Raw genomic sequence first — 72,089 nt, 5'->3', positions numbered from 1 at the left:
TTCACTTTTTAAAATTATAGCTCAAATTTTGTGAGTTAAAATTACTTTAAGATCCACATATCAGAGGGGTGCATGTGAAAATTATGCCTGTCTAGAAGTAAACCTGTTTACATTTGTCCTTATTGCTTCAGAAGACAGGCCTCTCTGCTTAAATCATTTCACAAAGCACACCCTATAGTGAAGAAGGAGCATTTTTTTTTAATTGGAATTTCTTTTCTAATGAATGTTGCAAGTTTTTCCTGTTTTTAAATAAAGCCCTTTGGGTGAAAGATTTCAGGCCAGATTAATTAGATAATGAACCTTCCTTTGTTTTCTAGATTATTATTCAATTTTTAAGATCCAACTTGCTGTTCCTCTTAATCTCAGTCATCCTTAGAACTTGTGAGGGAGCTTTCATTTTTTGAAATATAACTCAGGAACAGAGCTGCTTTATAAGTCAAATGTGGGTCCTTTGTCCCTAGAGGGCAGTAAACACAAACAGATGTAGTGCATTTATTTGAGGTTTCTTCATGTTTTAGCAATAATCAAAGTTATATACAGTTTTTCTAATGTGCAAATAGATTGAAAATCCCGTGATTTAAAATATTGGTGTTAGCTGAATGTGGTGTCAGACACTAGCAACTCAAAAGGCTGAGAGCAGAGAGTCCAAAGTTCAAGGCCAGCCTCAGCAATGTAGGTGAGACCCTCAACAACTTAGACTGTCTCAAAATTAATTCTTTTAAAAAGGACTAGGGATACAGCACCATGGTAAAGCATGTATTTATGCATTTATGTATGTATGTGTATATATGCCTATATTGTGTGTTTATCGACCTCTAAAAATAGTTCTAAGACATTTGAAGGTAGACTGTTTTTAGAGATACTGACTGCTAAAGCTATTGTGTTTAATATCTCAAGTTAAACTTTGCCTCAGAATTTTTCCAGGGGCATTTAAGTAATTGTATTTGCATTTGTGAAACTGAACAGTACCAGATATATGAGACCCTACTTTATATGAATTTGGTTCTTGGTTAATAATAATTACCAGAACTTGATTCTAAATTAAAAGGTGTAAAATAAAAGTAGGTAAATTATAGAAGTAGATAGAATAAAATATTTTCCAATAGTGTAAGTTCTACAAAAAATGCTATTGCCAAGACAATCCCTTTGGTTGGAGAAATCTAAGAGAATATATGTTTATCTTAATATTTCTTAAATATTTCAAGTACAATAATATAATATTTAGCTTAGAATTGATTATATTAATAGACCTTTAGTGTAGACTCTGGGATAAACATAAAAAAAAGTCTGAAATGCTGTTTTTTATTAACATATATTAATTGTACATGTCAATGGAGTTTGGTATGATATTTCCATACATACATACATATATCCTGCACTGACCAAATCATCCATTTCTCACCACCCCCCATCCTCCCCTCACTAGTCCCTGGTGATCACTATTCTACTTTCAGGTCTTTTTTTAGTTTCCACACAGAAGGGAGAACATACAGTACTTGACTTTCTGTGTTTGTCTTATGAAATACTGTTTTGGGCAGAAGCCAGACAGCCTGATTTTAAACTTTGGCATTACTACTTTCTGGCTTTGTGACCTTGAGCAAGACACTTAACTTCTCTGAACCCCAATTACCTAATGTTTTGATTTTTCTTTTTCCCTGTTAAAAACTGTGGTTTTTCTGTCTCGACCAGTGTTCTAAAGTCAATGATGCCAGCCATATGTTAATGTGTCAAGGATTCAACTTCATCCATAGAATTTTAAGTATCCTGAAATACTCCAGAGAGCTTGCTGATTGCTCGGAGTATCTATTAAGGACTGAGAAAATGAAGAAGAAGAGTGGGATGTAGTGATTCTCAAGAGAATTATTAGGAACAGGTAACTGAATGCTAATGGAAATTTTTTTTTTCTGTTTCAACATCTATGTTTATAAGCCATTTGCATGTTCAAGAGCGGCAGATTACAACTAGGAATCTGAATTCTAGCTGTGGTGCTGCCCCTCATACTGCGTTGTCAGGACTTTCTGGACCTCGGTTCCTTTTCTGAATGTGTTGCCCCCACTCTGCATGAGAGCACATCCTTGTCTGGTTCATAGTGCATTCCCAAACACAGGCATGTCTCACTCGGGTGGGGCTGCGTATCTGGGCACCGCTTCCTAACTAAATTAGCTGGTAGGATCCACCCTGTCTGGAGATGGGATCACAGAGATAGTAACCATGGTTCTTTTATTCAAGATGCTGTAGATTCAGCAGAAGAATTAAGGGTAAAAGAATTTGCTCCTGGATTCCTATAAATGATCATAGAGCTTGCATCAGCCTTTTAGATGATGAACCATCACAGACCATGGTGAGAAAAGGCAGAAAGAGGACTGGGTTTGCCTCAGCTGTCACCCATGGGACAAGTTATCAAGTGTTTAAGAACGTCCATCTTTTGACTTTAAAATGGGCAGAGTATCTATCTTACTGAGATGTTGCAAAGATAAGAAACAAGGTATATAAAACTCTCATTGCATAATAGATGCCTAATAACTTGAGACAGTTTAAAATCCACAGAAGTCAAGTCTGACAGTAAGAGTTGCACCATTCTGGATCTATCTGAATTTCTCTTCTGGATTGTCTAGAATCCTCCCCAAGTTCTTCCTACCATGGCAGTAGGAACAAGCTTCTAGTCTGTTTTGTGTAATGGGAAAAAAATAAAATGAGTTTTAATTTAGCTTGGAGCTTAAAAAAGACTTCTTATTCCCTTGAAATATGGAAATCTTCCTTGGTACTTTTTACTTAACACTTGCAGTAATCTTCTGGCAGCATATTAGGGATTTACAGTTGAATCAATTCAAATTCGACACCTCTCTGAGCATTAGTGCACATTGTTGCTGATGGAAATCTGTGGAATGGGGACTCCATTGTGTCCAGCAAGAGAATGGGCAGTGGACAGTCAGAAGCAGGGGAAACCATATGTGGTTTTGGATCATTTTTTAAGACAGGTTCTGTTGTTTTACCATATATAATTTGTTTTATATGTTTTTGGTGACATTGCTGAGGGTAACACCTCTGATCCTTTCCTATCTCCTATAGGTGGTTAAAAATGTTGCTAATTTTTGCTTTTGCATCAGTGAACAACCTTTTCGTGATTATGATCATTAACTACCTCAAGAAATATAGAAAAAGAGTAAGATATATATTTTCTCTCAATGATTCTACCTTCTGATTGTAGAGGCTAAACTCATTGCATAGAAACAACTAGAACAGAGATTCTTAACACTGGAATATTCAGAAAATTGGGGGAACACAGTGTGGGGTGCTTCTCTGGTGAGCCAGAGGCTAGGGAGACTGGACACCCTGAAGTCCATAGGAAAATCCTTTGCCATGAAGGATTGCTGTGTCCCACCCACAGGACTTCCAGCTGTTCATGTAGATGAAAGTCCCAGCAGCTGTTCATGTAGATGAAAAACGCCCTTATAATAATCTGAGCCTAGAACCCAGCTCCTTTTTACATATACACACGAAATATTTTTACATGGTTTTATCCACACTAGCTTTTCAGTAATGCAGCAACAGCATCATGTTATGGGAAGTTTGTACTTGGTTATATTTGAAGGCTTCCGAGAGTAATCCTAACCATTTCAGGAGAAAAACACAGTCTTTCTAATATAATTTCTGTGTGTTCATTTTCATGCTGCTGTAACTTTCATGGCCATCTTCCATATCAGAGAAATCACAGTGAACACTTACGTAGCTTTTACTGTTCCAAGTGCTTCGATTATATGCACTGATTTAATTCCTACAGCAACCATATGAGGTGGACACTATTCTCATTTCCCAGATGACTAAATTGAAGCATGAAACATTTAAACAAGTCCCTCAAGGTCATAGCTAGACAGGAATAGTAAGATCTAACCTTCTAATGATTTTTTAATATGGTTGTATACAATATTTATGTTTTGTATTATTCAATATAAATTCTTTTACTTCTCCTTATGTTACTGATATAAACCATTCTACTTATTTTTGAAAAATTATCTACTTAGAGAGTATTTAGTCTGTGTGCCTATATTTAGCAAAGTATATTTACAGGAATTGTCATTAAGAATTTCAATTCAGGATACAAGAAATATTTGTTGTAAAAAGAAAATGTTAACTTGCCAAAGAATAAAATCGACTGGTGGATAGATAACAAGGAGTCAGGACAGTGAGCCTGAGCTTGCTGAGAACCACTTTGAAGTATGACTTGGATTTAAATGATAGGGGGTGACACGCATTGGGAGCTCACCACTGGGTGTGTTGCTGCCTGGAGGCCTTTGCTCTGGGTGTGCCCCTAGCCTGGATCCCCCTCCCAGGGCTCTGGGTGATTGCCTCGCTCCAGATCTCTGGATGACCATCATCTCAGAGAGGCTTCCCAGATCCTCTGTGTCCTAACACTTCATTGCCCACCTCTCCTTTCTCTTCCTCCATTGCCCTTATCATCCTGTGGTGTGTTTTGTCTTGCTAACTAAGTTGTTGCATGTAAGTTCCAGGTAGGAAAATGTGTTTTGTTTATACTGTGTCCCCCAGCATGTGGGACAGTGGTTGGCATATAGTAGGAACTTAGTAGAAAATATTTTTTGTATGAAGGGGTGAATAAAGGATAATTAAAATTTGGAGAAGGACAGGAATAGTTATGTTTGAGACATACTTGAATAACTTAAATCTGACTTTGAAGGGCTGGTTTGAGGCAGGCAGAGTGGAAGGAGGAGGGAGCTAGTAAAGATAGGGAAATGGGGGCTGCTGGTCCAAGAGACAGTTGGAATTCTAGCCTTCCAGGGACAGAATGGAGATGTCAAAGAGCAGCTGAAAACAGTTTTGCATTTAGGGATTAGGAGCAGCAATCTGGATCCCACAGAGGAATATAGATGGAAGAAAGTAGGTGGTAGGTTACTAGCTTTGAAGTTACAGGCTGAGGCTGGATTTGAGGAAATGAGGTCTGGCAATGGAAATCAGTATGGCCCTGGAGGGGGAAAGGTCAGAAGCGAGAAAATAGTGGAGATTCAATGACAGAATTTCAGATCTGAGACACAGAGTGACATGATGCAGATGAAAGGAAACAAGGTATATTAAGAAAATAAGTAGTAATCCGAGAGTTAAAAAATGATGGTATGGGGTTGGGGTGGTAGCTCAGTTGGTAGAGCATTTGCCTTACATGTGTGAGGCACTGGGTTCAAATAAAAACAGATAATATAAAGATACTGTGTCTCTGTTCAACTAAGACAATATTTAAAAAAATGTTGATTTGATAATGGAATTATTGTTATCAATATCATCTGATATCTATTTGTTTTATTATATATCATTATTTCAAGTGCTTTGCATATATTATTTTATTATTTTATTCTAATTAGTTATGTGTGAGGGTAGAATGCATTTTGATGCATCATACATAAATGGAGTATAACTTCTCATTTGTCTAGTTGTACATGATGTAGAGTTACACATTTCCTTTACTCCTCCTAACTGTTCTGGCTATTGATTGCTGTATAATAAATCACTTCAAACTTGAAATACAATTTATTTTTTACTAGTTTCCATGATTTTGTGGGCATGGCTACACATTCTCATTTGGGGTCCCTTATGGTTGCAGTCAGATAGTGGATGGGGCTGGAGTAATCTGAAAGCTAAACTGAGCTGCATGACCAGGATGGCTTCTTCATCTTGGTCTGGTTGGTGACTGGGCAGATGTGTGTGCTTGTTTTTAGGCAGGCACAATCTCTCCATATCTCCCACTCCATACTTTCCTACATATCAGCACAGGGATTCCAATAGCAAATTCAAAGAAGCAAGGTGAAAGCTCAAGGCCTCTGTGACTTAGCCTCAGCAGTTATGCATCATCATGTGGGTACACAAGCCAGCTCAGATTCAGCGTACTGGAGTGGTGTGACTCATTAGGAGTCTTTTGTAGATTAGCTGCTGCACTAACCAATTTAGAAGTTAAGATTAGAGTCCAGGTGCTGGGTGAATTGGGGAAATTCATATTTTCTCTCAAAGTGTTTTGTTTATGTGGAAATGAGAGATTGGAGGGAATGAAATTGAAGGTACTTTCTATTTTACTCTTTTAAGTATTTGGATTGATATGACGGAAGTGGGAATAGAAAGGAACAAAAGGAAAGTAATGGCATTTTATGAAAGATAGGATTTGGTCAGGATGATGGGTGAAGGAGAGAAGGTAATGTGGTAGAGGGGAACATGTCAGGGTTACTCGAGGATTCAGTTAGATGATTTATATTAAACACCTGACAGTGTGTGACTCACATGAGACACCTATTGGATGATAGGAGTCACGGATTTCATCTGAGACACTGGAAACAACCTGGGCCCCCTGACTGCAATGGGAGTTAGTTATGATAAGAACTACTTTAAATAGAAAAAATGTTTCATAGTTTTGAAAAAGTTTGACATGACTGGCAGGACATTTGAAAGGGAAGAGTATTATATTTTTGGAAATACAGTACTAATGTTCAACTTAGAAGTAGTAATTGAAGAGTGTAGGCCTGGGCACGAGTCTGTGGAGATCCTGAGTTAGGGGATTAATAGAAGAAAGCAAAGAAGGGATGGTCAGAGCAGTGGAAAGAAAAGAAGTTCAGGACGCTGGGAGTTCAGGGAAAGTGTTAAGAGTGATCAAACAAGGCTGAACACTTCAAAGAAGGTAAGGAGGATGAAAGACCATATTTTTTTAAAAAAAGGTTTTGCCTTTTTTCTTATCTTTTGTAAAGGATTTAGAGAAATTTAGGGAATAAAACACAAGGGTGTAAATAGCAACTAAGAACTTCAGCATCAGGGAATCAACAGAATTTCAAAGATGAAGAAAATGCAGTGGTCTCCCTCTTACCTACAGAGGATATGTTCTAGGACCCCCACTGGCTGCCTAAAACAGTGAAGAATACCAAAACCTACATATACTGTATTTTTTCTTGTATAAACATAATGATGAAATTTATAAATCAACAAGATAAAATAGAATAATTTTAACAATATGCCAAAATTAAAGTTATTAAAACTTCTGACTGTTTATTTCTAGAATTTTCCACTTAATATTTTTTGATTAACAAACTGTAGAAAGTGAAACTGCAGACAAGGAAGAACTGCTGTATTTATGATGAGGGCATACTATCTAAGACAAACCTGAACAACAGAAGTACTTCAATGACAAGAAGAATGTGCAGTAATCATATCATTAAGTCACAAAAGAGTTGAGAATAAAATTTTGAGATGGAGATGAGGGAGAATGGGCAGGATTTTATGTTAAAATAGGGCAAAAGCAAGATTTCCCCCTTTTCTCATACAAAAGACTTCTTTAATATAAAAAAATTACAGAGTAATACTACTCTAAACCATAAATAAAAATGTTTTTTCCTGAAAGAATCACATTCTATATAGTAGTGATTACTCTTCAACTTAGTTCTGTATTCCTAAAAGCCACTTTAAGTTTACAGCCATAAAAATGTTCCCTTCTGATCAAAATATAGATCCTGAAATCTATATACAAAACATTGCATTCTTTATCCATACACAGCTTGTTAGCTTTTGGATTCATTTTCTCCCAAGTCAGATTTATAATAAATCATCTCTACATTAAGATTTTGGAAATTAAAGAGCTCAGGCACACATAGCCCCACCAAAAAAAAGGGGGACCTAAGACCAGCCATACCATACAGGTCAGAGGCTGCATCATTGAATTTGTGAATTCTGGGCATAGGTCACATTTTCTAATCCCTTGGCTTTTATTATGAACAGGGGAAGAACCATGGTTAATCTAGGTCACCAAGGAAGCCACTTGTTTTGGATTTGAGAAATCCAAGAGAAAGGAAAGTAATTAAAATGCATGATTATCATTTTCAGAGCAGCATTTATGTGGATGTAAGTAAAGTCTAAGAATATTAAAGTTCATAGAAATGGTTGCAGAAGGGCTGTCAGTCTTTTTCTAAGAATGAGCTGAATATTTTGAATAGTGTCATGGTCGTTATGCATCTCTGTAAGAGGGAAGCCCCATTCATCTTTCTCACAGCAGCCTCCGAGCTGTAGGGAGACCGTTATTAAATGGCATTCACCGGGTCAGGTGGAAAACCTCTTCCCCAGAGGCTCGCCCTCGCCAGCCAATCACAAAGCAGCCTGCGCCAGGTCCACACCCCCTGCCCTCACACCCTGGAGGATGGAGTACGATTGGTGCATAGTTGGGGTTCTGTGGGAGGGGTTTCTTGTCACTCTTCCCAGCTTCCCTGCAGTTCCTTATTTGGTAGCTTTTGACAGAACTAGTCTTTCTTGCAGCTAAGCATCTTGATATACATTATTCATTAAGCCCTGGAGCTGGGAGAGAGAAAGATGCAAACCCTTATATCCTTAGCTATTCTTTTATCACATGGATTTTCTTTATTCAGAATAATTGTTGAATTTTGTTCCATTCTGGAGTTTTACAAATGGCATGTATTTAATGGGAAGATGACTGGATGGAACCTAATAGGAGGCATTCTTTTGTATACTTAATTACCAAAATCTTTAAAATCCCACACTGGCTTACAGGGATTGTGAAAGTATAAAGGATTTGAAGATACACATATTTTTGAACATATTTATCATATATATAAACATTTTTGATAAGCAATCAAAAATTCCTGAAGCAAACTATTTGCTATCAGTGTCACGGGGCTACATAAAGGTAAGATTGATTTTTCCTTTGAAAACTCCTGGTTACTCCAATTACATAATTGATAGTGTTAACAAATTATGATGGTATTTAAGCCTTCTAAGCAATTCTATATTTTTCCCTTTTACACAAACTATGAAAGAAATATGTGTTTTCGGTGTTCAAGATAAGATTGGATAACTTTTTATCATGTGTAGTTTGTTAAAATAGCTTTTTGATGTGCAGTGATTCTTCTGTTTGTCATATGGTATAAGTTTGTGCAAATAATTTTTAGCCAAATTTCCTATTCTGATTTATGGATTCCAATTAACATGTAACACTTTAAAGGTTATACAGTTAATTTATGGCTCTGTAAATGCCTGTACTACTTTAATATGACAAAGATTTTTTTTTTCCATTTTTGGATATACAACTCTAGATTACATTAAAAATTGACATTGAATATTTAACTGATATTTGTCTCAAAATGAAAATTGATTATCTTAGTGTAAAATTATAAAAAAGTTTGTATGATGATGATGCTTTTGTTAATCTCAAGAAGTGAATTAATACACTGAATTTAATAAGAATGTGTTCATATTTAGCAAGCTTTTTACCTGTTCTGTGGTAATGATAGCATGGTGTTCTATCTCCATGATGGTAATGAAAGGTAGAAAAACTTAGTTCAGTTCTGGGTGAAGTATCACTTCAGAAAGTGAGGCTCATCCTTGATTATTGAGGCAATTGCACAAATTTTTAAAGATTCATTTTTCCATTACTTTAAGGACTTGAAGTTTGAAATATTTTATCTGTTTCTTTGCTTATTTTAAAGGACATTTCCCCTTTACTTTTGAGATTTTCTTGAATTTTTAGAAAACATTTCAATGTTTAAATTTATGGATGATCCAGATTTTTAAAATGTTTTTAAATATATAGATTTTCATTATGTGAATTCTGCTAAGCATTTCTTTTCTACTTTTTTAAATACAGAAAAGTATAGAAAGTAACCCAAAAAACCCATAATCCCTCTGACTCCTCAATTTATCTCTTAGCTTTTAGCCAGTTCATATTTGATACATTTTTTAAAGGCTTCATGTTTATATTTTGGGTATGAACAATACCTCCAAGAATCTAAATATACAAATGTGGTCTTATGCATTTTGAAGATTTTATTTTTATGCAGCCAATTTAAATTTAAGTAGCTTTTTAATACTGATGTATTCCAAACTTGTCACAGAACAGCAAATTAAATGACTTTTTAGCAGAAACTTATAGCTAAATATAAGAGTTTTCTTTCTGTTTGAGCTGTACCACCTTCTTGAATGTATACTAGGAGGATATGTAATATATATATATCCAGTAGCACAGTGGCATGATTCAGGATTTCAGAGGAATATATTTTAAAATATTTTAATTATATTTTTGTTTCTTTAATTTATTTATTTATTCTAATTTTTATACATGGCAGCACAATGAATTTCAATTCATAGCACACATATAGAGTACAATTTTTCATTTCTCTGGTTGTACACAAAGTGGAGTCACACTATTCATATCTTCATACATGTACTTAGGGTAAGGATGGTGGAATGAGATGGACATAATTTGTTTTATTTTGTTTCCTTAATCTTTTTTTAAAGTTTTTTTTTTGTAGTTGTGTATGGACATATTGCCTTTATTTGTTTATTTTTATTTGGTGCTGAGGATTGAACCCAGTGCCTCACACATGCTAGGCAAGCGCACTGCCACTAGTCTAAATCCCCAGCCCTAACAATCTTAAATATAGAACTTATATACAATCTTGAATGTAAACCGGAGAACTGTAGTTCTGAAATATAAAGCACACCATTCAGATATGCATTTTCACTTTCCTTTAAGCCTTTTAAATGGTACTCACAGATATTCTGATGCTTAATGAAAACAAAGGATTTAGAAATCTTCCTCATGTTTTTCTTCATTGCAACCATGATTCTGTTTTATTTTCTAATTACTTAAACCAAAACTAACAAGAAATTCCCAAGCAGAAAATATTTAGTTAAAATAACTAAATGCTCAATTAAATCGCAACCAATTTTTAATTGAAAATCAATTCAGAGTTTTGTGTCTTTTAAATCTATTAATCAAGAAATATAATGATATTTCAAGAAGAATACATTTTATTAACTTTTAAAATCATCATTTTTCCCCAGTCATGGTAATTTTTATGTAGTTATTTTAGTAAATGTTACAGAGTTATCTCAAAATAAGAGAAATTCTACTTAGATTTTAAAATTTTTGTTGAATACTTTAGTATATGGTTCTTTAGTACATCAGGCTATACACTCCAAAACCAATTTGTAAGATCAGCTAATAGTTGAGAAAGCAATTGTGGTGATTTTTGTTGTTATTAGTTTAGTTTCCCTGGATTTAAAGTTTTGTGTAATAGCCAAATAGTAAAATGATTTTTATTCCTTTTAGAAAATATCCTTATGTTTCAACTTAATGGATGCTTTGACAGTACTCCATAGGAAATCCCTCATAATTCTTTCCTTTGGGAAGAGAGAGATTGCTTAAAATACTGTCAGTTATAATTATGATAAAATTAAATATTGACTTTCTTGGAGCACCTTGCAAACCTTGGTAGAGAGATAGATGTGTGATAATGGATTTCTCCAACCCAGGATTTTTCTGTTTTGAACAAAAGCAAAAGAATAGTCTGGGCATAATGTGTATGATGTGAAATATTCAATGGAATATGCAATCTTGTTTATTCAGTCTACACAATAGATTCTCTGGCATTTTTTGCTTTAGTTATCTGTACTAACTGGCTATTTTGATGAATTATATATTTTAATCACCAGAAAAATTATGCATCAGTAATTTGTGTCCCAGATTTGCAGGTAACAAATATTTTTCTGTTTGTACATATGACAATATATTCCTTCTAAGTTAGAGCTTGTGCAGAAGTTAGAAGATGGGTCTGTGAATACCTGGATCCTCATCTAATTTTTCCACTTGCCCCAGAAGATTTAGTGTTTAGTTACATTGACAGGGTGCAGGTGGACACCTTCCCTGTACTGACTGCTGAGGAGCTGGCAGAGGCTGAAAGGACTGCCTATTTCACACCTTTTACATAAAATGACTTTGTGATTATAGCAACTTACAGCTTATGACAGGGACAATGTCTAGTCAAAGAGATACTTACTTGAATACATGCTTCTAATGTTAATAGCAGACTGTCTTTTTAAGTGTGTGTGTGTTTGTGTGTGTGTATGTGTGTATTTCTATTTAATGGATGTTTTCAAAGGTGGATTTCATCTGTAAATCAAGATGTGTTGTCCACTCTCCAACCTGTGTGAGATTATATATGATATAGTATGTTTTTGAACATAGTTTCCTCTATGTCTTAAATTCTTTTATGGGATTAGATGAAGAGGGGGCTAGCTAGTCATAACTATAATCAAGTCCTTCAAGTTCATGTTTTTCAATCATAAAAATTAATATCAATTTTTTAAAAAAACACACAAAAATAGGAACTGAGTATCAAAAAGAGGGCTAGGAAAAAGAACTCAAATCTTCTGCAGTGCTTAGGAGGGAGAGTTCAATCCTTATGCCTAATTTATATGATCAATAAGATTGACTTTTGGAGAGATTTAACTACATTGAGTTAGATCATATTTGTAACAATTATATAGAGAAGCAGTACTTTTTGAACATTCTAAATAAGCTAATTTAACACTGAGAAATAATTGCATTTCAAACATTTCTAAAAGATAAATTCACTGCTCTTCTCCAGACTTAAATGAGAATTTCTAGTGAAGCTCAACCACTTAAAGGCTGCTAAAGATAAGGAATGATGTATCTGGCTTTGGTCAAGTATCTTATATATTAAGATACTCTATATATTAATATTCTCTATATTAAGAGAAATACTAAAAGCATATTTAAAAGCCTATTTGGGCTGTTTCCAGTCAAAGGAAGATATGTTTAGAAGCAACTACTATGTCAGTACTGTCAATTCTTTAATAAGAGATGACCTAAGGGGAATGAAAATGCCAAGAGTAGTGTCTAAAGATGCTTAAGGGTATAGTACTCCAACAGTTGAGTTGCTATATGTATGGGTATATAAATATCTGAGGTGTTAACTGCTAGCTGAATATCTTCACTGTTGACACAAGACATTAAGGCAAAGATACACAAAATATCCTAAAACTCCAGAGAGGATGTATTCAAGGAAGAATAAATACATCTGCGATCCTAATAGAATACCTTTTTATATATGGTGGCAAAAGAAAATCTTAACATTCAGATACAGGTGAGATTGGACATGTTCAAGGTTGTATGGCCATAGACTGAATGTCCAGATTCAACAGCAAGCAATACCCTTAAAGGAAAAGCAATCAAAATAGTTACAGTGGAAGTTAAAGGCAGAATAACAACTCAAAAAGGCTGAAGTTAAATAGATGTCAACTTAGAATTTTTTAGCTAGCAATATTAGCCTTCAAAATTTCTAATATGAATAAAGATACTTTTAAGGAAGAGGAGAAAACATAAGAGAATTTGCCATAAATTCACCTGCTTTAAAGAAATATAAAAATAGTTCTTTAAGCACCAAATATTTGACAGAAGAAAAAAAAACTGAGGCAGGAAGAAATGATGAGCTAAAATTAAATGGCAAATATGTGGCCAAATATAATTGAAAAACAGTGGGCATAATAGTTATGGTATTTATAAATTGCAATAAAAACATAAAAAACAGGAAGGGTATAAATTTTTAAGGTTCTATCATTTTTTTGGAAATAGTAAATGCATTATATATATTAGATTGTGATAAACCAAGGATGCATTTTGAAATCTCTAAGTTGTACATTAGCCACTAGCCACGTATGACTGTTGAGCATACATGATTAGACAAAATTTAAATATGTTTAAGTGTAAAAGAATAAAATCATTTTATTAAAGATTTTTTTAAAAGCAGTGGATGTGCAGGGAAGTATCAAATCTTTGAAAATGTTGGCAATGCCGTGTGGTATCTTTGGATAAAACAAGCACTGTAGCTTTAGTAAAATAAGTTGCACAGTAATAAAATTCAATAATGAAAGTTGATGGGGTTTTTGTTTGTTTGTTTGTTTCATGACTTGGGAATTGGGCTGGCAATTCTGTGAATGCTGAGAACCAATAAGCCTTCTACTTTTTACTTGAAAAAAAATTGTAAAGAATATATTATGTAGTGTTTATTTAAGTTTTATTTTTCCACAGTTCCCCAAAAGTACTCAAATCTATTAAAGTTTACTTTGGGGTAAAATAATACCAATATTATTTATATATTCATTTCTGGTAATGATAAACCAAATGATAAAAATATACCATGCTTAGTCATGTGAAAACACTTTTGTGTGCTTATAAATTATATTTTTATCTAAATACCAATAATACATTTAAAGTGAAATAATTGTTTTTACTATTAATTGTCATTGATTGTCAAAATCTGTGCTATTCAATGTCATAGCCACCAGCCACACACTATTTAAATTGAGAATAATTATACGAAATTCAAAATTCTGTGTCTTGTTCACATTGACCACATTTCAAGTGCGTGGCAGTCACCTGTGCATGGCAGCCACTGTCACAAGTGACACAGATTATGGTTCTTTCCTATGATTGCAGAAGGTTTTGTTGAAGAGTTCTCCTCTAAATTGTCAAGGCAATTTAAAATTTTGGGGATGTATCTTTCTGTGTCCCAGGATACGCTTAAGTTATTTCACTTAAAATTTCCTCTTCTGTTATTTCATTTTACCTTTTGGTTTTTCAGTTTAAAAGGATGCTTAATTGGGAGCTCACCCATCTCTCTGAAATGAGCCTGTCTGGAAACCAAGTGTCGGAGTACATATCAAACACATTCTTAGGTGAGAATAACTCCATGCAGCTTAAAATTTTTCTTTTGAATTGTTTGCTTGCTTGTTTTTGGAGAGGGATTGAAGCACCAACTCATTTTGGAAATCAAATAAGTGTCAAAAATTCCATTTGTATTTATTATCTTAATAATTTGATACTGTAAACTTCTAAGCCTTAGAATATAAGGTAACAAAGTAATTTTTTTTATTTACTCAGGGGTGCCAGGGATTAAATTCAGGTCTTCACACATACAAACATTTTACCACTGAGCTACATCCCTAGACAGTTTTTTTTCATAATACAGAACAGTACAATGTATTTTATAAGATATTTATGCATGCATTTGACAAATTTTTCTTAAATGCTTCCCTGGCTGGGCACTAGGTACTTAATGATAAATTAGAAATAGTCCTGCCCTTGATGATTTGATTGTCTAATGCATACCATGCCTGGCAATCTGGTGAGCAAGTACAGGGCAACTGCTAAAGAACAGTGTGCTAATAATAGCTGAAAGTATGATGTTCTGGGGCAGCCCCTCTACCTCATCAGGAGAAAGTGCAATAAGTGAAAATCAGTAATTTGAACAAATCCTTGATTTAAATTTACTTTCAAAACAAAACTGTTCTGATGGCTGATTGGCACATTACTGAACAGACATGAATGGGTAGGTTTGCTGACTGCTTGAAATAGTGGAAGAATGAATGTACCAAGATATCTTGATTTTACTGTAGAAAAAGATAAAGAGCATTGGTGTAAAATCACTTAATAACTTATAATTGGAATTCTCTGTGGTTCCCATAAAACTTGGTTACATCATAATTTATCTAATGTGGTATAGAAAAAGAAAGGACCTGAGGTATTCAAGTCATTTTTTTTTAATTTACCTCGTCAAATGTCAAAAGGGACTACTTCCCTTTGAATTTTTTTCCTTAGAAAGCTTATTTCTATAATAACAGGAAATAAAGGGGAAACCTATATTTTCTTTCAACAAATGGTGCTTCAATTCCCATAGTCTGATCAGTTTTAATTAGCTGTTAGATTTGTACACTGCTATTTTTATTATATTTGTGTTTGAAGTTTTTATTATTTTAAAGTATGTGTTGAACATGGAAATCCTTAGTTGGCAAGAGCAGTTTCAAGCCTCTAGGTTATTGTCATACAGTAATGGAGTTGGTGAACAGAGTAAATAATCAAGAATTGCACTTTCTGTGAGTCTGCTGTCATGATTAAGTCTTGCATGATTTTTTTCATTGGGTGATCTATCAGGAAGTAACCACTGGGCATTTGATATTAATTAGTTTATTATGGAATTTATTTGCTTAATTTTGTATGTGAGGATATCAAGTTTTCATCAAATTATGAATATTCAACTCTATTAGAAAAGTATAACTTGTAAATATTTCCCAGTGATTAATTATATCCTGCCTAATTATGCATGTTGTGTTTTTTAAAGTAGAATTCATAATAATTGTAGAACAATTTCTAAATTTCTTAAGATAAGCAACATGAAGTGGAAATTCCTTCTCCAACTCAGAAGGAAAAGGAGAAAAAGAAAAGGCCAATGTCTCAGATCAGTGGAGTCAAGAAATTGATGCATAGTTCTAGTCTGACTAATTCAAGTATCCCAAGGTTTGGAGTTAAAACAGAACAAGAAGATGTTATGGCCAAGGTAAGATAATATCAGAGAGCGTAATCATAAGTATGCAGTGATGTTTTGCATGAATTTTGATTTCTTCTCTTTTAAATAGATGGAAAAGTTCATTAATTTATAAGTTTGTTTTGAAAATGGAAAAGCACTTTATAAAGCTCTTTCAGTTATTTGAATTTATTAATATGTGGATTTAGACAGGTGGTTTAGTACACATTTATTACTTTTTTGTATCTTCATTTGATTTTTGGTCTGAAGAAGTTAGAAGTCTGTCATCTCTTCTGGGTTGTACAAGAATAGTTAAGTTTCTGTGAGTAAATATTATCCATTGAAGAAATGCTTTGGGATTGATATTCAAATATTCAAAATCTGTGAACGTGATGTGTTGTCAGAATTAGAATCTAAGCAACGCTTCACCGTTTTCAGTACATTTAAGTAAATTTTCCTAAAGTTTGCTTTTATTTTTATGGTATATTGCTTATATTTAAAATGAGTCATTGTTTAAAAATATCTAACAATTTTTTAGATTTTTAAATATTTGTGTTTCATTGCCTCATGTTCTTCCACTTTCTAATTATTTGGTGTCATTTTTCAATGCCAGGAACTAGAAGATGTGAACAAATGGGGTCTTCATGTTTTCAGAATAGCTGAGTTGTCTGGTAACCGGCCTCTGACTGTTATCATGCACACCATATTTCAGGTATAGCAGTTCTATCACATCTCTTTTGTGCAGGGACTGACTGTTGAGTCTATGAAAAGTGTATGCATTTTGTCTTCCTTATCACTCACCCTTTTTGTTAAAAGTATTTATATTTTAGTTGTAGTTGGACACAATACCTTTATTTTGTTTATTAATTTTTATGTGGTCCTGAGGATCAACCCAGGGACTGACTCTCACATGCTAGGCAAATGCTGTGACTCTGAGCCACAACCCCAGCCCCACCCACCCTTTTTTGTTGTTGTTCATTTTGATAGTATCTTTTCCCTTATCTGTTCCTTTTCCAAGGGACAAATAAAGGTAGAGAAATGTGGAGTGTGGATAAAACACAAATAAATTTTATTTTTGTTTTTTTTTTCCATCTAAGAAAAAGATGTGATATGGGAGAATGAAGGAATTCATTAAAACAACAGTTTAAGATTCATCTTCATGACCCTGACTTGCATAGGGAATGGAATGCTAACTTTAAAAAATGAGTAACTTCCCTGCAGACTAACCTCAGAACATAATTTCTTTAATCTGCTACTACCTTTTCCATATCCACTACATTTTCTTGTGGAGCCCTTGCCTCAGCTCAGAGTGAGATTTAAATGAGAATTTGAGTCTGTTACTGATACACTGGGACTATAATGGGAAACTCCAGTTCTAGAATGAGGTTGGAGCTGGTGGGGCTGAGGCTGGTGCCTCCATGGTCATGGGATACTGAAGCTCTTATAGTAGGCAATACATTCCTGAGACCTTAGGTTTGGATAAAGCAGTATTGTCCTCCAGAAGGACAACTCAACTCTGATATTGTCCCATAAGTTCCTAGATCTTCCCAAATATTTCCATGTCTCTCACTGCACATAGGAAAGTGCTATTCTGTTTCTGAGTCATCTGGAGGAAGCCCTGGTGGTTGTGTGTGTGTGTGTGTGTGTGTGTGTGTGCGCAAGGGGGGGTTGTTTGTTTGTTTTAACATTCTGTGTGAAACATTTTTTAAAAAAAATATAAAGACAAAAATGTTACAAGGATATCTTCTCCTACAGGAACGGGATTTGTTAAAAAACATTTAAAATTCCAGTGACACTCTAATTACATACCTTATGACCCTTGAAGACCATTACCATGCTGATGTGGCCTATCATAACAACATCCATGCTGCAGATGTTGTCCAGTCCACTCATGTGCTACTGTCTACACCTGCTTTGGAGGTAAATCTGTTTTCAAAAACCTTAAGAACACTAACTTGCCAATCATGAGTGTCTTAAACTTTCAAACTGAGGAATTTGTGATGCATATAGTAATTGGCTTTATTGGAAATATGTTGACTTACAGGGGAGAAATGTTGTGGTTAATAAAGCAGTTGCAGCTTTGATGAATTTGTCTGTAAAAGTGGATCAGAGATTTAGGGATTCATCTGTTTATATTTCTTCTTTTGAAATGATCCAGTGGATATGTCATAATGAACATATGGACATTTGTTTGTTTTCTGGAAATTCATTTTGATGACTTTTTAAGTTAGAGTTCAAAGGATGATTAATTTATAAAATGTAAACAGTGAATGCATTGATATTTTCCATAGAATTTATTAGGAAAAATACTTTAATTTTTTTTAAATCCTAAGATGTTGTTCTGCTAAGTGTTTACTAAAGCAATTTGATTTCCTTAATCATTTTTGGGAAAGATTCTCTTTTTGGATATAGTTTGCATTGTTCTCAGTATGAAATTGTGTTAATACCTCATCATTCAGATGAGTGGTTTTCAACTGTAGATGATTTCTTGCCCCTTTCCCCCCTCCCCTCAGCTTCTAGTGACACTTGAAATGCCTGGAGAAATTTTTGGTTGTATCATATTTTTGTTTATATATGTTACTGGCATGTCATGGTCAAGCCAAGAATTCTTCTAAGTATCTATAATGTACCAGTACAGGACATCATCACACATAGTGTGACCTGACACAAAATGTGAACAGTGCTGAGGTTGAGAAATCCTGGTTTGGATACAAGAAAAGAATTTCCCATGTCTTATTAAGACACTCTTTTTTTTCTATTTTTTTAAAAAAGTATGATGATCCTCAGATATAATGAAGTTGAAATATTTTCTTCCAGAATTATGCTTAAAAAGTTTATAGGTACCTCATTAGCTAAAAGTCTGTTCAAAATACATGGTGATTTGAAGGTTTGTTTTCCATCTAAATTCTAGGAAGTCATTTGTCATTTTATTAATACTTTTTATTCATATCCTTATAGAATAGTAATATTGATATTATCTGATTTTCCAGGCTGTGTTTACAGATTTGGAGATTCTTGCAGCAATTTTTGCTAGTGCAATACAGGATGTAGATCATCCTGGTGTGTCAAATCAATTTCTGATCAATACAAGTAAGTAAAGTTCACTGATTTTTTTTCAGAGCAAATTTTTCTGAGGATCTGTGTAAATTTTTTTTCAGGTCTATAAAGTTCTTTGGAGATGTGTAAATATGTGTTTTAATGATAGTGTATGTTAATGTAATTTATCTCTGAAAATTATCATTACATCCCAAGAGGCATTATGATGTTTGAAAATATGTGTTTAGGACTTCTCTGAAAATAATATGTTGCTATTTCACTAGATAAGGATAATAAGGAGAATCAAAAGTAAAAATGGGAAGAGACATTTAGGTAGCTATGCTGCCTTTAAAGGTTAAAAAAAAGCAAAGGTAGGTGAAAGTGAGTGCTAGTAGACCTTTACTTTATGTAGATCATCATTTCATCCCTTCAGAGGTTGTAGCTCACCTTTCCCCACCCTCAGCAGGCCCAACACTCTTCTTTCCTTTTTAAATCTTGTAATGAGGATGACAGGAACTTCTCTCTTAATTTGATTCTTTAATCATTAAGTCTTTTTCTCCTCAGTGGTAACCTCTCAAATCTGTATAAAAAGTCATTGGTGAATTTGGAAATATAAGGATGGTAGGACTGTTCAATGTGGACATCTCTGAGAGCTGCACAGCAAGCCTCTGTAGGAAATGTTGAGGTGATGTTCCACCTCTTCCTTTGGAAAGAGCTTAGGTTTACAGAAGTTATTTGGTTAGTGAAGTCAGTAGGTAAATTACTTAAACATTTACTGCGATTTAATTCCTTGCCACTAAAATATATTGATATTATAAATTTAATTTTATATATGAAAAAAAATGCAAAGTTGTTGAAAATGTTTTTTTTTCATGTTAATAATCTGCCTTCTTAAAAGGGAAATCAAAATTTTTATTTTAAGATAAGAGAAATGAGGATATAGGACTATCTAGGATCAATGGCTATCCCTAGTAAGAAAACACACTAAGTAGATTTAAGTTGTGAGGTGAAGATAACCAAGAGGGATATCTGCCCAAGCGATAATTAATTGGCCAGTTGAATATGGATACCCCCTTGTTTCTTTTCCAATCTTAGAATAAAAAAGAAATAGACAAAAAAAATTTTTTTGGAAAAAAAAATCTGCCCTTTTTTACCTTCTGCTTGAATTTGTGGATAATAGTCTTCCTATATGTGATAACCATTTAGCCATGTACAATTCTGGATGCTTACTGTTTATTTCTTATACTTGGCTGTACTCAGATCTAAAGAGAAAAATTAAATGCAATCTTGCTTTGAGACACTTAACTCACACTTTAGGATTATTTAAATCTATTTATCTTTCATTTAACAACCTCTGTCCTACCTTACAGTAAAGTACACTTTAGTGATCCACATATTTAAAGGATTATAACAAGTGTCCAGAGATGTGTGGTTAGAAGCTTGGTTTAGGAACTTATTTATACAGGTTAGGTCATTTAAGCTAGCATAGCCCATCTACAGATAAATTTAACACCCATTGAAGTTTAAGAGGCACTGAAACAGATGATGGAGAAATTTGGAGGATGATTATAAATACTGAGAGAGTAGCCAGAGATGTCCACTTAAGCTCATTTTTTCTGGTCACTTACTTGGGGTGGAAAGATGACAATCCTGAACCTGAAAGTTCCTTGCTACCTGTGATGCTGTGATGATCTTCTTTCTATCGGGAACACAGGAAAGCTCACAATCCACAGAGGAGCTTAGGTTGGATTGCTAATATTTTTGATGTTAGAGTGTAATGGGACTGTGTTATTCCCGAGCAAACCAATCAGCATTGTCATTTGGTGTATGAAAGTATCCCATGGTTGATGATAGTAACAGGGCATGATCAGAATTACTGCCCTAGTAAGCTTTCGACAAGGGATCATGTGAGGTAGGTTCTTTTATTTTCCTTTGAAGAACACAGAAAGGGCTTATTAGCTGGTAAAATAAAAAAGTTTTATCTTCATAACATACAATAAAGAAATCTCTCATAACTAGTAATAAATAGCTTTGTGAAATTAACAATATTATACATTTATTTACTTTTAGTACCAGTGATTAAAATTAGGATTGCTTAACCCCTGAGCCACATCTCCAGCCTCTTCATTTATTTATTTATTTTTTATTTTGAGATAGGGTCTTGCTAAGTTGTGGAGGCTGGTCTCAAATTTGCAGTCTTCCAGGCATGTGCCACTTCTCCTGACAATTTGTTTTTGATCTGCTATAAATGTCTTTTTTTTTCCTTAACAGACTTAAGTTGGTATTTTCTCCTACATTTATAGATGAGTTGAGTATCAGTGAGTCAGACTAGCACTAGCTCTGCTCTTGGCTCAGAGCTGGAACTCCAGTCTGCCCAAAACCAAAGATTGAATCCATTCTTTATAATAAGGAACCTAAAAAGTCCTGATTATAAGATGTATAAATCCAGAGTTGGAAAGTTATCTGCTATACTATAAAGGAGACTGTTGAGTGCAGCGAGGTAAAGGGATACCTTGGGTTATGTGGCTAATCTCAGAGGAGCACTAGGGCTCACTGGGCTGGTTCACAGTGCAGTTATGGTCCTGCTTTTCAGTTGTGATCCTGGTTCTCATGAATCATTTGATGTGTGTTACCTTGGGGTGCCAAATGATTTGACACTAATTGTGCTTGTACTCACTCTAAGCAGCTTGGGGGTTCTAAAACCAGAAAGATCTTTTCTGCCTGGCAGAATTGGTTGAGCTTTAATGAAAACTTGGGGATATAGAGGAAAGTGACATAGAGAAATTGAACTTCCACATGGGAAGCTCCTTAAGTCTTTTATTTTTAAGGATAATATAGGTAATTAAACCTGTAAAATGTGTACTATATCATCAAGTCTTGAATAGAACATTCTAGAATGTCATTAAAAATCTATTTAACTTCACAGCTTTATTTTCTGGGAAAAAAATAAAGCACTATCAAAAGTACAAAATATACATAGCATTGCATTTTCCTTGGAAAAGTATCCTTTTTTGTTTCTATCAAAGATGGCCAAGTTGTGGGGATAAAGACTTATTTACATTAGGTACATAATCAAAGCATATATATTTTGGCTTCTAAGAGCAGAGAAGCATCGTATCATATTAAGGTGAAGTTATATCTAAGAACCAGTGCATATACTTTTTAATTTCTCTGATGTAATTTAAAAATACAGTTCCCATAGTCATATTAGTGAATTATATAGAGAGTTTTGTTTTTCTACATAAACCTAACTAACATTTAAAAGAAGGTAAATTCATTTTTAACAAATGTGGTATAGTTGTAATTATTGAGATTATTTTATCCAATAACAATGTATTTAAATTTGGTTCTGGGCACTATGAATTCAGGGTGGCCAAAATTGAGCGTTGGCTATTAGGAACCTGCATTCTGCTGGAAAAGACGTGAACATGTGGCATGTGATGGTGTTCAGGGCAGTGGAAACAGTGCAGGCTTGTGGCACAGAAAGAAGAGTTGAGGGAGTGAGCAAGCAGCTTAAACCCTTGGACTCCAGCACCAATATTAAGTTAAAACCACCACTTCCTCTCCCCATTTCAAGGACAAATGTTATGTTCAGAAGTCCTTTTGAAGACTTTTGCTCTTGTCTTTCGTAACTTAGAGTCACAGTGTAGCCTGCTGTCATTTTCAAGCTCTGGGTTCAACATAGTGAAGCTGTAGTAACAGTGAGAGGCAGTTCTTACTTGTGGTATCCATACCCAGTCTTCACCCCAGTCCTAAGCATGCCAGCCCAATCTCCTGTTGTAGGCTTGGATCCACCACACGGATGTTCTTACCTTCACATTAAGGCCCAATCTTCTCTTGCTCCTGTGCCTTTTAAACAGGCTCTTACTGTTGAAAAAATTGTTTCCAGTTTCCCTTCTTAGACTGAGCTGATGAAATGAGGTTTCCGCAGTTTGCGGAGGAAACTCCTGGGGGATTACCAGAAGCCCCCACATTTCTGTTAGTTACTGGCATATAATCCTCCCAGGAGTTTGGTAGGGGTTGTTCTTACTTTACAAATGAGAACAAAGGAAGAGAGGTGGGGTGCTGATTTCATAGCCAGGTCTGTTGGATTTCTAAGCTCAGTATCATTTAACCTCAAACCCTGATACAATGAATATGCACTTAATTTACTCTTAAAAGTGTTTTTCATCAAGAAGATATAAGCAGAGGTATATATGGAATGGATCTGCAGTTGTACTAAAGCACAAGAATGCCATTCAGGGGCCTATGGTCTGAGGATGGGAGAGTAAATTTTATTTACAACTTAACCAGGCTTAGGCGTGCCCAGCAGCTGGCCAAAAATGATTTGGGGTGAATCTGTGAGAATGTTTTCAGAAGACATAAGCATTTGAATCAGCAAATTAAGTAAAGGTTATCGTCATCATTGTGAGTGGACATCATCCAAGCCACTGGGGACTGAACAGAGTAGAAGATATGGAAAAAGGCAAATTCCTGTTTTCAGTTTGAGCTGGGATATCATTCTCTCCTGCTCTCAGATATCCATGCCACTGCTTTTGGGGCCTTCAAACGTGAACTGGGACTTACATCAATTACTTTCTCCACTCCTTCCATTCCCTCCCCATTCATTCCCTAACTCAGATCTTCAGACTGAATCGCAACCCTAGCTAGCTCTCTTGCTTCTCCAGATCCTGGGACTTATTCGCATCCATAATCACCTGAGCCAGTTCCTAATAAGCACATTGAAATATCTATATCTCTTTATCCTACTGGATAACCCATAATAGATATTTTTTAATTAAGAATGTAGAGGAAGAAAGTTTTAAGGATGACTTTTCTGAATTAATTATGGGGTTTCTGGAATTGGCTTTTTAATCTGATTAAGTTTGAAGACAGCAGTGCTGTTTCCAGTAGGAGAGAAAGCACTGATAGTCTGTGGGGAGAACTGTTTATACATAAAATATCTGCCTTGAATACTCCCAATCAACCACTTACATTTGAAGCAAGGAGCGAAGTGATTCTGCATATGATACTCTCACACATTTTTAGGAAACCCAGGAATGTAATAACATTGATTGGTTACTCCTGATGTCAGTGAATCAAGTGGTGGAGTAAAGGGATGAGCTTGAGGATTGAAATTCCCAGATCAAGCACCACCATCAGTGGACTAAGTGCTTCTAGGTGTGCCAGCCCTCTCCTCTGTAGCTGCAGGGCTGAAATTGCTGGAAATCAAAGGCAGAACCTTCTCCTGTTATTGGCTAAATACAATGCAAAACGAGCTCCCAGCTTCCCAGGATGTCTACTGGAAAATTGAGGACATTGATTAGGAAATAAATCCAAATAAAATTCAAGGGCCTTCTGCCTTAGTGAAATTTCTAAGGATCCAGTGGTATGGGGCATGGTAAGATATATCTTCTAAGAAGAGGGATAAATTGTTACATCTGGCTCCTCCTACAACTATGAAGAAGGCACAATGCCTAGTACCAGTTAGGATTTCAGAGGAAACTTACTTGTTTGGGTGTGTTATTCCGGCCAAGTGATCTAAAGAGCTGCTGGTTTTGTGTGGGGGCACAGAATAAGAGAAGGTTCTGCAGAAGTGCAGGCTGCTGTGCAGGTTACTCTGCCACTTGAGCCATATGATTCAGCAGATTCAGTAGTTGTGCCATGATTCACTTAGAGCTGCCAAAGGCTGCCCACCCTCTAGAAGCAACTGGCTTGATTAGAATGGCGGAATGGCCTTTTGAAGCCTCAGTTGCAGCACCAGCTAGGTGGCAATACCTTTCAGGCCTAGGACAAAGTATTCTAGAAGGCCATATGTAATCAAAACCAGTGTTCAGTATCTAATGCTACTTCTCCCATAACCAAGAGTCACAAGTCCAGAAATCAAAGATCGACATGGAAGTAGCACTATTCACTATTACCTCTAGTTACCCCACAGGCAAAATTTTGTTTTCTCTTCTGGCAACATTATGCTCTGTGTCCCATAGGTCTTAATTCCTTAGGGAGTAATGACTAGGAAGCATGACAATAATTCACTGACCTAGAAGTAATTCCCCTTTGGATTCCTTATGTCTCCAAATGAAGAAGAGACCAAGAAAGGAGTTACAGTGTTAACTGTGAGGACTGATGTGGATTGTCAAGGGGAAACTGGGTTATTACTCCACAGTGTAGGTAGGGAAGAATGTGTGTGTGGAATACAGGAGATTTCTTATGGTATCTCTTACATTACTATGCCATTGTGAGTTAGGTCAACCCAAACCAGGTGGAAATACTAATGGCCCTTCACAGGAGTGAAGATTTGGGTCAACCCAGTAGAAAAAGAACCATGACTAGGTACTTTCTAAAGGAAAAAGAGATAAAGAATGAGTAAGAGGAGAATGTGGTTATAATTACCAGCTATGAGCACAAGACCAGTTATAGAAATGAGGACTCTAATCATCATGAGTACACCTTTGTGTATGTAAATATACTTATATTGGGAAATTTTCTTTGTTTTTCCTCCTTTTCCCTCATCATGCAATATAAGATGTTTTGACTTTACATTAGTTTTAAGGTATTGTTAATTTTGCATCATAGTATTTAAGTTGTGGAATATCACAAGAAGAGTAAACATCATTCTAGAGCTTTACCTCTTATGGAGAAGGGGTACTGTGTTCATAATTGTACCATGTTAGGTGGAATTGTGACCTTATTATTGTCTTTATTTGGAGACTAAATACAGCTTAAGGAAATGCATATAGGTACCAGTTTGGCAAGGGGTGAACCTTGTGATGGGTAATTTTATGTGTGGCTCGACTAGGCTAAGGGTTGCCAACATGGCTGGTAAATATTCTTTCCCATGTGTCTTTGAGGGTGTGTCCAGAAGGGATTAGCATTTACATCAGTAAGTCGAGTAAAGAAGATTCCCCTCACCTGTGCAGTAGGCATCACTAAGTCCATTGAGGGCCTGAATGAAACCAAAAGGTGGAGGAAAGGCAAACTCACTTTCTGTTTGAGTGAGGATATCCATATTCTCCTGCCTTTGGACATTAGTGCTTCTGGTTACCAGAGAGAATTTACACCAGTCTCCCCATGCTCCAGTTCTCAATGGTCACACTAGAACTGAATTATACCACTGGCCTTTTCTGCTTCTCCAGCTTGCAGATGATGTCCTCACTGGCTTGCATAATTGCCTGAGCCAACTCCTATCATTCAGTATTTTGTTATATTATTGAGAACATGCACTTAGTCTGTGTCTGCCAAATGAAGTACATGACCTCAGTTAAGTGGTAGTACCTTCCCACCCTCTACCCCCATGCCAGTGAAGACTGAGAAATAGATTAAATGGTCTTTATGCCTTCATTAGTAGCATTATATTGAGAATGTTGTAATTTACTCTTGATGATCCAGGGTAGTTCTTACAAATGAGCATAATCAGTCTCTCTGTAATAAAATTGTGGCTTTGGATTTGTAAAGAAATGCATGGTCCCTCAATAAAATAGAGAATGCTTTATATAGTTATTAGTGTGTGCCAGGTACTGAATGGATCATGTTTATCATTTCCTGATTCACTACTAGTGTTCAAGGCTCAAGACTTCTTGCTACACTTCTTGGCATTGCATGATCCTCACATAAAAGTTGTAGGGCAGAGAATCCACAATTATCAGGAATATAAGACCTTATGCTGTAGACATGTTGCTATGTTAAGAATAATTCCATATTCCGCTGAGTTTATCAGGTCTGGAGGCAGCTGAGGCCCACAGAGTGAAATGCCCCTCCAGGTGTCAGTAACATTGGAGTCCACTCTTAAAGGTTCCAGTGTTATTTCTGCTCCTTCATTATTCAATGTATTTTCTTCTTGTTATTATCATGTAATGGTAAGGGTGGCAGAGAAGTTTAGGGGAAATTGCATCCTAAACCCAAAGTACCATAAATCTTTAAAAATAAGCTCTAATTAAACAGCTCTGGTGATCATCTGACTTTTTTCCTTTCAGACTCTGAACTTGCCTTGATGTATAATGACTCCTCTGTCTTAGAGAATCATCATTTGGCTGTGGGCTTTAAGTTGCTACAGGAAGAAAACTGTGACATTTTTCAGAATTTGACCAAAAAGCAAAGACAATCTTTAAGGAAAATGATCATTGACATTGTAAGTAGTTAACAAAAGCAAAAAAAGCAAAAAAAAAGATGTAATGAAAGTAGTCTAAAAAAATTCAAATGTGAGAATGAGAGTATTAGGTAAAAGCATGTGTATTTCCAAACTTCTATGGCCCTTTATGTTCTAGAAGCTGCATCTGTTGCTGGCAGTGCTATTCTGTAATAGGTTGTCTACTTTTAACAGTTTGGATTTAAGAATAATAATAGTTGAACCTCATTATTCAGCTTTTATTTTCTGAGCTCCACATGGCAGACAGAAAAAGATGAATAAGCAAAAATAGAGGGCTTGGGCTATCACTTGAATATCCCCTGCCTTTTTCAATCCAATTAGAGATATACAAGATTTTACTATTTTCTCTATGTGTATTATTCAGAGTGATTATGAGACATAGAAAAATATCTTGTTTCTAAAAATTACTTGCTTTGTACATATAGAGAAAGGAATTATTTTTCTTGGATAAGCAGAAAATTAACCAGAATACTATTTCTGAAGTGGTCTGTGAGCAACCTTAAATCACTCATTGTAGTCCAATAACCACTTTCTAATCCAGGGAATGAAAAAACTTTAAAATGTATGATGATATCTTATCCTCAGAGATACCATCATGTTTTCACCAGGAAAGTGGTGGTCAGTGCCTGATGTTTCTGCATAGTGTACATAACTAGCTAGGTTTCCAAGAGTCGTTAGCAAAGGGAAAAGATTGTGCCCCTAGAAGGATTCATTTCCATATACTGCCATTAGAAGTCATAGTAGTTTTCCTTCCTTTTCACATTCTGGAAAAAAAAGTTTTCATATGCAAATTCTGACTTTTCCCTTTGGACTTAATAAAATATTCTTTATCTTCTAAGGTACTTGCAACAGACATGTCAAAACACATGAATCTGCTGGCTTATTTGAAAACTATGGTTGAAACTAAGAAAGTGACAAGTTCTGGGGTTCTTCTTCTTGATAACTATTCTGACAGGATTCAGGTAAATCATTATTTGATTTTGTGTTGTGTGTTTGTGTGTGTTTGTGTACACATGCACATGTGTCTGTGTATTCTGCTTTGATAAAATTCATTTCTCCCATCTTATACTTTCAGTAACTATAGGCAGGATTTTTACCCACACTCTCATCCTGAGAATTAACCAGGTAGAAACTTACTGTTCTTTTTAGTTGCCCATATATTTAAAAAACAAAAACATCTAAAACCTCCCAAAAACCATCCACATAAGGAGGCCTGAATTTCATTAACCACACTCATAAACAGCTTCTCCTATGACACTTAGATGCAGTAGAAGTGGCATAATTTGGAACTATTTATACAAGTGTGAACCACACACAGACACATCTTGGTTAAGCTGTTTGAAATAAATCTTACACTATGTGTATTTTTAAGTGTCACAGTCATCCGACTTGAATTTCTAGTTTGAAAAAAAATTGGAGCAAGTGCTGAGTAGAGAATTCCTCTGTCTACTATAGGTCCTTCAGAACATGGTGCACTGTGCAGACCTGAGCAACCCCACAAAGCCTCTCCAACTGTACCGCCAGTGGACAGACCGGATAATGGAGGAGTTCTTCCACCAAGGAGACCGAGAGAGGGAGCGTGGCATGGAGATAAGTCCCATGTGTGACAAGCACAATGCATCTGTGGAAAAATCACAGGTAATGCATGACACAGAAAGCCTTCCAAGAGAAGAAAGATGCAGCTAGCATTTGTTTACTCATAGTGTTTTCTTGGGCTTTTAAAATCATTTGTTTTTGACAGAATCAGTTTCACCTTACCACTTATGATATAGAAAACCTGCAATTGCAGAACTTAGATTTACATAGCCATGCTTCTACTGGTGTGGCATTCTGTTCATTCATTATAACCATGTTCATGTACATAGTGTATTTGTTTATTTCAGTTATCTAGATTCACATTTTATTCTAAAATAAGTTCCAGACCCCATATCCTGCCATGTAAATAACTGAAAATGTTTTTGCATTGTGAACATATTCTTGAACTACTAATCATTCTAGAGGCTAGAAACTTTCACCAGCTAGAAACAACACTTTTATATGGTCTCTTATCTCAAATAATGACTATTTTACCAAACTAAGGTTAGTACTATTCTGATTGCTGTTATACTTGTGGGCCATGATCTACTTAATCTTTTTAATGGTCTCTTAGTCCAATTGGACTGCTCATATTGGATTTCTTTTTTTTTAACTAGATGGGCTTCATAGACTATATTGTTCATCCTCTCTGGGAGACATGGGCAGACCTTGTACATCCTGATTCCCAGGATATTTTGGACACTTTGGAGGACAATCGTGAATGGTACCAGAGCACAATCCCTCAGAGCCCCTCTCCTGCACCTGATGACCAAGAAGAGGGCCGGCAGGGTCAAACGGAGAAATTCCAGTTTGAACTAACTTTAGAGGAAGATGGTGAGTCAGACACCGAATAGGACAGTGGAAGTCAAGTCGAAGAAGACACTAGCTGCAGTGACTCCAAGACTCTGTGTACTCAAGACTCGGAGTCTACTGAAATTCCCCTTGATGAACAGGTGGAAGAGGAGGCAGTAGGAGAAGAGGAAAGCCAGCCGGAAACTCCTGTAATAGATGATTGTTCTCCTGATACGAAACAGTACAGAGACTGTCACACCTTTTTTTTTTTTTTAAAGTAGAAAATTGTTTCCAAAGTGCATGTCACATGCCACAACCATGGTCACACCTCACTCTCATCTGCCAGGATGTTTGTTGAACAAAACTGACCTTGACTACTCAGTCTGGCGCTCAGGAATATCGTAACCAGTTTCTTCACCTCCATGTCATCAGAGCAAGGGGGATATCTTCGAGAACAATGTTTTAACAGAATTTCAGCTTGGGAGAGCTGACAAAGCAGATAAAATCAACTCCAAAATGTTTTCAAGGGAGAGTGGCTCATCAGGCAGCCCAGTAGTAGATTGGATTTGGGGTTTCTTTTATTTGTTTGCAATATTTTTTGGAAGAAAGAAGGCATTACATGGATGGAGTGAACTTAGTGGATGGAGCAACAAAAATGTCACAAATAGGACACAGCATGAGTCTGTTTCCAGGAGGAGGATGAGCCACAGAAATTGCATAATTTTCTAATTTCAAGTCTTCCTGATACATGACTGAATAGTGTGGTTCAGTGAGCTGCACTCACCTCTACATTTTGTATGATATGTAAAACAGATTTTTTGTAGAGCTTACTTTTATTATTAAATGTATTGAGGTATTATATTTAAAAAAACTATGTTCATAACTTCATCTGCCACTGGTTATTATTTTTTTCTAAGGAGTAACTTGCAAGTTTTCAGTACAAATCTGTGCTACACTGGATAAATCTAATTTACAAATTTTACTTGCATCTTATAGTTCATAGAAATTAACTGATTTGTAGTGATTCATTGTTTTATATACCAACAACTTCCATATTTTAAAACAAGAAAACAACTTCATGTTGCTGGAAACCCTTTTTGTAAGTCTTCGTTTGCTTTTTATCTCACTCTTTCTAGATAAGCAGAGTTGCTCTCCACCAATGTTTTTCTTCACAGTGTGCAAAGTGAATATTTGTTCTGTAATACTTTGATGTGTGTTATATCAAATATGTCTTAAGTCTCATAGAAACCCAATCATCAGTTGGTGTTGTCTGAAGCAAATGGGAGATATATAAACACCCAGTAGCTAAAATGGTCTGTCTTTTTTAGATATTTTCCTACTTAGTGTCTTCTGATGACTTTTTGCTCTGTAAAGAGACATGCATTTCATAACTGCATGTCCTTCTAATAACCCACACATTGTGTGCTCATTTTTATTGTTATTGCCAGTTATAATAAGAAAAAATTTTCCCCCTTGTGCTGCTTTATTATTTAATTTCTGTTTGAACTTCTGTCCATGTTCAGTAGATGGGGTCTTATCAAATCTATTATCTCCATTCTGATGGATGAAAAGAAACAGGTAGTCAAGTTAGGGTTAGCACTCATTTTCTACCATGAGAGTTGTATGTTATGACTAGCTTTCACTCTGAGGTTATAGACAAAAGTGAACAGCTAACTATACAGATTTTAAGAATAGTAACTGAATATATTATCAAACACGAGTACAACTAAGTTCTCTTTGGCTTTTATGATTTTGCCATGCAATTAAGAACTATGTGAGGAGTATCCTTGAGCAGTTGTCTTAAGATGTAGCAGCTACTCATTCTTAATGGATAGCCATGTAACATGTAGGCACTGCTTTACCAGTTTTCAATGATCCATAATTATGTCTTGAAGGAGGGAACTACTTTCCTTAAACATGCTGAAGAAGAAGCAGTTGATGATGGTACTAGCACCAGAGGGTATGATATAGTTTAAAGTATTGGATTGTCAAAAAGATTCTACCTAAATAAAAAAATAGAGGTCACTCTTGGCTGATTTTAGCTCCTGGAACTGTATTTTAATATTAAAGATGAATTCCCAGTATCTTCTGCTGATAGCAGCTAGACTCGTGAAGCATCTGTTTAGTCTGACTTTTCTTCCAACGTCAGTTCTTTAAAAAAGGGTTTACCTTTTCTGTGAAGAGTTTAGAGCTCACATAATCCACTTCACATTGATATCCAAAAATTAAGATAGAGACTAAAAGAGAGATCTGACTAAACAGAAAATACATGAAACATTAAGAAAAATTACAACCCTAAAAACATTCACATTTGGAACTTCTCATGGAGCCGTCTGGGGACTGTAGAACAAAGTTATCAGCCAGGAAAATAATCCAGGCTGAAGATAGTCCCTGTTTTAATTTCCTGAGATCCAAGTGATGCTTACAGCCTTTGATAGAAAAAGTATGTCTCTGATCTTTTAGATAGTACAGAAGAGGAATCAACTAATTATTGCATTTCCATCCTTTTGCCCTTGTAAAGATAGACAGGTATCTTGCACATAGAGGTCTATGTTTGACCAATTAGTTTCACAAGAATATTTGAGAACTTAATCCTGTTTTAATTTTATTTTCCCTATGAGAGGCCTAAAAGGAAAAGCAAAATATCTAGTTTATTCCTCTTTCCAAATCACTCTCATTCCTTCCTTTTTCTCCCTTCACTTGGCATTTCCCTCTCAGAGTGCCTAGAATATTAATAATCGAAAAATAAACAGCAATATGTAAAAAAAAAATCCAGACCTGAAAGGGTTTTTAACTGCACTAATAGAGGCTTTCCCCCACAGTTTTCTGCTTTTTAATGGTCCCATGTTATAAAGATACCCACCAATGGACAATCAAATTGTAGCAAAGACATAATATTCAAGAGTTAGAGACTAATGCACTGGTTTTCATTGACTTTCCAGTCTGTTGATTTTAAGGGATATTTCATCCATAAACTGCAAGAATTTGAATTCCAAAATCTAAACTGAACTTCGAAGGCTTGGTGAAGGCAGTCTGCAAGTTCTTTCAAGATGGGATTTTTGGCTTTTTGTGCCATAGATTCTTGACCTGGGAAACTCAGCTGGAGCCCAAATGGGAGCCTGATGCCTGGCTGCTGGCACCCCTCCTCACCTCCAGGCACACTGCCCGCCCTCCTCTTCTGGAGCTGTGACTCATCATGCAGTTCTGGGTGGATGAGTGGAAACTTGGCTCCTTGCCCTAAGCAGATGCTTTGGAGAATACTTCAAAGTGCTCCTATCTAGTATCAAGAGACAAGGAGGTTTACATCGACATCCTCCGGTGTTATCTAATAGCTTTCCTGAATGACAGAGAAACAAGAAATCCTGAAGTGCAAAAATAAAACTTGTTAGTATCAGCAAACTTCACAGAAGAATAGCCTCTTTTTCCCTCTTCATTACTAATGAAGTCAAAAGAGAGTCTGAAGTTTCGATCCAGGAAGCACCAAGGATAACGGTGGTAAACCATCTTGGCCTCTCAGCATCAGAGTGGAAACCTTCGGTGGCAGACAGGTCAGAGGCTGGCCTGTGATGATCTGGGCTTGCTGTGGGTGTGGGCAGGGGCCCAGGGTACCAGCCAGACATGGAAAGAAGGCAGGTCATGATGCATTTTCCTAGGCAGAACCCAGGATAAGTACCACGGACAAGTGTTCAAAGTCAGAGAATGTTCTGGAACGTAATTGTTAATGTCTTCTTCTTCACAGACCGGTGAGCACTTTCGTTTTCCTGGAACACTGAATTAAGCATTTTTATCTTTATGTTGTAAACTCATGCCATTTGAACAACAATCTCAGTCACCGATATTACTCAGTTCAATGAACAATTGAGATCTGTTGGCAATTGAGATGTTTGAACATCCAGAGACATGAAAAATTGTGCTCTATAGTGTACAATGAATTGAAATATATTCTTCTGCAATGTATAACAAATTAGAATAAATAAATACATTTAAAATAAAAAATTTAAAAAGCGAGAACATTTGTGCCAGGGATCACTGTACAGTGGTGCACACTCACAATCCCAGCATCTGAGGCAGGAAGATCCAAGTGCAAAATCAGCCTGGGCAACTTAGCAAGCTTCAAAGTCAGAAGAGTGGGGATGTAGCTCAGTGGTAGAGCACCCCTGGGTTCAATCTGTGACAATTGAGAATAATTGGGTATTCACATTTATTTCAGCTGAAGTTGTGTCTTTAGTTTTTCCATTCTTTTTTTCTGAGTCAGACATCAAGCAAGATTTTTCCAAAGTTATTCTAGTTTAAAATGTTTAATATCAAACAAATGGCGTATGGAGTGTCAGGCCTATAAAAGGAGATGTGTGGTCCACACAACTGGCTCATTAGGTAATAGTTAGAGGTAGAGTTGAAACCACAATGCCTGTATAAGGCATAAACACACAATTATGTGCCCAAGTCCCTTGTCCCAAACATGTTATTCCTATTAGAGATGACCCCCCGACACACACACAGAGGCACTCACACATGCACACACACACACACACACACACACACACACACACACACAAGTCCCTTCCTTATGCTGAGGTCCTGTTGGTTGAACCTCCCACACTTGGCTCTTCACATCTCCTCCTGACCATGAGGTGACTTGAAGTTCAGCCATAATCTAGCCATATAAAAGAGATATTTTTCTTTGTAAAGTGGGACCATCCAAATTGAATTTTTATTCATAATAATGGCAAAATCAACACTGGGAATATAATTTATGAAGAGTTTGAAATTGCTACTTCTGTGGATATCGCACCCTTACTTTTTGAGTCAATCATGGGAAGGTCATGTTTCTGTTTCTTTTATTCGAATCTATCTAAAATAAACCAATTAAATTGGGCTAAGGTAGTATGATTTAGTGAGTTAAAATCTAAGTAATGTTGTCTGTGTTTTCATAAATCTTCTTTAAAAATAGTATTTATGTGTTTATAACAAGGTACCATTTCAGTAGTAGCACTGTTGATAAATAAATTCAGTACAAGAAAAGGGCTCCAAATGTTTTCAATCATACCCTTTTACTGTGTCCCTTCTAAGGCACTGGTCTTGTCATTGTGGGTCTGATGGCATAAGCAGTGAGTGTTAGCTCTACACTAGCCAGCCTTGGTGATGGTGATCCAGCCATTGTACTCTGAGCAAAGTGATAATGTGAGTGGACATTGAATATCCACCTGGAAGTCCAGCAGCCAAGTAAGAGTAGCTCTGGGTGTGTGCCTGAAGGAAAACACAGGACAGCTTGACTATGGTCTCAGAACCTGGAAAGATCAGTGGCCATAGCTGCTCTGCACTCTAGATACTTCTTGTCCAGCAGCCTTTTCTTGCTACCAGAGCATTTGGATGTAAAGGTCTTAGCCAGTCTCTGGCTAGCTCACCTCAGTATTAGCACCTTCTAGGAAGCCTTTCTTAAATACTGAACAGGTTAGAGGTTGTGGGTAGTAGTGTCAATCCACAAGTTAGGATAAAACTTTCCTTAGATATCTTGAAACTAAGGCACAAAGAGTAAGTATCACCAACTACAACGAATTAAGTTGACAGAAAAATTGCACAAAATGAAAATAATTGCTACCAACAAAAGAACCAGCAGCAGAACCACATGCTTTGAGTTAGCATGTGACTGTTTTCCCCAACCATACACTCTCCTCAGAGGGCTAAGGGCTTGATCTTGATAGTGTAGGAGCAGGAAAGGGGTGATCCCCTTCCTACTCTTCATAAGGGCTCATGGCCAGCACCTCTGTAACAAAAGACTGGTTATCAAGAGAAAAGAATAACAAATTTATTAATGCACACAACATGTACCCAGGAGTTACGCAGAATGTGAATCTCAAAGAACAGTCTAGCTGGTTGAAGGCTAAATACCTTCTTTGTAGCAGGGGAAGAAGTGGAGGGAACTGGAAAATTTTAGAGGAGTAGTAAATGATTTCAAGAGAACGCGAATGAGCCTGGAGAATGCACAATGGCCTGGGATCAAGTTCCTCTGGGTTCCAGTTTTACTCTCTTCTTCTGTGGTGTGAGTTTAATCTTTCTTGATTAATGAAATTTTAGAAAGAAGATCTGAAGGCAATTGTATTCCTCTAGCAGAAGTGATTTGTGGGTAAAGAAGGGAACTGCAGAGAAGCTTCTCCCTGCACTTCAGGAAAGAAGATCAGAGAGGATGGACAGACAGGGGCAGAGGAAGGTCAGACAGACCTGGGTTCTGAGATCAGTTCTCCAGCTGAGCATGTCAAAGTGCCACATTTCAGGGAAAGGTTTTCTTAGTGCTAATACCAGCCAAGCATGAACTCATCAGAGTGTTTCAGAGAAAACCTCTGTAGGGTGTAAGCTCTTTCAGTTTAGAACCTTCCACATGTTGAGGTGAGCTCTGGGGTTGGTGGCACTTTGTGCTCATGAAAACAGTGTTCTCTTTTATCACCCTACCCACTCACTCCCCCATCTCCCTCACGTCCCCACTGTCTCAAAGAAGTAGCTTAAAACCATAGATCCACAGTCTCTTAAATAGTTTGAGAATTTACACACTTAGTACAGGAGGTATAGGAATGAAGCACTTGAACTCTGAGGTAAATTTGGCTTATGGAAGAACAAATTCACTTCAGGGAATTTGCCTTCTTGGGATTTGAATAAGGTGCTAAAAGCATGACTTCTCTGTGATTCAGTTCTGTTGCCTGCAGATGAAATTAAATACAATTAAAATGAGATATTCTGGGGATGTGATGATCTGTGTTTACAGCTTATCCTACAAGCATCCTGCCTAGAGTTACAGCTAAGATTAGATTGGATCTCCAAAGCTATAAAAACCAGCCTAAAGGTGGGATCTTTGAGTCACTCTGTGTCCTGGTGTGGGAGGGATTGGAGGTGGAGCCCTCAATGAGGACTCCAGTTGAGGGTTGGCAGGAGTGAGGAGCCATCAATAGGCACCGTGGCTGCCTTGGAAGGAGATGGGAAATCTCTTCTCTGCCACAATCTCCTCTTATTCGCTCTTCCTCATCCTGCCAACCCCCTCTCTGGCTACAGCCTCCTCCTCCATGAATTATAGTACTAAAGGTTCAATTTCTAGTGTATTGAGGGATAAATAAATTTCAGGGTTTTTTTTTGGTGGGGGGATTGAACAGAAACCATAATCATCACCAATTTGGTGGTTAGTTATTCTCCCATTAGCCCACTGCAAGGACTCCATTTCACATGGCTCTGCTGCCTTTTTTCTCATGAAAAAAAATATGAAGGATCCAGAAACAGCATCCTGAATGAGTCTAGAAGCTCTCTTTAGATATGAAAGAGTAAACCTAAAACACACAATATTACAAAGCTAGAGTTTGGGGTGATAGGAGAGATTCTAAGGATTCAACCAGGAGACAATTCTTTAAGATCACTGGGTAGGCCATAACTTCCTCCATAGGACCCCCAGCTCAAGAATCAATAAACCAATGACATTAAACTCAAAAGCTTCTGCACAGTAAAGGAAACAAAAATGCAAAGAGAGAGCCTACAAATGGGAGAAAATCTTTGCATGCTATTTATATAAAGAACTCAACTCAATGTTAAAAGAAAACCCAATCAATAAGTGTACAAATGAACTAAACAGATATTTCTCAAAAGAAGTATAAATGACCAATTACATGCAAAAAAAGTTCAATGTCTCTATTCATCTAGGAAATGCATATCAAAACTGCACTGAGATTTTATCTAGCTCCATTAGAATGACAAAGCATCAAAAATACAAATAACAAGAAATGCTGGAGAGGATGTAAAGGGAACAAGGAACTCTGATACAATGTTGGGGGGGATGTAAATTATTACAGTCACTATGGAAATCAGTACAAAGAGTTTTCTCAAAATACTAGGAATGGAACCACCATATGATCTAGCTATAGACTCTCAGTATTTATTCAGGAAAATTAAGGTTAGCACGTGCTGTGTAGATATATGCGTATTCAAGTTTATAGCAGCTCAATTCACAATAGCCAAACTATGGATTCAGCCTAGGTGTCTACCAACAGATGAATAAAGAATATATGGTATATACACACAATGGAGTTTTACTCAGCCATAAATAAGAATTAAACAATGTCATTTGCAGAAAAATGAATGGAACAGGACACCATTGTATGAAGAGAAATAAGTCAGACTCAGAAAATTCAAGGTCATATATTTTCTCTTATGTGGAAGCTATAGAGAATAAAGAAAAAAGGGGATTTTGTGAAAATAGAAGGGACAACTGTGGGCTGGAGGAGGGGGTCATGGAGGGAGGAGTGGACAAGGGGAGGTACTAGGAATTGAAGTGGTACCAACTGTGTCATGTGCATGTATGAATATACCACAATAAAACCCATTGCTCTGCAATAATTATTAGGCACCTCTAAAATTTTCACAAAGAATAATAACAAGAAAAGAGACATTTCCAGATTTTAAAAAATCTAAGAAATTTAGTCATAAGCAGATCTGCACTACCAAAATAAACAAACAAAACTGAACAGAAGATTTGGGATTAAAGTAAAATAATATCAGATAGAAACTTGAATCTTCAGAAAAGAAAGAAGACTCTCAAATGTTAAATAACTTGGGAAATGCAAAATACTGTATTTCCTTTTCCTCTTAGTTTCTTTATTAACCATACTACTTCAAAATTAAAGCCATAGCACTAATATATTATATGTAATATATTACAAAGAACAAGTATAAAATAAAGATAGATATGATCTCTCCCCCCTAAAAAGTGCAGCTTTTAGATCTTTTGCAGTTTTTTGACAAAAACTTTTCTGTCACCCATTGTACCACCTTATTTAAGATTGTAGGGAAGGGCTGTGGCTGTGGCTCAGTGGTAGAGCGCTTGCCTAGCATGTGTGAAGCACTGAGTTCCATTCTCAGCACTGCATATAAATAAATGAATAAAATAAAGGTTCATCAATTATATATATATATATATATATATATATATATATATATATATATATATATATAACATTGTAGGGGAGACTATTTTTCAAGGCTTTTCTCTTCTGTATTGACATAGATGCTAAAGATTTATTAAATAAAATTTATAACCAGTCAAAAGGGGTTCAATCTTCCTAAGCAGTATAAGGAGGTACTCCATTTTAACACTATAAGCAAAGTAATTTAGAAACAACCAGTCTGTGTTTTGTTCTCTCTCTCTCTCTACTTTCCAGAATCCTTTTCTGTCTGTGAAGTCAACCTGCTCTGCTCAACTCAGCAGAACACCCATTCCTTTTCATAAAATGAGACATTGCCTGATTCATAAATCACAAATAAAAGCCAATTGGATCCATAACTAAATTTGTTATAATGTTGTCTTTTGTCAAGATGCATTTACTTTGATGGTGTCTACATCTTAGTCTAAACTGAGGGCCAGCCAAGTAATAGCAAGGTTTGCTAAGATGGGCTGCAGCAGTAAATGGGCTGAATGTTCTAGAAGGCAGTGCTCAGTGAGGCACCTCTGACACGCTTTGCCTTCCATGGTTGTACCCCAGGCTACCCCAAATCTCCCTTTTGGCTTTTTCTGAGTGCCCTTGCTGTGTCAAAGGAGTACCCAGGCAGCTGCCACCAGGGAGTGGAGTAGCAGCAGCTGGGAACTGGGCGGAAGTCCAACTGTTCTCAGCTGCCAACACTCTGGCCCTGCCCAACCTCCAGGCCTACTAGGAAGCCAAGAGCCGCCCCTCACCCCTGCCAATGTCCTAATGATGCCCTTGTGGTCTGGTCCCCAGACGGAAGTACATTGCCAACTTCTTCGCTGAAGCCAATCTTGGGCCATAGGCTCTATGCTCCGCTTCTGTACTAAAAGGTACGAACAGAGGAAATTTGGGTAGAGAAATTTGGCACTTCATTGCAAATCTGGCTCTCTAAAGAGATTTCTAGCTAGGGAATTCACTGCCTCTGTATTGCTTTTAGAAAATAGTTCCTAGCTTGTCAGAGGAAGAGAAACTTTTGTGGAAAATGCCTGTCATTCATGTTCCTGGCAGATCTGCAAGTATTTTTTGGAGCACAAATGTAGCTCTGATTGCTCACTCTACAAACGCAGATGAAACCTTTGTCAGGACAGTGGCTGTTGTGTGTGCCAGACAAACATGACAAGGGGTTCAGACAAACAGCCTTCTGAACAGCAGCGGGGATGGACATGCACTCTCCACAAACTCCCCTGATCCTACCGCAGCAACGTACTCCCACCTTCAGGACTAAAGGCTCTCAGGATCTGAAGGGACCTGTGAGACATTAAGCTAACTTGATCCCAAACGTTATAGGTTAAATCACGTTGCCTCAAAGAGACATGTTGATGCCCTAACCCCTAGCATCTTACACTGTGGTATTATATTTGGAAATAAGTTTGTGGACATGTAATCAGGTAAGATGAGATCAATGCTAGAGTAAAATGGGCCATTGATTTGATGTTCCTGGTATCCTTAGAAGAGAAGAAAGTGCTGTAGGAAGAGACAGACACCCAAAGGGAGAAGATGGCCATGTATCAGGTGTAACCAGAGATTGGAGTGATGCATCTACAAACCAAAGAAGGCTCTGGAGTGACCCAATAGAAAGCTAGAAAGAGGCAAAGAAGGGTTATGATCTAGAACCTCAGGGAGAGCACACCTCAATCTCAATTTTCTGGATTAGAAAACTCTGAGAGAATAAATGCTTGCGTATGAAGCCACCAGAGTGTGTGGTACTTTGTTATGGAAGCTCTAGAAAACAAATATACTTACTAATGATGGCTTGATAATTGTCACTGTGAGCTGCTGAAGAGTTCAGAGATAAACTAGAAGCAATCCCATCCAAACTCACTATTAGGAGTACTAAGTAGAGCATGAGCCACACAAAAAATGTTTTTATTGCTTTTTAGCTGAGGCTGCTTCTCCTCCACTGGTTCTCAGGGGAGTTGTAACCTTCTTTCATATTCAACAAACCTGAAGTGCCATTGTTGGTCACCTTGTTCAAAAATAAATGTGCCAACTCTTTCAGTCTTTGCCCTATGACCTAGACTAGGGGGACAAGAAAATAATCCTTGGGAGGAAAGACTCTTAATCTCTATTTGGCTTAAATAGAAAAAGTCTTAATCATTCCAGAGGAAAAACCTAGTAAGACCTGGGAAATTTGTCACACGACTCTCAGGTTTGATTCACCCACTTCTCATTAGCAGTTGATGAGGTAGATAACTTTAGTTTTTAGCCACAGCAGTGAATGACTGGAAAGTTCTTGAGTTACCTTTAAAGATAGTTAATTTCACATCATTTTGGGGATGAAATGGAGGAGAAAATTGGCTGGAGAGGGTGGCAGGATGGAGACTGTGAATCCAGGTTTGATGACATCTCTGCTGGAGTCAGGGTGGGATGGCAAAGGTTAAAGAGAGAAAATAGAACTAACTTAACATAAGGAGGAGAAGAGAAGTTCTAAGGACTGTGGCAGAATTCTGGAAAGGGACTGGTAATAGCACTTGCCATGTTTCATCCACAGAAGAGAGTGTTTGTTCAGTTGATTTTAAAACATAGATATCCAGAAACATTCCAGGTACATCACAAAACTACATGCTATTAAAGAGGACAATTAAAAGTTAAAGAACACAAAAGAGATTATATAAAGGAGACAGAGAGGCAGATGCTTCCAAACTTCTGCATAAAGGAAACATGAATGATTAGAAGACAACACACTCACACAAACATACACACACACACACACACAATAATCTACTTCAGTTTTCATTGTAGGCAAATACAAATTCATCTAAGGACAAACGTTTTCCTGGAAGTGAGCTAGACAACTTTTTATTTCATTAATCTATGAAATTTCTTCTTGTGATGAGAAAATGACTTGATATACATATATATCATCTTCTAGGTAACTGTGTATATTTTTATCTGAGCGTATACACATACACATATACTTAGAATATAAAATTTCTCCAAATCTTGAGCTGGAATAAGACACAGTTCAAATCTGTGAATGGATTCCCTTATTTCTGTGACTACGCTCTTATCCTCAAGAAATTCAAGGTATGTGATAAAGAGTCAGATTAAAACATCTGCATGGTTTTCATGCAATATATTTGCCCTTCCCCACTGTTAAGTCTTTGAGCCAGGGAAGCAGCTATGGGTGATAATTGAAAGACAATCAGTTGCTTGGTCTTACACAGCAAGAAACAGAGATGATACTTTTAATCCTCAGGGGATGTAATTATCCCATAAAGTTCCCAGCTAGTAGAGAAGTCTCCTTGCTATTATTAGATTTCTTTCAGTTTAGGATGTAAGTATATGCTGAAAGTTATTCATTGAAAATTGCTGGCTTCTCTATTAGTGTGTTGGAAATCCGAGCACCATGGTGATTAATTTGGTCCTTGATGTAGGTGAAGCCTCACTGTGGCTCTCCCTAACTCAAAGCTCAATGCTGAATGAACTGCCATGTAGCCCCTAATTCTACTTTTGTGTGTGTTCCCAGGAAACAGCAGAACTGTTCTGTTGAGTTGCTGAGATTTGTAAGTTTAAGACTTTGTTCCATTGACTTTTTTCCTTCAAGAGATTTGAAGGTTCTTTGTGGCATTTAATTTTTTTTATAGTCTCAACCATTGATATGAGTATGGCCCAATTATTGGGTCAAAAGAAAGCCCCCTCATCAAGGTGCCTGATTTCACGTGTCCCCACTCCTCACCCCGACACTCTTCATAGAACATGTCATGTTTCCCAGAATCAACTATGGTTGAGCAATGGGCAACATGACTGACCTGTAGATCCAAAACAAAATCATGAATTAAGTAAAAGATAAGAATTTTATATGTAAATGAACTGTGCTCAGAACTGTTAGGTCTCTTAATAGCTTTCTGTGCGCACACACACACACACACACACACACACTTGCTAGAAATATAGCAAATTCTGTATTAATCACATGATGAACTAAAAAGTAATGTGGGAAAAGACCTATTATAATATTCCATGGATAATGTTAATACTGTTGGACACCTTTGCAGCCCAGGGATTAAGACATTTCACACACGTTACCTATCATATCCTAAATACCTTTGCCAGGCACCTATAGTTCCCTTCACTTACCAATGAGGAAAGGGAAGCTATTTTCTTATTCTTTTTCTATTCTACCAAGACTATTGACAGCACCTGGCTACATACTCAATTCTGTAATGCATAAACCTTGACCAACAAATTAACAATATTCACTTCAGAATTAACCATAGCGTGATCATTATTAGTGCTTTGCTGTTTGCACAAGTCAAATGAGACTGGCTATACCACAAGCTAAGCCAGGGCTTTCCTGAAGAGTCTTCAGACTCTTGTGCCTGCTTCCTTCCCTTCTTCTTTTCATCATAAGAGCATGGCATCCTCAGCGTTTGCTCTACTACTCATCCCTCTGTTTTTTTCTGGCATTTGTAAATGAGAATATGGATACCACAGAATGCTCAGCTTTGGAAAACTCTTCCCTTTGATCTTCCCTGTAATTGGCTCTCGGTGTAATTGAAAAATTGAAATTTCTCAGTGGCTGATGTGGTGACCCAGAGGGAAACCAGTAGCCAAGTTGACCTACAGCATCAAAGGTAAACTCCGCTTCTTTTTTGGTGGCTTCTTAAGACTGTTGAGAGGACTTCCCTCGAGTCCTGGAATGTTAAGAAATTGACCTACATGAAATTATTACCCTCTCACAGTCACAAACACCTACTGCTCTCCTGAGAACTCCCATATCACCTTGCCATAATCTCTGTTTTCTCCCTCCTTCCTTCCTTCCTTCCTTCTTCTCTCCTCTCTCTCTTTCATTCCCTCCTGTTTTATCCTTCTCCTTCCTTCCTTATTCCTTTTTCTTTCTCCTTTTCTTTTTTAAACTTACCTCAGGTGCAGATGATTATTTTAATCATAAATCTCGGTTTATGATACGCTGGAATTATGAATCCACACAGTGACACCTTATCTTTTACACATGTAATTTATCCTGATCCCACTCTCACTCCTTCCTCCACAGAGGAAGGAGTGGTGGGCACGACTCCTGCTCTCCTTACACAGTAATCAAATTTATAGCTAAATACCAGGCATGACAACTTGGGGATATAAGCAAAATTAATGTGTGAAACTTCTAGATTCTACCTTTACAGGGCAGAAAAGTGTGAAAAGTGACCTTTGGTTTTTTTTTTTTTTTTTCTGTTTACCATTGGCTGGGTTTTGATCATGGTGGTGGAATATTAGGCAGTCATGATAAAAGCCATGAGTTATATAGGTGGCAAAGGAAAATAATAAACGCAGCCTGGGTCTCTGATGATTTTGAAATACCATATTTTCATGGATTGCCTACCTGAATTTGTACAGGAGGAAAAAAAAGCCACTCTGTTCAATTTAATCCATTACTATTTTCAGTAGTTCTTTTATAGCTTTTTTAGACTTGCAAAATATGTAGGGCATTTTTTATGTCTACATGTGTTTCAAATTCTAAATGGTATTATTCAGTTTCTTAGATTTTTCAGTCAGCATTATTTGAAAAAACAATCTGTCCTTGATGCAATGAGCTAGTTGTTACTTCTAAGTAGACTATTATACTCTTCTTAGACATTTATCTAGTGACAGACATATGTCAATTATAACTTCTCACTACCACAAATAACTTTGATGGTATCCTTAGTGATATGACTTATTTACCTTAAAATAGTTTCTTCTGGATATAGAATGAGAGAACAAAATTATTTATTATCGCCAGCTAGCTGGGCTGGGGACCTATGCTGGGGTCACAAAATCTGGCTACATCAATAACTGAGAAAATGGCAAAGAAAGCACACAAGCACACAGAAATTCCTTTCAAAATCTGGGACAGCTCTGGACCTTAGGGATCGATTGGAAAGAGAGAACTTGCACCTGGATTCTTTATTCTTATGGGGGGCACCCAAAGGGAGGCTGGATGGAATGTTCTTTCTAACTAAGGCCAGGGGTCATGTTTCAGGGGGTTGAGTCTAGCTTCCTGATGTCTTGTGGTCAGCAGATTGACTGACATCTTGGAAGACATACTCATCTCAGGTGCTGTGTGGGATCCAAGGAAAGTGCCCACGTGTGTCGCACGGCCCAAAGAGCACAGAACACCAGGCCAATCGTCCCAGATGCTCAAGTGCTCATAGCTCACACACACAGCCCATGGCTGGCCCGAGACAGTTTATCAGAATATTCTCATGTTAAAGTCCAGTAAGTGTTGCCAAGCTGCTCTCCAGAATGACTGTACCAGTCTACACCCCCATTAGCATTGGAGGGTTCCTATTTCCCCACATCTCAGCCAATGCTCTCCATCAAGTAGTTTTCTAATTTTTGCCTCTCTCAAGGGACTTGTTTTCATCTGCTGTTCTGTGATAGTGTTTGTGTGACTGTTCAAATACTTGTGAGCCATTTGGGCTTTTCCTTCTGCAAATTGCTTCTTCCTACTCTTTCCCCATGTTTTGATATACTCTTGATATTAATTCATGTTCATTTTAATTTATTTCTCTTCCTGACCTTTCAAGGCAGAGCTCTTTTCCATTTTATTCATTGAGATGCAGTAGACATTTGCTATCATTTCTCACATTTTTCTGAAATCCACATCCAATTCCTACATGAGTATCCCACCTCAATCCAAGCCTAATCTTGTCCCTGATGTCCCCAGTATCACTGAACTGCCTAGTGTCTTCAGCTTGTAACCTCTGCACTGGTCGGCCAGTCAACAATCTTCTCTTCCACTTCTCTCCATATTTAAGTCCCCAAGTCTGAATGTGGTTATAAGATGCAAATCTTGTCTTTTTCCTGTACACTCCTTTGCTTCTTCTGCAACTGAGGAGCAGAAGTCAGCAAGATGGAAATTGAATTTTTCATCTGGAGGTTAACATTTTAAGGCTTCAACATTTGAAATTGAAAACTTCCGTGGGAATTTAGATGAGAAACTTAAGATCTGATTCTAAAAAGTCTAACTCTTCAGAGTACCTGGAAATTTACAGAGATTTTATTTTTCTTTGTTAGCCAACAGGTTTCCATTAGTTATACCATTTATTTTTAGCTAAGATTTTCTTTAGAAAGAATCCTGGGACAGTGGCTTGGAAGTTGAAGTAAGAGGATCACAGGTTCAAAGCCAGCCTCAGCGACTTAGCAAGATCTTAAGCCACTTACAAGAACCTGTCTTAAAATAAAAAAATAAATAAATAAAGGTCTAGGGGATGTTGTTCAGTGGTTAAGCATCCTGGGTTCAATCCCTGGTGCCAAAAATACTACATAAGTAAATAAGAAAGAAAGAAAGGGTCCTGGGATAATCTCAATGACTGAAAACTCATGTAAAAATATTCATATAGCTAAACAGCAAAATCTTAAAGTTAGGGAGGGAATAAAGATGGTTTAAGTCTTGGGGCAGGAAGAAAAAGATTATATCACTTCTGGGGTCCCTGGGTTGACTAAGCCTAGAAAGGAGGGGACTCTTCATGATGTCACAGTCATTCCTGATTCTAATCATGGTTCACTACTTAAGCCATTCTTTGTCTGTTTGACCTTTTATACTTTTGTGAGTCCTACTTTGGAAACCCCAACCCTGGACTAATCCGACAATCCTCCTTCTCTGCTCCCATAAGGAAGGGTTCCTGCAAAGGTCAGAGCATGGTGCTGAATGAGGCCCTCGACAAACCCATGGCCACTGACCTCAGCTGGGCTTTCAACACTGTCTGGCAACCTTACCATGGTCTGTAGATAGTGCGGAACCACCAGAGTCGCTGTTTCAGACTTCCTCTCTCCCCCTTAAGTGGTTTCTTCAAGTTCACATAATCCTTTACTCTTGAGTACATCCTAACTTTCTGGTTGACAAATAGTGAAGGATAGGATAACTTCCTCAATGGTGTCCCTTTGCTTCAACTGATTTGCAGCTCATCCGTCCTTCCTACATTCTCCATAGCAGTGTCTACTGTCTTCTGCTATTTGCTTCTATTCAAGGGCCTTGTCTAAGAAATATTTTGTAACCCTTTTTTCTTTTACTGTTGAGACATGAATGTAACTTACTGCTATGGTTTGATGGTTTGAATGTGTCCCCTAAGGCTCCTGTGTTGGAAACTTGAAACTTAATATTCAGTGCAGCAGATGAGAGGTGGGGGTCCTTAAGCTGTGGTTGTTAATATCATTATCCTAGGAATGGGTTAGTGACTGTGGGAGTGAATTCCTGATGAAGGATGAGTTCAGCAACCATCACCCCGGTCCCACCCACATATACAGTGTGTGCTTCCTTAGCCTTCCTGTATGGGACAACATGGCAAGAAGCCCTCTCCAGATGTTAAGTGCCTCCACTTTGGATTTATATAACTGTAAGAAATAAGTTTATTCTATTCTTTAGAAATTAGTCCTTTTGTTTATTATAAATATTCTTATGGTATTTTGTTAAAGCAACAAAAAAATAGACTAAGATATGTATCTAGACACATAATTATTTCTTAATTTATTGATATAATTTCACAATAAGTGGAAAAATTAAGTAAAGTAACCTATACTACAATATGTAAATCCTCAGGTACAACTACAACATAATAGGTAGACAAATGGGGCACTTAACCTAGACTTGCTGTGTGATAGATATAAGTATGTAGGCTAGTACAGGTGCTCAGTATTGGATCTCAAACAGCAGGAGAAAAATGCCATCTGAAATCCTGAAATGCCCACAAAACACTGTACAATCTCTCCTTGATTTACACACTGGTTGTGCCTTTGGAAAATTGAGTCTGTATTAAAGCTGTATAAAAACTACTTTTGTTTATATGAGAAGCAGCTAGGTTTTAGGCTCTGGTAATTGTATGTAGGTGTTTCCCATCTCTACTCCTTGGTGGGTCACTTGAAAGATGATAGGGATATGGAGACATTCTTCATTATGCCACCCACTACTCGGTAAAAAACATCCCAGGCCTCTGCCCACTCAGGGCCTTGATGCCCCTAAACCACTCTGAGAACTGTCCCACACATTTCCATAATGCTTCCTGGGAGAGTCACACCCTTGAGTACAGAACTGCTTGTCTCTGTTCTGGAACTCTCTTCAGTGACTTGGTTTCTTCAGTTACCCATTCATTTCAACCTTACCTTGCCTACTTGCTATTTGTCCCCAATTCTGTCACCCTTTTCCCTGACTCTAGATCCTCCTCTAGCTAATGCACCATCTTCCTCCCTCCTCTTTAGAGCTAAACAGAAGAGCAATCCTCCCTGGCTGTGTTTTCTTCTTGCCTTCTGTTCATTTCCTAATCTTTCTTTGGTCTCTACCATGCTAACCAAATCATTCATAACTAGATTACATGTGGCCTCATAGTTCCTGGTTTTTCTTCTTTCAGATTTGCTCTTTGGGGTTTTATATTCATACCTAGTTCTTTGTTTGTCCATCCTGTAAGTGAACAGCTCCCTCAGGGTCACTTTTCTCAGCAGGTACCACCATCATCCACCCACTGTCTGGGAAGAAACCAGGGATCCATCCTAATACTCATTCCCCAGCACTGGGCCAGATGCAAAGTTCTATTGCTTTTCCTTTCTTAGCATCTCTCCAATAACTTGTCTTTCTCCATCTCTGCTAGGCCTATATCTCTCACCTGGATTAGTATAAAAACTTCTTTTCTGCCCTCTCCATACTTACTATGTATTGATCCTTGCCCTTGCTTTTGAAAAAAAATTTTAAATAGCTATTGGGAAGTTAATGACAAAATCTAAACTTTCAAGGACACCAGAAAAAAACCTTTTCTGAGATACTTGCTCAGTTTTGCTGTTCATCGTGTACTTCCCTGTGAATTTGCTCAGCCATAATCAATTACTGATTGTCTCTCTGTTTCACCAGGCTTTAAAATGCTCCTTTGTATTTTCACATGCTGTTTTTCTTAGATTGCCACCTCATCTTGCTTCTGCTTCTTAATTCAAAAGTCAAGAAACAGTTTAAATAGACACCTCTTCTTCCAAAAAGAATTCTTTGGGCCACTTGGCCTAGGTCAGGTGACCCTTCTTTGGTTCTACCAGCCTCTGCCAGAGCACTTAGCACCCTGCATTGCAATTACTTATCTGACATCTCCCCTCTACCTGAGAGTGAGTTTCTGATCTTTACAATTCCAGTGTCTAGCACAGTGACTAGCACTTAATAAAAGTCATGACATGAATACATAAATAAGTGAATGAATAAATAACAGGTTAAAAGTGTAGCTGGTACTAATGGGACTTGGTCAAGTGTATCTCAGTCACCTAAGCACTAGTCCAGTGATTTGCTGTCTTAAAGCAAAATCAACCGCAAACCAATTCAAAATCTCTCTATTTCTAAGTCATGGACTCTGCCTTAAATTGTTTGTCAATCTTAAAAAGATGTGGTAGGTGGTCAAAGATATAGTAGGATTTCAACAGGAACAAATGTTCATACCACCCACATATGTAGACCTTTTCTACTTTAAAGAAAAATGCGTAATATATTGCATGATAAAGTAGGAAAAACCTTCTATAAAAACCCTCTATAAAGAAGTAACTTTGTAGGGCTGGGGATGTGGCTCAAGCAGAAGCGTGCTGGCCTGGTATGCGTGCGGCCTGGGTTAGATCCTCAGCACCACATACAAACAAATATGTTGTGTCCGCCGATAACTAAAAAAAAATAAATAAATATTAAAATTCTCTCTCTCTCTTTCTCTCTCTCTCTCTCCCTCCCTCCCTCTCTCACTCTCTCTTTAAAAAAAATTCTCTCTCTCTCTCTCTCTCTCTCTCTCTCTCTCTCTCTCTCTCCTCTCTTTAAAAAAAAAAGAAGTAACTTTGCAAAGGAAGCACTACTAAAAATACAAGGACAGACTAGTTTGAAAGTGGGACCCTCTAAAAACCAAATTTATGTTTTTCCCTTTGCAATATGCTATGCTACTAACTGTGTTAAAATATATTTTGTGAATATTGTAACCAATAAAACTACTGTAAAATGCAATATCACTTTTAGCATGAGGCAATCTTTTACTTTTTAATTGTTTAATCAATTAACAATTGCATGGAAAAAAATATATGGAAAGAGTCAGCCAACAGTAAACCCATTGGGCAGAAGATAATGGGGGGGGGTGTCAAAAGGACAGTCAGTATAGGTAATGAATGATTAGTGGGATTGGGAAGATGGGGGCTGGTTCCAAAGGAAAGGAGTTAAAATGTTAATACCTTCAGGACACTTCCCCCTTCTCCTCCCCTGTTGCCAAGGTTACCTGTCTCTAGGGGATTATTCCTCCCAGCCAGGAGTTGATGAGTAGCTCCTGGTTGACTCCCTTCCTGCCTTTACCACTGGGTGGCTTCCCTCCACCTCTTGGGTCACATAAGCAGATGGGGGGAGGAAAGAGCATAAAAACAAAAGAAATCCAAAATGTATAAAAGAGGCATGACACCTCCACTTCCTTGGACACCCAGCTGTGGGGCCCCTTCTCTTTGGATAAGTCTATCTCTGTTTTATCCTTTAAATAAAACTTGCTTTCTATGATTGCCTCAGTGTTTCTTTGTGTTCAATCTTCAACACTGGGGAAAGGGAACTTGCCCTTGATTCTCAGCACCAGTATCAACAGAATGTCAGGAAACACCTCCGACAGAGCTGACTTTTGCACTAGGTTGCAGCCCAGAGCTACAGGAGAAGGAAGATGTTAGAGCCTAGAGAAGAGGGATTCACTGAGCAAAGGGGACATATTTTCACAGGAGCAAGGACCTTGTTTTTTCATCTTAGTATTTTCAAAATGCCATCACAGTATTTTCAATAGGTAAAATAATGTCAGATATGTTGTTAAGCACTCAATAAATATTTGATAAATTACTAAATCAATCCTTCATTGATAGCACAAAATTTTACAGTGCTTAGCTCTGAGTGTGGTACTCTGTCTTTTTTCCCCTGACTTTCTATGCTTTTTTTTTTTGGCTCGGGACAAACTTTCCACAAGGAGCATGTGTTCTTTTGAAATTCCTTTTGTAATCAGAAGAATTTCCTGGAAACAAATGGGAGTGAGTGTGTAGTATAGTCAGATGGCAGTGTGGGTGGTAGGCGTGTGATATACTTTTCTGTAGGACAAAACTTCTACCCATTCATTGTTTCTTCATGCCTCCCTTTATGTAAAGGAGTGTATCTTATACAGAGCAGTTAGAAAAGGCCATCACAAAGCCCTAAGTGTGACCTGTTGTATCTCTTTCCTTCAGTTTCTTTCTCTCCTTTGCTCTCTGAATTACTCTGTCTCTCTGCTACATAAAACAAATAATCATGTTGGCTTCATACGAAGAGGTTCAGAGTCAGAAAAATGATCGGAGATTCCCATGCATTTGCAAAGCTGTGTGGGAATTATTTCTATTCAAGTCAAATGAAAAGTTACTTAAATTCAAACTCTATCATGAGTAGTGCATTGGGGTGGAATTTTTAGGACATTCCTAGTGTGTATAAATGAAATGCTCCCACGAGTCCCTGCACAGCCTGAGAAACCCCCAGTGCAGTAGCACAGAAGTAGGCTTAAAGGACACTGGTTCTGAGGATGACTCTGCTTTCCCTCCTCTCCCCTAAGCTCCAACATCATCAAACACTTTACACAATTGCCAATAAGGAAACAATCAAACATAACTAATTCTAAATAAGAACAAATGGAGCTGCAAAAGAAAGGGTATGGGTAAGAGAGGAAAATAGATGCTTTCAGCTAGTATTTGAGAGGAAACAGATGATGATAAAATGAGAGAGAGAGAGAGAGAGAGAGAGAGAGAGAGAGAGAGAGAGAATGAATATGAATCCTAAGGGAAAACTCTCAAAGATAAGTGGGGGATTGAATCCTGAACACTTAACCACAGAGCCACATCCCCAGCCCTTTTGTAATTTTTTCATTTTCTGAGACAAGTCTTGCTAAGTTACTGAGGCTGGTTGTGATCCTCCTGCCTCAGCCTCCCAAATCAGTGGGAATTAGAGACATGCGCCACCACACCTGGCTTCTATTAACTTTTGACATCTTCCATTAGTTCCTTACTTTTTAAAAGTTTAATCAGTTCTAAATATTACAGAATTCATACTTTTAATTATCTACTCTTTTAGGCAAATGGCTAATTGTTTTATCTAGCCTTGGGTTTTTATTTTTTAGACTTTTAAGATGTGTTCTAATTAGTTATACATGACACTAAATGCATTTTGATACATCATACATAGAGGGAACATAATTTCTCATTCTTCTGATTGCACATGATGTAGAATCCCACCAGTCTTATAGTTATATATGTACACAGGGTAATAATGTCTGATTCAGGAAGGAGAGACTTGGATTTTGATCTTCACACAGTCCCTTCAAAACTCCAGGGGTGCTTTCACTCGGTGGGCTTTATAGAAAGTAAACTAAAATGCAAAAGCTTTCAGCAGCCCTCATTAGGCCCATCTCTCTTTCTGAGACAATATTACATGTCATTGAAACAAGAAACATGGGGTTATTGAACTGTTACAAATGCAGCAGAGTTTGTATGTGGCCCACAAAGCCTAAAATGGTACTGTCTGTCCTTTAAGGGAAAAGTTTCCTATCCCTAAGCTTCATCTTTCATGAAGTCACCTCCTTCACTTCTGATAATAGTAATGCATCTTTTTTCTTTTTTCCTGCTTAGTCTGGTTAGAGGTTTATCAGTTTTATTGATCTACTCAACTCACTATTGAGCTTTGGGCTTCACTGTATTTTTCTACTATTTTTCGATTCCTATTTAATTGATTTCTATACTGATCTTTACTTTTTCCTTTCTTTGACTTTTCTGTATTTCACTTCCTCTTCTGTTTATATTTTTTTTTAAAGTTTATGTTTATTTTATTCATTCAACAAATATGGAAATTAATGCTTTAAAAATGTTTTGAACTAGGGGGTCAACAAACAATTGCCAGGCTAAAATAGAACCACAAATTGGAGCCAAAGGCTGAGCCCAGACCAAAATCTAGAACATTCCTGAGACTAGATTTTTGCCCATCAGATGGGCACAGTAGTCTAGCAAAAGGAAGATCCTTCTGTATTCAGAAGTACTTCTCTCTCTGACTCTGGCTTAATTGATGAAGCACACAGATTGATGTGGTTAAGTTCCCATGGAACAGGCTGATAGGCCCGCTTACAGGCTGTGACTTATCCCTGAGTCTTTAAATACTTCTTAGGCTACTGCTATACATGTACACACATATAGACTATTTTTGAGTATACCCATTATATTTATATTTATTTTATTCATTCAACAAATATGTAAATTTATATGAAAATTTGTCACTATGTATGCTAAGTAAATTTTAAAGAAGAGAGTACACCACAAATATATATATATATGTATATATATAATATATATGCACATATGTATGTAATTCATATTTTTATAATTTTCCACAAAAACTACAGTAAAATAATTTTATTTAAAAGCATAAACCACAAGGCAAAGGAACTCAGAAAGGAGATGACACAATGGCATTTTAGAAGCTGGAAGTAGACAGATGGTAATTAACTTGGGAGCAGACTGAGCAGAAACCTGAAATGAGGGTAAGGGAGGTCCATCAGTAAGCTAATTTATGCAGCAGGATCCCATAAAAGCTGAGAAACTGGAGGATCCAGGGCCCTATGGAAGTGGACACACTAATGGATTCCAAAAACAGAAAGATCAGTTGAAATATGTACACGAAGCAGTGAAAATCGTATCTCCCTCATGTAGCCAGATACCTACCTTTTATTCATGCTAGTTCTAAAACTTTACCCACTAATTTCACTTTTTCTTCTCAGGGAGGTGAGGGGGCAATCCCAGAGTGAGTGTATTTAAGATGGGACAGATGCCAAATGCCATTTTTTTTTCAGTCTAAAATCATTTGGGGACTTTAAAAAATATATATTTATTTTTTAGTTGTAGGTAGACACACAATATCTTTATTTCATTTTTACGTGGTGCTGAGGATCAAACCCAGTGCCTCATGCATGCTAGGTGAGCACTCTACCACTGAGCCACAACCCCAGCCCACTTGGGAATTTTTTCTGTTTTTTGCAATACTGAAGAATTTTACAGATACACTTATTTTTTTTAATTTCAATCTTTTTTTTTTTTTTGTACTGGGGATTGAACACTCAGGGCCACTTGATCACTGAGCTAGGGTCCCAGTCTTATTTTGTATTTTATTTAGAGACAGGGTCTCACTGCTGTGTTGCTTAGTGCCTCACTTTTGCTGAGGCTGGCCTTGAACTTGGGGTCCTCCTGCCTCAGCCTTCTGAGCCACTGGGATTACAGGCATGCATAACCCATGCTGGTTTTTCAATTATTTTTAAAAGAGATAATTTCTACTGATTTGCATCTCCATGGAGAGGTAGATTTTGCTGTTTTTTGTGTTAACTCTGCATGAGTTTGCTAATAATGTATTGGTGAAGTTTCAAAATAAAATAAAATACAACTTTACCCTCTAGAGATATTGATTCCAAAGGAATTCTGTACTCAGAGATGGTGGTCACTGCTGAAAAAAAGAGGTACAATATTAGAACTGGAGAACTGAAGTGAAAATATATATTTTAAACTGAGAAAACTCATCTCTTTCCCATATTCAGCTGATAGGAAAAATAGTAGTAGTAAAGGCATTGGAGATAATCCCAAAGGCTGGAAGGCAGGAGGATCTCAAGTTCAAAGCCAGCCTCAGCAAAAGCAGCGTGCTAAGCAACTCAGTGAGACCTTGTCTCTAAATAAAATACAAAATAGGGCTGGGGAGGTGGCTCAGTGGTCAAGTGCCCCTGAGTTCAATCCCTGGTACCGCTCCCTCCAAAAAAAAAAAAAAAAAGACATTGGAGGAAAATCAACAATTCATAAAATCCACAATAGAAATACGTAAAAATAGCAACTGGTTTTAGATGTCCCCCAGTGAAATGGCCAAGAATGCCTCCAGCAACCCTAAGCAAGCCCTGTGCACACACACTGACCACTAAGGATCATCAGACAACATGGGCAAAACCTCTAACATAAAAAAGACCAACCAACCAACAAACAAACAAGAAATGAACAAAAAAAAAATCAGGAACTATAAAGTGATCTAAAGGTGTGACATAAATTCTAATAAGTATCAGAAGATATCACATCTATAGCATAGATGATCATGAGCCATGTATGAATCTGACTTTTTAAACATGTGTCTGAATTACTTCTACAAAAAATTAAAGATAATAAATAAAGCAATTATGTGAAATAGGTCTTGTAAGGAAAAAGTTGAAGAATAATCCCAACCAAGATGATATATCTGAAGCCCGGTGTGTCTCACTTCAGGCCAAAGATACCTGGTTTTCTCCCTCAGTCCAAGGGGCACCATGGACCCTGGATGCTTAGAACAAGATCTTGGACTATTGTGAAAAAGTGTTTCTGCATTACTGTTCCCTAGGTTACTGCTACTATTCATTCACAAACACAACAGATGGTTAGCAGAAGTGTTTCACGCTGGAGTTGTACTTTAAAGAAGTTCAGCTCTTTCGTAAGTGAGAGGGCAATCTCATGTGCATTCCTTTTGAATGTTACTGATCAATTCAGAGGGAGACCTTGGAAAGATTTTGGCAGGAACACTAGGTCCTTATACCAAGAGACCTGTACCCACAAGTACTCTTGAGGTCTGTGTTGGTGGAAGAAACACTTTTATTTCTCTTATTAAAAGAAAAATGGCTCACATGGGTCATGATGCTGACCTTCACAAAATGAGAGAAAGGGACAAAATTACAATATGCTGTTGGGCATTTTTCCTTTCTCCCTTGTGCTGAATAACCCCAAGACTATAGAGGAGGAGAGAACACACCACATCCTCAATAGGATACCTAGTCTTCTTGGCAAGGCCAGTCTGTTTTCAATGCAGCTGCTTGTTAGCACATGTATAAATTATAGAAAAATGGGAAATGCCACAGAAGGCTCCTACTCATTATAAGTTCTAGGGCTGGCAAACACCATGGTATATTCTAATAAGCCACACTTCATTTCTTGGTTAAAACAACAACATAGTGGTTATTTTAGAATCATTTCATGAGTGCTGAATACATTTGATCTTCACCAACTTAATGAAAAAGGATGAATCTATCGGCTACAGAAAGGCGTCTGCCAAGCATTTGACAACAACCAGGACACATAGGGGGAAATGATGGGATTTTGTGTTCGCCCTTATTCAATCAGCCTCAGATACGGAGATCAAAATTATTCTCTCTCACACACACACATGTTCATGCTCGAGGTTCAATCTAATGTCAGCCAACATAAGTTGGAATCCTTGCTGTGCCTCTCACTTAGGCCACAGATGAGTTTGTTTGTTTTCAGTTTCTCTTCACTTGAGGTTTCCAATTCATTGAGAGAAAAGACCTATCAAGTAGGTTTGTAGTTACATCTAGTGATAATAAATGTAAAGTGTTTTGTCCAACATGTTAGGCACTCAAATAGTGATCATTAAAGAAGAGGGAGACCTGGGGGTGTAGCTCAGGGTGCACCATGTACTCAGCATGTGCAAGGCCCTAGGTTTGATCCCCAGTGCCCCAGAGAGATTTGATTTGATGTTTTGTTCTCTTGCAATACTGACAACTGAACCCAGGGGTTGCTCTTCTACTAAGCCCCATCCCCAGCCCTTTGTATATATATATATATATATATATATATATATATATATATATTTTATTTTGAGACAGGGTCTCACTAAGTTTCCAAGGTTGGCTTTAAACTTGTGACCCTCCTTTCTCAGCCTCCTGAGTTCCCAGGAACACAGGTGTATTCCACCATGCCCAGTTGAGAGATTTAATTAAGAAGAAAAGGAAGGAAGGAAGGAAGGAAGGAAGGAAGGAAGGAAGGAAGGAAGGAAGGAAGGGAAAGAGGGAGGGAGGGAAGGAATGCATCCCCTAAATAATGTTTTGGACACTGATAAATGATATAAAATAAAGAGATTAAGCAACACTCAGTTTAAATATCTCCCTCCTTCCTAGAGGATGTAGGTTGCTTCAGAAATAAACTGGGTTATATACAAATATCAGAACTGACATTTTTAAAGGGCAAGGTTGAAATGAAGAAATGGAAGGTGTGAAGCAGCCTTAGTGCTCACACACTTTTCTCTGATACCTTCCCCTGTTGCTTTTCCTATGAAATTGAAAGCTCTTGAAAAGCCGGAATCAAGTCTGACTCTTTTGGGACACCTGGTACCATGCTCAGAAGGATAGGCAGTTGCCTCTACTGAGGTGTTTTCTTCAGCCTCTCTGGGTGGTGAGCAGAATTACAAAATTCATTGTCCTTTTCTTTTACCCAAGTCCTTCTAGGATGCATGAAAGCAAGGCAACAAGGCAGTATGAAAACAAGGAAAGATGCTGTGTTCATAAAATAGAAAAAACTGCTTGAAACAGCCAACTTTCCCATGGTGTGTGTGTGTTGGGAGGAAGCCTCCCACACCCTAGGGGCTCTGGGGTACTTCCCACTGTTCTCCTTCTCTTTTATTGCAACACTGAACATCACTATAATTCACCTGTGAACTACTCTGATGATACAACATAGGATCCAAACCAGGGAAAGGAAGTCAATATTAGTCTGAAATTTTTGCAACAAATGGTTGCACAGAAATAAAAAATTACACATTGTTTTAGTTCACTTTTTCATCACAGAGAACAAAAGACCTGACACGAACAATTTTAGAGAAAAAGTTTAATCTGGGGCTCATGATTTCAAAAGTCTCATTTCACAGACACTGGTTCATTCCTTAGGACTGGAGGTGAGGCAGAACATCATGAAAAGTGTGGTAGAGGAAGAGGCTCAGGATATGACAGTTAGGAAGTAGAAAGAGACTAAAATCTGATGCTGCTTTGTCAGGATAATGTGGTGGTAAGAAGCACTGAGGGGGACTCCAAGAGTCTATTATAATGGCCATGAATAAAATTTTCAGGAGGCGATGCCTCTTTTATTTCTCAACACTCACTCCCACATACCCTTCCTTTCCAGTTAAAAGTCCAGAGTCCCTTAACTTCTCCTCTCCCATGCTCTTTTCCAGCTACCTTTGATGTCTTAATGATCTCAAGTCATGCTAGGCCAACTCGTACCCATTCTTTATCAATTTCTTTCATTCATTCATTCATTCATTTTGGCAGTCACCCACCTGTTGGTCTCCTGTTTGATGATAACCCATTATGTGGCAGGCACAAGTAAGCCCTGGGAAAACAGAGAAGAGGAGCAACCCTGCCTATAATACTCAAAGTCCAATTTTAAATACTTAGTGTGCAAATATATACATGCGGAAATTTTGCATCTGCCATTAAGCATCTACAAGATGGTATTAGCTCAGAATCTCTAAAAAACAGAAGCTGAGGAGGGCATCAAAGTGATGATAGTCTATATGAGAGGCAGAAACCTTTAAGCAGTGGTGGTGAAAAAAAGTCTCAGGCAAAATAAAGCAAGTGAGTACAAGGAAATGAAACAGATGAATAAATGTGTCTTGATAAGTGTTTCCACATTGGCTGTTGTTTCACTGGGAGCTGCTGGGTTGCTTGTTAGGTGCTCTTGCTGGCATGGAAATGCAGAGATTATAGTGATGAACCTCAAAGGGAAGACCATGTCTCAGAATAGTGTGTGGTGTGGAAAAAGGAGAAGAAAGCCTAGCTCCTTCCTGTGTCTGGATTTCCAATAGTCAAAGTTGATCTCAAGAGGAATCACTTCTCTTGAACTTCTGAATTATCATTTTACCCTTTTGGCCTCCCTTGTGATGCCAGATCCCAAGCTCCGTGTTGCATGGTTTCACCAGTTATGAAAGCAGAAGGGCACCTGACTCTGATTGAAAAAAAAAAAAACCTAGCTAGGGCAGTTGAAGCCTATGAAGCTGCTCAGTTTCTGTTTAAGTCAGCTTTTTCATTGCTGTAACTAAAAGACTTGACATGAACAATTCTGAGGAGGAAAAATTTATTTGGTGCTCATGAATTCAGAGGTCTCAGTCCACAGATGGCAGATTCCATTGCTCTGTGCTGCAGACAAGGCAGAACATCATGATTGAAGGGTGTGGAGAAGGAAGGCAGCTCAGAACATGGCAATCAGGAGGAAATGGAGAGAGGGCTCTGCTCACCAGAGACAAAATATAAACCACAAAGGCATGCTCCCAGTGATCTACCTAGAATTGTGTTCATTCCATTTAACACATATCCCTGGATTAACCCACTGATTAGGTTACAACTCATACTCATATGTTTGAATCTTTCTGCATTGTCTTACACATGAACTTTCGGGGGACTCCTCGTTTACAAATCACTACATTATTTTTTTTTTAGAGCAAACAGGATGCAATTTCCTTCTAGTCTCATCCTTCCTTCTTAAGACATTTTAATCTTTATATCCTTTAGTCTATGCCAACTTGTGATGTCAACCATTGTCTAATGGTAACAGCCCAAACCAAGTTTTCACTACTGCTATGAGAGCTAAGAGCTGGCTTCTCCATTCCTTTCCTTCTTGATAGAAATTGGCCAATCAGGTGATCCTGCTGTTCCTTAGTGTCCAGGTCACCTGCTACAATGCCTGTAGTAGCATGTATTTTCTTGATTAAATATAACATATGAGAGTATGTTAAGGTTTGGATGTGAGGTATCCCCCCAAAACTCAAGAAGGTTCAGAGAAGAAATAATCCTCTGACCAGGATTAGCTGAGTAGTAACTAAAGCCTGGGGGGTGTGGCTGGAGGAGGTGGGAATTGGGGCGTGGCCTTGGGTTATGTGTTTGAATCTTGCAAGAGAGACCCCCCTCTCTCTCTGCTTTCTGATGTCATGTGAAACACTTCCTTCTGCCACATTCTTCTACCATGATGTTCTGCCTCACCTTGAGCTGGCCTTCTATGGACTAAGACCTCTGAAACTGTGAGCCCTTGAATAAATTTTCCCCTCTTCTACAGTTGTTCCAGTTGGGTCCTTTAATCACAGCAGTGAAAAAGCTGACTACGAGAGATAATTACTTCCCCCCCCCCAAAAAAAAAAAAAAACTGAAAGAGGAAAAACAATTCCATGAGGTCTTGAATAGTACTTCTCAAACTTTGTGGCACATAAAAATCACCTGGAACACTTGTTCAAACCTAGGTTCTAGCATACAACTGCACATTCTTATTTCAAGGTCTAGGCTGGTGTTTGATAATTTGTTTTCCAATGAGATTCTAGCTTATGATGATGTCAGCTCAGAAGTACTGGTGTTAGAGGAAATGGAATAATCAAATTCCAATAACTTGACTTACTTCCTTACTAACCAGGCAAAAAGGAGTACACTGCCTACAAAAATCTTACAATCTAATGGGAGTAACAGAAAGTAAAAAAAAGAATTGCAACATGTCATAGTTTGCATTTTAAATGCCCTGCCCCCAAAAACTCCTGTGGTGTCGACTTGGTCCCCAGATGATGACACTGTTGGGGGGGTAGAAACTTTAAGGGTACAGCCTGGTTGGAGGATATATGTTATTGGGAGTGTGCCCTAAGTATTTAAAATTGGGCTTTGATACCCATATATGTTGGGAGTCCATCCCTTTCCTTTGTTTGCTCCCTGGGTGCCATGAGGTAAACAGCTTCCCTCCATCATGTGTTTGCACCATGATGTTTTTACCTCACCACAGACCTAAGAGCAACCAAGTGAAGTGACCACGGATGGACACCTCTGAATTCATGAACCGAACTAAACCTTTTCTCCCTTGTTGATTTTTCTCCAGCATTTTCTTATGATGAAAATGCCAGTACAGGACTATGTACAAAATACTAATGGGAAAACTTTGCAGAAAAAAGTATATTTATACTAGATATAGAGGGTGAGCAGTTTTCCAAGAGGAGATGATCATATGTATGATGTAAAAGTGTCACTTAATAGAGGCATAGGGTTATCTACCCACAGCTGATAGGAGGAGTAAAAGATGATTTAGTTCAATTAGACCCTTTAGGGCCCTGTGCTGTGCCTTATCTTAAGGACTAAGAACTTGATCCTGCAGGGAACAGAAGTATCTTTACTGATCTTGGATCCTGGGCAGGAGAGGGCCCAGTTTCCTATACCCTCTTCCACTTCTTCTCGGGTTATTTTTCTCACCCTTGTTTGATTTTTCAACTTTCCTAGTCCAACCATTATGCATTTTTCACTGATTCCAGCAATTAGTTTTAGAACAATAGTTTTCAAAAATATTCTTTGACTAGTGTGTCACCACCATGTAACACCAAATATGTCCTTAAAAATCGGGGGGGGGGGCTGTTCCTAAGTATTCTGTGGTGGATAGCTGCCTGGCAAGTATTCTTGGCTCCCTCCCTCCCTCCTTGAACATGCCTTCTGCTGGAGGCAGGGAGGCTCCTTGCACCCATCCTCAGTCTGATATGCTGTGGCAGAGGTGGAGTGGCCTTGCTGTCTCTGTCTCTCACTGCCCAGGGGCTGTAAATGAACAGCCAGAAACAAAAAAAAAAAAAAAAACTAGTGCCAGGGAGAAAATGAGTAAAGTGTTAAGAAGCTCCAGGGTGAGAGACTGCTTGTTTTTCCAATTAGTGTGGACTGGTGGCGAGAGCAGTGCTTTGCATTGGCCAGTACTGAGTATTTGTTACTCTACATTTAGTCTTGCTTTTGGGATCAAAATAAGGAACACAGGAAAAGAAACTCTCAAAACTTTTCAGACAACATGTTTGCATGATTCAGATCTTAAAGCCACATCTGTTGTCTCAGGATTTTAAGTATCCAGCAGATGCCCTGCTGAGCAGGTGACAGGGAGAGAGGGCTCTTCAATCCCTTTGCTAATGCAGACACCCTGCACGCTAAAATCTTCCTTGCTTCATATTTTGACCCTGCCAACTGGGCAGAAGCACATGCCTATGTCATCATTTAACTTTCTTATCAGCTTGTTTTTCTTGTCTCTGACCTCAATTCCCTTTACTAATCGGGAATTCTAACCATATACTAAGGCTATGCAGATGTGGAGTGGGTAAGTTAAAAGAATATGAGCTAGTGTCTGACATCTAGCTTTGGATCATGAGTACAATCTGTAACATCTGTAGGGAATAATGGTTGAAGGAAATCAAAGGCATTCCAACAGTTTTACTCCTTGTTATGGGTCAACACAAATCGAATGCAGAGATGGCCATGTGAGTTCTGTCCAATTTGTAGTTCATAAAAGATCAGTCTCAGCATTTAGCCTGTGAATAATCTGAGTGAAGTCAATCTTTCTGATCCTCATTTTAGCTAGCTACAAGACAGAGTGAATCATGTTGCCACTTGTAGACCATAGCAGGGTACTGAGATGGGAGTGGCAGGGACTGTGGCAGGGATCATATGTGAGTTTCATGTCATACAATTTTCAAGGCTATAACTTATTTGAAACAGGTAGGAGCTGAGAAAAGATGATTCTGAGGAGAATTGGAACAGAGAGATTTCAGGAGGGAGTGGCTTTCCCTCCGTCCCCATACAGGAAGTGCAGGAGGGCTTGATGACTTCCACCTGGATATTAGTTTCTCAACTTCCCCCATCTCAGAATGAGGAGAATATTCAGTGAATATTCAGAACATTCAGTGAACACTGCAGGATCTAAAGGTTGCCAAGCAAGGATGAAGGTTGATTGACTGAATTACTATTTTATACAACCTATTCCCATATCTTTTTCTTTTCTGTATGACAGAATTCTGCAGAGTGAAGAACAGAGACAGACTGAAATCACAACTCCCCCATCCCACCCCCAGTCCAGTCCCATTGGGGAGCAAGGAAGGAGGGAAGGAAGTCCCCAGGCTAGGAGAAGGAGAGTGCTACATGTCCCCTGTGGTGCTAGGATCAAACCCTCACACATGCTAGGCCAGTGCGCTGGACCTCCTTTATGAGGATACTAATCCCATTCCCAAGGGCTCTGCCCTTACACTCTAATCATGTTCTGAGTGTCTTCTACCTCCCCATCCCATCACTTTGGACATTGGAATTTCAACAAATGGATTTTGAGGAGGGCATAAACACACCACAGCAAGGCAGCAATAAGACATCCGAAGGGAAGGCTCTTTTATGCACAAGTAATCTGGTGGACCTAAGGAACTAGGACCCCAAACCAGAGTTCCTGCCTCAGTGTATATACCTGGTAAACCACATGGATAACAAGGAAGCCAAGAGCTGAGGGACTGTAAGGATCCAAAGCAGCTGGAGAAACACAAATGACATACGCTCCCTCCAATTAGACTGGAGATGAGAGCTTGGAGTAATTAGTTTTAGAACAATAGTTTTCAAAAATATGAATCAATGACAGAGGTGGGAATTCCCAACAGTCTGACAGGATGGGGACACAGAAACCAAACTGATTGATCTAAAAGAAATCAAGCAGTATTTTCTATACACCCAAATTCATGGACTAATATATCCATTACAGTGAGTTTGACATGAAGCATTTGGAGATCTCAGAAGGGCTGTGGGGAAGACATTTCTGCAATCAGAAAGCAAGGAAAGCACAAGTTATGGGATTGGTACTCCCCAGCCACAGGGTAAATGGGTTCTTTTTTTGGGGGGGAGTGGGGGCTTTCTGGGTTTGTCTGGAATGCTTTACTGTTGTGGGTTTAAAGCTGCGTCCTGGGGAAAGGTTTCTAGGTAAGAGATATGAACTTGGGTAGGCTGAACACACTCACCTTAACCATCTTTGAACTTGGATAGGCTCAACACACCTACATTAGCCTCGAACAGCAAAGAGAACGAGTAGGGAAAAGAAAGGAGCTGTTTTTTTTCATCTCTTTGTGTCACTTTATGGTGAAGGGCCATGAGGAATGGAACTTGAGTTTAAGTTAAAAAAAAAATCCCTGGAAGACATACTGGCCACCATTTGGCTTCAGTGACTGTCACCCTTTGCCATGGCAGGAGGAAATATTAAAGTGGTCACAGTAGATCATTCTGCTAAATTACCCTTATTATGCTGGCGATGGTTTGAGCACTATCTGGGGAATAAATGTATGTGATCTTCACTTACATTCATCATGAGAAATAAATCCTTTTGACATTCACAAAAAATACAGACTGTGAGAAATAGGCAAACAGGTTTTCATTAGCAATGAGATAGAAAACTATAAACTCCTTTCATTCAAGATCTAACAGGCTCCAAAGCAACCTGAACATTTTTACAATATTAAGTTAAAATCTCTAAGATCTCTAAATATCTTGATTATCAGGTTGCCTTGTAGCCTACGTAGCTGTGGGCTCTGTATTCACAATTCAATTAACCCAAATAGAAAAAAAATTGCATGTGTACAGAACATCTGTACTTTTTTTTGGTCACTATTCCCTAAATAACATAGTATAATAACTATTTATATAATTGGCATTATATTAGGTACTATACATAATCTACAGATTATTTAAAGCATACGGGATCATATGCATAGGTTAAAGGCAAGTACCACACTATTTTATAAGGGACTCAAGCATCCTTAGATTTTGGTATCAGCAAAGGATCATGGATAATGAACAATGATGATACATCCATTACCAATTTGGTGGCCTTAGTCAACACATATTAAGAACCTACTGTGTACCAGGCATAGTTTAAGTGCTAGGAATATACTAATAAGCAAAGAACTTGCCTTATGAGTTGAGTTTTGGCAGGAGAGACAAACAGCTATGCATATCAATTTTGGATAAACATTATAAATAAAATAAAGCAGAGTTAAGGGGGTAAGGTGATAGAATAGGGGATGCTATTTTACATAGGATAATTAGGAATTGACCTTAGAACCTGTCAACCTCTCTGTTGCTATCCCTCAATTTTTCCTGATGTCCCAAGTTCATTTGTAACTCAGGGATTTTTCAAATAATCTTTCCACTGTCTGGATCTCTTCCTCTTCCTATTAACTCTTTTTTTCCCAGTTACCTCCCACCGTCCCTCTGATGTTAGCCCCAGAACCCTTCCTCCAGAAAGCCTTCTCTGGCTGTCAAAACAAGTCAATTTCAGGTTCCCTCTGAATCGTGGCACTGACCTTCATTATGTTGAGTACAATAATAAGGAAATGTGCATTTAATCATTTAATGCCTTTGTCTCCTCCAGACTATAAGCTCCATTAAAGCAAACACTGCATTTTTGTTTATTGTTGAATACTTAGAAGCATGGAGTTTGCAGATAGGTATCCAACAAATAATTGTTGAATGTCCAAGAAATTTTCAACATGAAAGAATAATGTTAAGCATGGAAAGTGCCTTCTGGAGAGTGCCTTTTTAGAAAACACTGTGCTTGATCTTATAGGCCATATATATATATATATATATATATATATATATATATATATATATATAATGTTGGGAAATATTTTGTGTAGCAAAAGTAATCAACAAAATTTGGTTTCATTTGGTTATGAATATCAATACTAACTTACGATGTCCCTATCCTTTTATTTCAACAATGTTCAATACTTTTGGACATGTGTGCAGACTGAACTACAACCTAAAACCAATAATTATTATTTGTAAAAGATCAAGTCATAAATAGGCAGAAGCAACCCATGCTTTTATTTTCATTGCATATAAAAATTTCATATGAAGATATTATCATATGAAGATACTATCCCCATGGGCTGTAAGAGAGGCTAAGAAAATGCTCACACACAATTTACCACTCTGAAAATATATCCAAAGAAATAAAATTTAAAAACAACTAAAATAAGTAAGGATGTAGTTTGTAATTATAGTGTCCCCTTTGTACTGTTTAAAACAAAAGTAATTAAATTCCTTTGGAACAGGGCTGCTAAAATCTACAGTTTGTGTCGAAAAATAAAACAAAATAAAATAATAGGAGGCTCATTTTTCCTAGAAAAACAATCTCTCCTTTCACTGATGAGTCACATGTTCCAAGGGCTGGGCAGCTGTGGGAGGTTTCCACATTATACACTGGGGAGTTTTCATAGCTTTCAGGAGATGGCCATTGTACAAAGTTAAATGTAATAATTCTAATTGTATATAAGTTTTGCAGAAATAAATTTTAGATAACAGTGAATCTTTTATGCTATATGAATTAGCATCACAAAAAATGGTGTTTAAATTGATGTGGGCTTACATACATATAAAAAATTTGGTTGATCTTAATCAAAGAAAAAAATTAAGGTAAAAAAAGGACTTTCTCTATATGATACAGTCTCTTAACATGACTGAAAGCTAATGGAACAGATAACTAATCAAGATGAGTGACACATGGCTCCAGTTTCAAATAAAGTTCATTTCCCTATGAATTTGTGGAAGTCAAAAGATTTTCAATAATCACTGGACAAGAATATATTTCCCCAGTAGTGTCTGAAAGTAAAAAACCATCAAATATAACTAGCTGAAGTAGCTCCTTATCTACATCTGGAAATAATTATCACACATGCAGTGTCACTCCATGGCAAGAAGTACCTACAAGCTTCCATCTTGAAAGGGTTCCAAGATGTGTCAGAGGTGTTTTGACTTTATAAAATCCAGCTACTTCCAGAAATCCAATCAATTGAAAGCTTGGATATAAATGCCCAGCCCTAGCCCCACCATTACCTTACTTAGAAATGCAGCAAAACAGAAGAAAATATTGATTAAAGTTAAGGCACAGCCCTGGGACCAAAGACCTGCAGCTATATTATTTAAATTTATATATCTTTATGTATTTTATAGTTTTCGTGAATCTTCCATAAACAAGCTCTAAGGTGACAAGACTATATTACAGGAGAAAAGAAAAATGTACAAGGAGTATGTATACACACTATTCATTCTCTCACCAAGAGTTTCCAAATATATCAACACCATCCAATCACGGGATGATGTTTTAATAAGAACTGATAATTTACAATTAACATTACAGTATGTACATTGCAATAAATACATGGTTGTAAACAGACAAACAAGACTGTATTACAGGTAAGGTCATTTGGTGAGAAAAAAAATGCATGGCACAAAAAATAAATATGCATTCAAAAGTTATCATAAAGCTTTCTGTAAAATCCATTTCATTCAAGTTTTTTCTTTCCTCATCTGTAATTTGTTCTATCTACATTATTTTCTTGTGAATTTTAACTGATGCAAAAGAAAAAAATTAAAACAGCATTATTGTGTTCAGTAACTTGCAAGCTGAAATGTACTCCTTTTATGCAAACTTGGACATAATTTTTTCCCCATACAGTACCCAGATATTGCATTTTCTTATGGTGTTTTAGGAAATGTAAAGCCACTTGTAAAACCTTCTTTTTAAAGCAGTGTGTATTTCTGAAGCACACTTTGAAGAGAAAGAATGGGGGGTGGGGCATACAGGAGGGAGGGAGAGAGAGAGAGAAGGGAGAGGACAAATAGATTGTACAGTGGATGCACTTGCAGAATGGAGGGCCAGCCCAGATCCGCCTTTCCTAAGATACCCAGAAGCCTTCAGACTCTCTTGGTCGCCTTCTTGCAGGCAGCTCCGGGCTTCCAGTCCACCCAGCACCCTTCGCGCATGCGCATGCCCTTGGCTGGAGGTGCTTTGGCGCTCGCGGGCCTCCACCCAAGGGCTCCAGTGTCAGTTGGGGCTCTGGCGTCCGTTAGGGCTCCAGCAGGGCAAGGCGCAGGCGCGAGCGCTGATGGCGGGTTCTCATCGGCCGGCCCGGCTCCCATGGCGGCGTACAGACTCAGTCCCATAGGCCCCGAAGTACTGGCCCCGCGAATCTCTCCTGTCCGCAGTGTGTCCCTGCCTGGTCCTGTGCTCCCAGGGCAGCCCAGGAGCCTATTTGTAACTGGTATGTGATGAAGAGGTGACATTGTACATATATATGGGGGTTATGAGCATTTTGTTTATATATTTTAGGGATACATGATACAGCTATTTGTTAGCATTTGAGTAAAAACAAAATGTGTTTTACTCGCCCGTGATAATTTGGATTTTGTAAGTGAGCTTATGTGTATTTTAGATGATATTCTTGAGATATTTTTTGTGTCTCAGGCATGCAAATTAGTTTGTGGATTTGTAGATGGATGGTTAAATTCTATAAATTTCTTCATTGGGAATGAGGTTGCTAGGAGTATTCAAAGTGTATTTCTTTGGAGAATACTGTGCCATTTCTAGGTGTGGATAGGAATGTTTGGCTGGTCAGGTTGGAAGGTTGCATTCTGGAGATGTGGAATACTGTGTAATGTTTTAAAGACACTCTATATTCATGATTTGGGTATATTTATGTGTCTCTTTCCTTTCCTGTTCAGAAAATATGTATATATTGATCCATAGAGAGAGATTAATGTATGCATGTTTTTTATGTGTTGTGGTATTGAACTCTCTGGTTGCATGCAAGACTAGCATTTTTGTGTTTTGTGTGTATGTAGGCACCCAAGTGATTAGGTGTATGTTCATCGATTTGTGGATGTGTGTATTTAGAATCTTTGTATACAGGATTCTCAGGAATTGTGTTTTGTGTTTATTGTGGCATATAATTCTTGATGATTTTGGTGATGTTCGTAAAATGTGTGATCCTGATATATAATTATTTTTAATCTCATGCATTTTAGAAGTATAAATTGTTGGTGGCTGAGTGTGTTTTGAATTCATTGGGCTCTTGTGATATGTACTCTGGCAGATGTGAGAGGTTCATTGTGTGCTTGGAAATATATTTGGATGTTATGGAATGTGTGTAGTTTAGAACTGTGGGATTTCACATGGGTCTGTTGTGTAGTTCAAGAGATGACTGGTTGTATATTTTTGGTTTTCCAGAGTCTTTGCCGGTAAGATATTCATTGGATATATATGAGCAGTGTATTTGTTGTACAGGTATGTGTCCAACTGATGTTGTACCTGTATGAATACTTGTAGGAATGTGCTTGAACATTTAGTTTCAATAGGGTATTTTTCTCCAAGAATTCATGTAGTAACAGGTGGTGTTTCTGTGCGTTTGGGATGGAGATATTAGATGTTCATCTTCTCAGAAGCCCTGAGGTGTATTTTTGTCTGGAGGTGTTAATGCATTTTTGTTTGTGTATTTGGGATTGGAATTCAAGTTAGTACCCTGGGGCAGGTACATTTTGAGCACATATTCTTTGTGTGCTGGAGTTGCCAATAACCAGCTATGGTAGCTGATGCTGCTCATCCCTTTCAGTTTGGTGTTCAGAAGCATTGGGTTGTTAGGTTGAAGTTAGTCTTGAGATAGATATATTTTGTACACTAAAAGTCAAGGCTTTCTTACCTACCTCTAGATTATTTGCCAGAATACTTCTATTGTGTGTGTATGTGTGTGTACCATTTTTTTTTATGAACAGGCATCTGTGTGAAGTAAATATATTCAGGCAACAATGTGTTCATATCTTACAGATTGCACATGCATTGTGAGTGGGGCATCAGGACACATCACAACAACTATAAAATGTTTGTGCTGCTTTGCTCTGCCTGAGACAGCCAGTAATGAAGAGGCAGAGAGGTAAGAGAAGAAAGGCTTCATTTTTTTCAAGAATCCTTCTTGTCAGAAATGAATGCCTAGCTCCTGGTTTCATCTTGCTTAGTGCTGTTGAGTGAAATGTATACAGTGTATTATACATTTGTTCTCTCAGTATTGTTCTCTCAGTCTTCGGAAGGTGGGTCCAAGGGCAGTTCACTAGAGTTGACAGAATGTCCTTTAGAGGATCTGGGGTTGTGTGGGTCTTATCTGGGTCCAGTGGACATTGAGCCATCTGTATCTGTGAATCTAAGATTATGTGATTGTTTAGATGCTTGCATTCTGAAGATGTGAGCATCTGGTTTCCCTTCTAGTCAGAATCTGCTCTATACTTCTGCCCATGTCTTTTCATTTGGACATTTCGGGAGCAAGACCCAGGTGAGCAAAGCCAGGAGGAACAGGTCCAGGGGGAACAGGGCCATAGGGAGTGGGTCCTGGAAAAGTAGGACCAGGGGGAGCAGGGCCAAGTGGGAACAGGGCTTTGGGGGAGTGGAGCCTATAAGGGAGCAGGGCCCAGGAGAGCAGGGCCAGATGGAACAGAGCCCTGGGGGAGCAGGACCAGAGGGAGAACAGCCCAGGGGAGCAGGGCCAGGTAGAGCAGGGCTGGGGGAGAAGGGCATACAGGGAGTAGGGCCCAGGGGAGCAGGGCCAGGGGGAGCAGGCCACAGGGTAAGCAGGGCCCTGGGGAGCAGGGCCAGGGGGAGGAGCTAGCAGGAGTACGGCCCAGGGGAGAAGGGCCAGTTAGTGCAGTTCCCAGGGGAGCAAGGCACAGGGAAGCAGAGCCAGAGGGAGCAGAGCCAGGAGAAAAAGGCCAGGGGGAGCAGGGCCCAGGGGGGGCTGTGCCTAGGGAGAGCGGAGCCCAGGGCAAGCAGAACCAGGGGGAGCAGGGCCAAGGGAGCAGGGCCAAGGAGAGCAGGGCCCAGTGGGAGCAAGGCTCAGTGGGAGCCGGGCACAGGGGAACCAGGGCCCAGGAGGAGCAGAAGCAGGGGAAGCAAGGCCCAGGGGTGCAGGACTGGGGGTGTAGGGCCAAGGGGAGCAGGGCCAGGGAAAGAAGGGCCCTGGAGGAGCAGGATAAGTTGGAGCAAGGCCAAGGGAGAAGAGGACCAGAGAGATCAGGGCCAAGGAGAGCAGGGCTAGAAGGAACAGAGCCCATTGAAAGTAGGGCCAGAGGGAGCAGGGCAAGGGGAGAAGGGCAAGGGGAGCAGGGCCAGGGAGAGCAGGGCCAGGGAGAGCAGAGCCAGGGAGAGTAGAGCCAGGAGAAAAGGGCCAGGGGGAGCAGGCCAGGGGGAGAAAGGGCCAGGGGGAGAAGGGCCAAGGGAGAGCAGCGCCCAGGAAGAGTGAAGCACAGGTGGGAGCAGGATCCAGAGAACGGGGCCCAGGGGAGCAGGGCCAGGTGTAGCAGGGCCCAGGGAGAGCTGGACACAGGGGGAGCAAGGCCCGGGGAAGCGGGCGCAGGAGAAGTAGGGAAAGGGGGAGCAGAGCCAGGGGGAGCATGGCCAGGAGTGCAGGATGCAGGTAGACTGGGGCTCATTGGATCAGGGCCAGGGAGAGCAAGTTCCAGAGTAGTATTACCCAGTGGAGAAGCACCAGGGGGGACAGGGCCAGAGGGAGAAGGGCCAGGGGGAGCAGGGCCAGGCGGAGAAGGACACAGTGATAGCAGTGGCATGGGAAGCAGGGCCTCCAGGATCAGGCCCAGGGGAAGCAGGGCCCAGGGGAGGAGGGCCAGGGGAAGCAGGGCCCAGGGAAGTAGGACCAGGTGGAGCAGGGTACAGGGGGAGCAGGGCCCAGGGGGAGTGGGGCCCAGGGGGGACCAGGGCCCAGGAGGAGCAGAAATAGGGGAAGCAGGGCCCAGGGGAGCAAGAATGGGGGGCTAGGGCCCAGTGGAGCAGGGCCATGAGGAGCAGGGCCCGGGGGGAGCAAGACCAGTTGGAGCAGTGCCCAGGGAAAGGAAGACCATGGGGAGCAGGGCACAGGATATAAGGGCTAGGGGGAGCATAGGCTGCAGGTGTAAGGCCAGGGGGAGCAGGACCAGGGGAGCAAGGCCTATGGGGAGAAGGACCAGGGGGAGCAGGGCCCAGGGGGAATGAGGCACAGGAATCCAGGGCAATGGGGGAGTAGAACCAGGAGTAGCAGGGTCCAGGGAGTAGGGTCATGGGGAGCAGGGCCAGAGGGAACGGGGCCCAGAGAAGCAGGACCAAGGAGAGCAGAGCCAAGGGGGAGCACGACTCAGGGGGAGTGGAGCCCAGGGTGGAGCATGGCCTAGGAGAGCAGGGCCAGGAGTAGCAGGGCCCAGGAAAAGCAGGGATCAGGGCAAGCAGGGCCCAAGGTAGCATGGCCCATGTGGAGCAAGAGCATGGGGAGAAGGGCCCAGGGGGAGCAAGGCCCTGTGGGAGCAAGGCTCAGGGGAACAGGGCCCAGGTGAGCAGGGCCAGGGGGAGGAGGGCCCATGGGGAGTAGTGTCATGGGGAGCAGGGCCCAGGAAAGCAGGACCAGAGGGAGCAAGGCCCAGGGAGCAGGGCCCAGGGGGAAAACGGCCAGGGGGAGCAGGGCCAGAGGGAGCGGGGCCAAGCGGGAGCAGATCCCAGGGGGACCTGGGCCCAGAAAGAGCAGAACCAGGGGGAGAAGGGCCTAGGGGAGAAGGACTGGGGAGAGTAGGACCCAAGGGAACAGGGCCAGGGGAACAGGGCCCAGGAAGAGGAGAACCAGGGGGAGCAAGGCTCAGCAAAGCAGGGCTAGGGGGAGCAGAACCCACAGGGAGTAGGACCAGGGGGAAAAGGGCAGGAGAGCAGGGAACATGGGGAGCAGGTCCAGGGGGAGCAGGCCCAGGGCGAGTATGGCCCAGGGGGAGCATGGCCAAGGGGAGCAAGGCCAGGGGGAGCAAGTCATGGGAGCAGGGCAGGGGGAGCAGTGCCCAGGGAAGCAGGAACATGGGGAGCAGGAATCAGGGGTAGCAAAGCCCAGGGGGAGCGGGACAAAGGAAAACTGATGCCCAGGAAGAGAAGAACCAGGGAGAGCAGGGCCCAGAGGAGCAGGGCCAGGGGGAGCAAGTCTGGGGAGAAAGTCAGGGGAGCAAGTCAGGGGAGCAGGGCATG

At 38.7% G+C, this 72,089-nt stretch overlaps 1 pseudogene; it reads left to right on the top strand.

Moving 5' to 3' along the window:
• The first annotated feature begins 14,435 nt into the window (after positions 1–14,435).
• On the top strand, positions 14,436–30,664 carry LOC144255692 (3',5'-cyclic-AMP phosphodiesterase 4D-like; annotated as a pseudogene).
• The last annotated feature ends 41,425 nt before the right edge of the window (positions 30,665–72,089 follow it).

The sequence above is a fragment of the Urocitellus parryii genome, chromosome 7 (assembly GCF_045843805.1).
Source record: "Urocitellus parryii isolate mUroPar1 chromosome 7, mUroPar1.hap1, whole genome shotgun sequence".
Taxonomy (NCBI): domain Eukaryota; kingdom Metazoa; phylum Chordata; class Mammalia; order Rodentia; family Sciuridae; genus Urocitellus; species Urocitellus parryii.
This window is presented reverse-complemented; position numbering and strand designations above follow the sequence as displayed.